At 39.7% G+C, this 61,594-nt stretch overlaps 1 protein-coding gene across 4 annotated transcripts; it reads right to left on the bottom strand.

The window, feature by feature from the left end:
* Nucleotides 1-2,184: 2,184 nt before the first annotated feature.
* On the bottom strand, nucleotides 2,185-26,211 carry LOC126418949 (transducin beta-like protein 2). Of its 4 annotated transcripts, XM_050086012.1 has the most exons (7): nucleotides 25,639-26,118; nucleotides 25,178-25,387; nucleotides 16,749-16,972; nucleotides 14,770-14,956; nucleotides 13,357-13,542; nucleotides 5,451-5,636; nucleotides 2,185-2,575 (listed from the first exon to the last, which is right to left on the bottom strand). In XM_050086012.1, exons 1-7 carry the CDS (start codon nucleotides 25,772-25,774, stop codon nucleotides 2,355-2,357), a joined length of 1,350 nt encoding a protein of 449 aa, XP_049941969.1. In that variant the 5' UTR covers nucleotides 25,775-26,118; the 3' UTR covers nucleotides 2,185-2,354. The 4 variants fall into 4 exon arrangements, with proteins under 4 accessions (XP_049941969.1, XP_049941961.1, XP_049941945.1 ...); XM_050086004.1 differs by lacking the exons at nucleotides 2,185-2,575; nucleotides 5,451-5,636; nucleotides 13,357-13,542; ... (1 more) ...; nucleotides 16,749-16,972; nucleotides 25,639-26,118 and adding exons at nucleotides 20,850-24,163; nucleotides 26,125-26,211; XM_050085988.1 differs by lacking the exons at nucleotides 2,185-2,575; nucleotides 5,451-5,636; nucleotides 13,357-13,542; nucleotides 14,770-14,956; nucleotides 16,749-16,972 and adding an exon at nucleotides 20,850-24,163.
* Nucleotides 26,212-61,594: the final 35,383 nt, after the last annotated feature.

Here is a 61,594-nt window from a genome sequence, read left to right as displayed (position 1 = left end):
TGATGAATCTCCTTGGGGGTGACATCTTCTGCTGTCAAGAATTCAAAGACTGCATGTTGCTTAAGTCACATTGACCGACTGTCTGCACAGGGTTCCGTACTTCACATTGAAACAACACAACCATTCAATGATAACACTTCCCGCCAGTTGGAACTCTAGAGAAGAGGCTATGGAACAAGCCAGTACCTGCCACATACCAATTCTGCCAACTGTTGAAGAGTTACGAAAGTGGAGGCATTACTTTTCAGTTAACCCTTGTATATTATAACATTCTAACTGTTTAAATGTAGCATTTACCTCAGCTACGTCTTTAAATATTTCCTCCATTTTTAAAGTTTTTACAAGCACACAGTCATAGTGAGAATAAGTTCATAATTAATATCAGTCTTCTCTCAATTATTACAGTACTTTGACAACTTTGTCAAACAAAACCAATAAACTCTGATTGTCAAACATACCACTAGATTTATAACAATGCTATCTCTCTCTCTCTCTCTCTCTCTCTCTCTCTCTCTCTCTCTCTCTCTCCCGCAAACGCAACTTGCACACATGTCTACAGTCTCAGAGAGCTGAAACTACACTCACTAGATTTCTGTGTCACGATGCCTACAGGAAGCTGGCTCGATGTGATGGGTGAACTGCATTGCTGTAAGTGGGTGCGCAGATGTAGCTGCTGTTGCTGTAGGTTGATAAGCAGTGGAAATGATTATTGTCAGCTGCTGTGGCATTGTTGTGGGTTTGATGACCAATTGTAGCCCTTAGAAGCTGCAGTTGACAGTATTCTGACAAGTGGACTTTTTAAAATTCTTCTTCATTGCATTTGTTGGCAATGGATTTAATAACTGCTCATTAACAACTCAATTATTTTTAACTCCTTTTTTAAATGCATTACTGGTAACAGCTAGTGCACTGTGAGTTATCTCAACTGTTCACTCTGTTGCTAAAGACAATAGCTCTATTTATTGATGAAATCTTTTTATCAAAAAGTGTTAATTTTTTCTTGCTTTGTATATAATGTGTTGTTCTTATTCAAATTTTGTTAACTTTCCAGCTCAGAAGTTTTCTGGGTCCTGTCACTGAGAACACCAGAATGAAGTGTTCTCTGAAATATACGTAGGTTTGAACAAAATTTATTATTTCCATTACTTGTACATAATGCACTGTATCTTCTTGGTTAGCTTTGCTTCTGAACCATGTCTTTTCTTCATACATTGACTTCAACTCTTCTGCAGCTTCTTCTGTGCAGGCAGCTGTTAAGCTTTCTCAAATGAAGTTTTCTAAATGATCGGAAGTGTTTTTCCAGAAATACACATATAGTGACCCTTTGTTTACAGCCAGGAAACACTTAAATGCTTCAAACTTCCACATGCATTAGAGTATTACCTGTGTCCTGTTTGAAATGAATCACACTTGAGTTCAATAATGATAGCTAATAACTTATTGTCTCCTAAGGATCCATGGTGATGGATAAAAAATGCATAAAAATACGTCTCAATCACACGATTGCAGTCTCAGGCAACTGAAACCACGTAGAAGGAAACACAGTGGTTGTAGCTTAGCTTGTAGATCACGACTGATTTCACAAGCAGCCTGGCCTTTGATGGCATAGGTGACACTTGTGACTAGATTGGAGTAGGTGGTTGTAGGTGGATGTAGGGGACAGGTCTTGCATCTAGGTCTATTAGAGGGATATGAGCCATGAGGCAAAGGATTTGGAGCAGGGGTTGCATAGGAATGGATGAGGATATTGCGTAGGTTAACTTTCCGGAATTTCTTAAACTCAAACCTTGCCTTACCATCATTCCCCAAAGTGAGTGCAGTATGTTGGAGCTGAGAGAATTCAAATGTGAGCAAATTGTTTGTGTTCATACGGTGGGTGCTTCTGTAACCAAGGGAGCTGAAGTGTTTGGTGTTTTCAAAAGGTACCATGTCAAAGATTTATTATGCATACGGGAAAGCTGAAAAACATCATCCGCTAAGTCACAACTCGGGCAAAAGTGCCACTGTATTAAGTTTGGCAGTGTGTTGTGTTTTCGATGTTTCCTTATTTTCATCCAGTCCTTGCAGTTTTTCTGTGTTGTTATTACATAAAAATGAAAAAAGGAAGTATTTTGTATTATGTAACAAAAAGATACTGAAAGAAGAAATAATGTAACTTACAGGTGATTCAAAATTCAAAACGAATTATTGCTCCAGAATTTTTTAATGTCATGTTGTTCAGTACAAAATTACTGCCATTTTAATGACAGTCTGTATTAGAAAATATTGTAAAAAATTATAATGCAAAAAATATTGCTTTCATCTGGATTTTTTTATCAGATTATAACATCTTCTGTTAACAACTGTAGGCAAATTCAGGCTTTCTCGCCTATACTCTTCAAGAAGACTTCTGCTTCCTCAATCTGTTTAGTCATTCTTTCCTTCTGGGCTGATGAAACTGACTGACGGAACTTTTCTTTAGTGGCTGCAATAAATGTTCGATAGCCTGTCACGTTATGGAACACTCTAACATGTCTCTCCCCAGCTGTGAGTACATACTTTCCAAGTGAGTCAAATAGTACTGCAGTTATTGGGCCTGAAAACATTAAGTAAAGTTAAAATCAAACACTGGAAAATCCAGGTTGGACTGTCAACAACTATGGAATGAGTACTTTGCTACTCACCGTAAATGTGACACATTGAGTTGCAGATAGGCACAACAAACAGACTTCAAATTAAGCTTTTGGTCAAAGCCCTCACCATAAAAGAAAAACACGCATGCAGTCAAACAAGCAAGCTCACCTCACACACACTTAATGTTTAACAGTCCTTTCGTTGATCCTGTCTGCAACTTAATGTGTCATCTTTACAGTGAGTAACAATCTATACTTTCCATAACTGTTGTTTAAGTAAAGTTATAAATTCAAAATATCGAAGTAAAAATTATTATAAACAGTATAACAAACAGAAGATGGTAATCTATTTCTTAGCTCTGCAAACAGGAACAACTAGAATTGGGCTGACAATTGCACAAATTAACACACCAAAATTGGATTTATATGTTTTGGAATTCTTTTTAGTAAGTGGTGCTTGGAAACAGAAAACTGGGAGAAGAACAGTAAAGATGTTTCAGTTATCAATGAAATGAAAATGCACTCTAAATCCCAAGTAATAGGAAAACACATGGTGCAAAGACAGGAACTTGAGGTAACAATGAGCTTTAATGGGCAAGATGTAAATTCCAGAACACTAACAATGAGCTACAGGTAACCAATGAGTAAAAAAAAATATGCAAAAGTCTCAAGGTGCTGATGCTGACAAAATATAAAAGAAGAAGGGGAAAACAAAGAAGGTAGGGGAGCGAAAGTGAATAAAAATAATAAACAACTACATACAGATCTCAAAATATAAAAGCTTGTCTGGTTTTAATAGTGTATACAATAGAGTACAAAAGAGTTATTCCCATATAATAAGCCCTGTCTTATCTGAAATATATAATGCATCACCAACTCAATGTTAGCACTGAATAGGGGATCATGGAGGAATTTTATAAGGAGGACTATGCTCCAGACTGAACGGTGAAAGGCATAATCAGTCTTAAATGTTGATGATGAAGATCACCAACTCAAGACATTTTTCCAAAGATACTGAAATACGTTATCGTCAAACCTCTCCAAAAGAAACATACACATATAGATGTCAATAACTACCAACCTGTTTCACTGCTGACTTTATTTTCCAACATTTTTGAAAAGTGATTTATTCTAGAGCAGCATCTAACCTAAACAACAATAATATCCTCAGCAAATCACAGTTTGGAATTCAGAGGAGTTGTGCTACCAAGAATGCCATTTACATGTTCACTCACCAAATTTTACAAGCATTAAATAATAAAACATCAACAGTTGGTGTTTTCTATGACCTATCTAAAGCATTTGTTTTTGTGAATCACAATATTCATCATGAAGAATTGCATTTTTATGGGACTGATGATATAGTCAAAAAGTGGATAATGTCATATCTAGCCAAAAAATTACAGAAATTTGTACTTAGTAATTCAACCAATGCACTCCACGGAAATTTTTATGACTGGGGAGAAATCACATATGGGTTTCCCCAAGACTGACTCTTAGGTCCACTATTATTCAGCATATACGTAAATGATATTCTGTCTTAGATGGCACTAGTATTTTAATAATATAAGCATCATAGAGTAACAGAAGAAATAGTACAATGTTCGTAAAAGTATCATCGAGTAGTTTTCCATGAATGGTCTCGCCCTCAATTATCTATAGGTACTAAACCAATGATGAGAATAACACGCTGTGAGAGAATAAAAATAGGGTGGAAACTTCAAAATTCTTAGATGTTCATACTGATGAGAATGTAAAATCGAAAATGCACATTTTGGGACTCCTAAAACATCTCAATTCAGCCACATTTGAACTAAGAATCACTGAAAATCTTGTGGAAAGACAAATCAGTAAGGTGACATATTTTGCATATTTTCATTCAATAATGTCATATGGTATTATGATCAGTGGTAACACAACTTTAAGAAAGAAAGTTTTCATTGTTGAAAAACATGCTGTATGAGTAATATGTGGTGCACACCACAATCATCTTGTAGACATCCGTTTAAGGGGTTGGGCATTCTGACTACTGCTTCACAATATATTTATTCCTTCATGAAGTTTGTTGTAAATAACTCACTGCAGTTCAGAAGGAACAATGATGTACATAATTACGATACCAGAAGGAAAAATAACGTCCATTCCTACACATTTAGGTTCTCTTTAGTGCAAAAAGGGGTGCATAACACTGCAACAAAAATTTTTGATAACTTACTCAGTGACATAAAATGTCTGACAGATAGCAAAGTAAAATTTGAAAACAAACTAAAAAGGTTTCTCCTTGACAATTCATTCTATTCCGTAGAAAAATTTCTATTACTATAACTTGTAAGAGGTGGTGGATACAAATTACTAACTCACATCTGTAGAATAAAAAAAATTATAAATGTTCAACATGCAGCCATATTTAAAAATTAAGTTGTGATGTGTATGTAAAATGACTAATTCCACATAATTATGATTTATCATATAAATGATCCATGGACATGAAGCTAATTAACTGATGATAAATTTGCACAATTTTCTTTTTCTGGTAATCTTCAGGCTCTCTCTTACTAGCCCTTGCCACTTTATCACCAGAAAGTACAGTAATTTATGATGCTTTACTACTACTTATTCCCTCTCTAACATACTGCTTCCCCTGGAACTCTTTATTAGCATTCTGGAATTTATGCCTGCTGTTGCAATTCTCCTGTAGCATTTTATTAGTCCAACAGCTTGCTTGAAATTAATTATGATTATAATGAAGTAGGCCTACACAGAAACTAAGAGTTACCAAAAAGTACTATATAAAAAATAAATTAATGGTATTCCCAGTTAAATCATAAACTTCTGTACCTGTATAAATGTTCTCTATTATTTTGTCACATTTTCCTGATAGAGCAGAATAGAACATTAGCTTGTTGTTGCTGGCAATAGCAATTACATCGCCATTTGGTGACAAGGCCAAACGAGCAGGGACATTTTCATGTTTATAATTGCCTGTCATTAACAAGTGAGGGTCTTCTCCTTTCTTGTACTCAACTGAAAAATAAAATAAAAAAATTATTGAAAAACAAAACCAAAGTAATACAATTGCAGACAAAATCCTAAAATGTTGAGATGTATCCCCTTTCATCATTTACTAATCTTATTTTCTTCCAATAGACAATTTTTATGTAGCCTCAAACAGATACATGCACCCCTGAAATTACATCTATATGCCTAATTTACGGTTTGGAATATGTTGCCCTATGAGGTGGATCTCCAATGCAAAGTTATGCATGAATAACATTCAGAAATAGTGTAAGGTAAGAGAAGTGCAAAATATTAACACTCACACTTATATGTATCTATACATATTTAATAAAAAGTATAAACACTATAGTTTACTTACCAAACCACAGTGGCCTTCAAAGTTTCATCCTACAAGGTCTGACTCAATGAATATCTTACAGTTTACATGGCATTTTAATGTAACATAGCTCAACCTTACTTAGCCAGACTTCCTTATATTATGTTAAGTTGCAGATTTTATTGGACCATTACAATCATTCGCATGCATTTTATGGATTTTTCTGAAATTATTCAACATATTTTAAGTCTGGGTTAAAGGCCAGAAACATTATGATCGACACATTAACTGTCCACGAGTGAGTCTCCATTAACTTCCTTACCATCCTTGCCTATTCTTCAAGTTTTATGTTCTGAGTGAATGTAAGATTATTCCATATAGGCCTACCTCTATTTTGCCACCTCATTGTGCGTCACAGAAGGAACTTCTCGTATCACTCCTATTTCCCCCTTTCCTACTTGACTAGTGAATACTGTGCAGAAAGAATGACTGTTTGCAAGCCTCCATATCGGGCCATATGAAATTGAGATTGTGTTAGGCTACTTATCCGTTGTGTGTTACAGAATGAATGTGCTTACAAACAACAACAGAGTTTTGTGCAAATCTTTTATGAGCCACAAATAGGAGTTATACAACCAACACACAAAATAATGTAAAATATCAATACTTATTGTGGTTTTGTAAAGTATGACTCCTCACAGTCTAGCTGTTTTTTTTTTTTTTTTTTTTTTTTTTGACAGATCATCACTTGCTGCAGAAGATTTGTAGTACTGTTCTGCTTTCACTATAATTTTCACATTTCTCATTTCACTGTCAGAACTATCTCAGTCTTCTAATTTTCACACTATTCTTGTATGAAAACTGCCTCATAGTTAAAAGAGAACTTGGGTTGCAACTAGCACTGCTTCAAGTATCAATTTATTTCTTCTTGCCCGATTAAAATACTACATAAAAATGATTAAGAAAAAGCTTCAATGAAAAAAATCTTGCCCAGTACAGTAATTCCTGAGTTGCACCCAATGCTCACAACTTGAATATAGCCCAAACGAACACTTATTACTTATCATGCCTCCCTTCTATTCTTGCTACCTTAGTGTGTTGTTCTCTCTATTGCTATATTTTTCTCCATTTGTTTTAAACAATTATCAAGCTTTAACATTTTCTACTCTTTTCTTCACCTATCACAAGCTGCTATTTTTCATGTTTTCTACTCTTTCTTGTCAATTTTAAAATTTTTTTTAATTTACTTAAAATTTATTCACTGTATTTCTTTACGACTTCCATGTCTTTACAATTACAAATTTATTTCCATTCACCCCTCTCATCAAAAGATTTAATTTACCTTCCCCTTGTACCTGTACATCTATTCATTCTCTATATACTTTTGTCACATTTTCCTTTTTTTCTCCTTCTTTCCTCATAATTCATAGCCTTTTACAAAGAAAGATGAGATCCTGAAAATGGATGTTAGGGTGTTATATTTTATGTTTGGACTAGACAGATTACAATGACCCACCTTCTGATATTCGAGATACTCACCACACTTTTAACTCACACAATCAATATATAAAATCTGCACATTGCTTGGTAGAGGTTACTTTGTGCCAGCTTTAGCCATTTCCTGCAGTTTTCTGTTTGTGCATGGAGCAAAGCAAAGTGGCTGTCTTTGTGCGTCTATGTTGTTGTTGTTGTTGTGCTGGTGGTGGTGGTCTTCAGACCATAGACTGGTTTGATGCAGCTCTCCATGCTACTCTATCCTGTGCAAGTTCCTTTATCTCCCAGTACCTACTGCAACCTACATCCTTCTGAATCTGTTTAGTGTATTCAACTCTTGGTCTCCCTCTACGAGTTTTACCCTCATCGTTGCCCTCCAATACTAAATTGGTGATCCCTTGATGCCTCAGAACATGTCCTACCATCCGATCCCTTCTTCTAATCAAAGTGTGCTACAAATTTCTCTTATCTCTACTTCTATTCAATACCTCCTCATTAGTTATAAGATCTACCCATCTAATCTTCAGCATTCTTCCGTAGCACAACATTTCAAAAGCTTCTATTCTCTTCTTGTCTAAACAATTTATCGTCCACGTTACACTTTCGTACATGTCCACACTCCATAAAAATACTTTCAGGAATGACTTCCTGACACTTAAATTTATACTCAATGTTAACAAATTTCTCTTCTTCTTTCCTTGCCATTGCCAGTCTACATTCTATATCCTCTCTACTTCGACCATCATCAGTTATTTTGCTCCCCAAATAGCAAAACTCCGTTACTACTTTAAGTGTCTCTTTTCCTAATCTAATTCTCTCAGCATCACCCAACTTAATTTGACTACATGCCATTATCCTTGTTTTGCTTTTGTTGATGTTCATCTTATATGCTCCTTTCAAGACACTGTCCATTCCATTCCATTCCATTGCTCTTCCAGGTCCTTTGCTGTCTCTGACAGAATTATAATGTCATCAGTGAACCTCAAAGTTTTTATTTCTTCTCCACGGATTTTAATTCCTGCTCCGAATTTTTCTTTTGTTTCCTTTACTGGTTGCCCAATATACAGATTGAATAACATCGGGGATAGGCTACAACCCTGTCTCATTCCCTTCCCAACCACTGCTTCCCTTTCATGCCCCTCAACTCTTATAACTACCATCTGGCTACTGTACAAATTGTAAATAGCCTTTTGCTCCCTGTATTTTACCCCTGTCACCTTCAGAATTTGCAAGATAGTATTTGAGTCAACATCGTCAAAAGCTTTCTCTAAGTCTACAAATGCTAGAAATGTAGGTTTGCCTTTCCTTAATCTGTTTTCTAAGATAAGTTGTAGGGTGCAGTGTTGCCAGACGTGTTCCAACATTCTACGGAATCCACACTCATCTTCCCCGGGGGCGGATCCTACCAATATTTCCATTTGTCTGTAAAGAATTCATGTTAGTATTTTGCAGCTGTGGCTTATTAAACTGATAGTTCAGTAATTTTCACATCTGTCAACACCTGCTTTCTTTGGGATTGGAATTAATATATTCTTTTTGAAGTCTGAGGGTATTTTGCCTGTCTCATACATCTTGCTCACCAGACGGTAGAGTTTTGTCAGGACTGGCTCTCCCAAGCCTGTCAGTAGTTCTAATGGAATGTGTTCTACTCCGGAGGCCTTGTTTCCACTCAGGTCTTTCAGTGCTCTGTCAAACAATACACGCAGTATCATATCTCCCATTTCATCTTCGTCTACATCCTCTTCCCTTTCCATAATATTGTCCTCAAGTACATCGCCCTTGTATAGACCCTCTACATACTCCTTCCACCTTTCTGCTTTCCCTTCTTTGCTTAGAACTGGGTTTCCATCAAAGCTCTTGATATTCATGCAAGTGGTTCTCCTTTCTCCAACGGTCTCTTTAATTTTCCTGTAGGCAGTATCTATCTTACCCCTAGTGAGATAAGCCTCTACATCCTTACATTTGTCCTCTAGCTATCCCTGCTTAGCCATTTTGCACTTCCTGTCGATCTCATTTTTGAGACGTTTGTATTCCTTTTTGCCGGCTTCATTTACTCCATTTTTATATTTTCTCCTTTCATCAATTAAATTCAATATTTCTTCTGTTACCCAAGGATTTCTACTAGCCCTCGTCTTTTTACCTACTTGATCCTCTGCTGCCTTCACTATTTCATTCCTCAAAGCTACCCATTCTTCTTCTACAGTATTTCTTTCCCCCATTCCTGTCAATCGTTCCCTAATGCTCTCCCTGAAACTCTCTGCAACCTTTGGTTCTGTCAGTCTTCAGATCCCATCACCTTGCAGTTTATTCAGTTTTAATCTACAGTTCATAACTAATAGATTGTGGTCAGAGTCCACATCTGCCCCAGGAAATGTCTTACAATTTAAAACCTGGTTCCTAAATCTCTGTCTTACCATTCTACAATCTATCTGAAACCTTCCAGTATCTCCAGGACTCTTCCCTATATACAACCTTCTTCCATGATTCTTGAACCAAGTGTTAACTATGATTAAGTAATGCTCACTGCAAAATTCTACCAGGGGGCTTCCCCTTTCATTTCTTAGCCCCATTCCATATTCACCTACTACATTTCTTCTCTTCCTTTTCCTATGCCGGCCCAAGTGGCCGTGCGGCTCTAGGCGCTACAGTCTGGAACCGCGTGACCGCTACGGTTGCAGGTTTGAATCCTGCCTCGGGCATGGATGTGTGTGATGTCCTTAGGTTAGTTAGGTTTAAGTAGTTCTTAGTTCTAGGGGACTGATGACCTCAGTAGTTAAGTCCCATAGTGCTCAGAGCCATTTGAACCGTTTCCTACTATTGAATTCCAGTCACCCATGACTATTAAATTTTCGTCTCCCTTCACTATCTGAATGATTTCTTTTATCTCATCATACATTTCATCAATCTCTTCATCATCTGCAGAGCTAGTTGGCATATAAACTTGTACTACTGTGGTAGGCGTGGGCTTTGTATCTATCTTGGCCAAAATAATGTGTTCACTATGCTGTTTGTAGTAACTTACCCACACACCTATTTTTTTATCCATTATTATACCTACTCCTGCATTACCCCTATTTGATTTTGTATTTACAACCTTGTATTCACCTGACCAGAAGTCTTGTTCCTCCTGCCACCGAACTTCACTAATTATCACTACATCTAAATTTAACCTATCCATTTCCCTTTTTAATTTTTCTAACCTACCTGCCCGAGTAAGGGATCTGTCATTCCACGCTCCGATCTGTAGAACGGCAGTTTTCTTTCTCCTGACAACAATGTCGTCCTGAGTAGTCCCCGCCCGGAGATCCGAATGGGGGACTATTTTACCTCTGGAATATTTTACCCATGAGGATGCTATCATCATTTAACCATACAGTAAACCTTCATGCCCCCGGGAAAAATTATGGCTGTAGTTAACCCCTTGCTTGCAGCCGTGCGTCTATATCCACTCTAAACTCTTTCACCAATGTACCAGCTCTGACTCACTCTCTTTGACACCTCCCCTTTCATTTTTATCTTCCTTCATCTTTACTACAGGTGGATCCCTCTTATCCTGCGATCTGAGTTACATGTTTCCTGTTTAACCTTCAGCATACTCTTTTCTTCTCCCCAAGGAAGAAGCTATTAATCCTGAAAACTAGGATATGTGCCATCTTTACTTTCTTATTTGTCTGTTGGTAGTGCTACATATTTTCCCTCCTGAAGGTAAAAATTGGATAGAAATTCTGTCTCAAAATGCACCGGATGGTTACAATTAAAGTGAAACTACTCACGGAGGTCTAGCATGGGCTGTAGTCATTGTGTAGCACTGAAACTTGGTAGGTATGCTAATGCATTAATGTGGAACTGATTTACAGTGGATAAAATTAGCTCCAATTTTTTCCAGCAAGTGTCAATCCGGTGCTGTGAATGTAAGAATGACACGCAAACACATTTTGATATGTAATGGACTTGGTGTGGGATGTGAGCAGAAAAGATCAAACAAGTAAGAAAGGCATAATGTTGACACCGGAGACATCAAAGACATGCAGCATCCATGAAACAGTTGCTCACAGCTGTTCCGCAGGAATCTAAGCAACATGCTCCTGTATACTGGCCTTTAGATCAGGTAGAGACTGAGTATGCCCCTGGTAAAAGAGTTCATTTGGGTATCATCAGAGCCAAATGTCACATGGATTAAGTCCAGCTGATCTCGCAGGCCATGCATCTGAAAAACCTCTGAGGATAACATGTTCTTGTAAAGATGCATTAAGCAGATCTTTTACTGTGTGAGTAATATGAGGTGTTGCCACATCTTGCATGAAAACAGTGGTTTCCAAAAAGTTCTGCTCTTTCAAAGCAGGAATAACATGCTGTACAAGGTGGTCTCGGTAATGTGCAGATGTCACCTGACAGGTCTTCTGGGTTTATTCCCTTCTAGGAATGTACCAAGTATTAAGGCCCTTGTGAATCCACACCGAAGAGTCACATACGGTGAGTGTAATGGCTCTTTGTGCATAACATGTCATTTAACAGTACCCAAAATTTGGCAATGTATTCACTGCACCCTGTAGTGTAAAACGTGCCTTGTCACTCCACAGAATATTGCACAGCCACATGTCATCAACTTCTTCCCATGCCAACCAATGTAAAAATGGACAGCAAAACTTTCCTGTTGACCATGGGATGGACGATTCTTGAACACAGCATGAGCACTAGCGCCACCCAGGGCATATTATCCATGGTCAGTTACAGCAACAGAAGCATCAACAATAACTTCCACTGGGAAGGAAGCCTTCCGCTTCCAGGTACAACACCAAGCTCACCCGTGTGGACCAATTTCATTCTCATCTTCTTTACACCATTTAAAGACATTAGGCCTCTACTCTGACCCATCAGTCAGCAATATACTCTCCATGCAGCACTGTTACTGCTGCCATTCACATAAAACAGTTTTACTAACAGTGCATGCTCTCTCTTCTCCATACGCATACTGTTCACTCACGTTATTGCTTGTCAGTCCTGTCATATAAGCAGTGTACAGTGCCACATTTGCACCTGATGACTGAAACTGGAACATTGTTCTCCAGCATACACTGGTTCCACATTAACATATCTACAAGTTTTGTTGCCATACGATAACTATAGGCCTCACTGGACCTTCTTGAGTAGCTGCACTTTAATTATAACCAGCCAATATTGTTTTTCTCGATTTAACCTTCCTTTGATACAATTAATTACTAATCTCTCTTATTTTAGTCTCGCAATCAGGGTATTTATGCACTACTGAATTTACGCTGTCTCTGAATGACTAAAAAGTTAATGTGTGTGGACCTGTAAACCGGCAAAAGCTTCCAGTTTAGTCTGTGCCCTCCTACACCTTTCAGACTAGCACCCTACAATTCTCCCGTCTGACAACTGTTACGGAATTAAAATATTATTTGCTATTGCAGTTTTTTGAGACCTTTCTCTTCTTCCTCCACTTCTACAGTTCTTTGTTCATAGCTTTATGAGTACTCCTCAAAATTCCTAACATAAATATAACTAAATCAGTATTCAGTTGTCATGCTGTTCACATAGAAGTTCGTGCCTCAAAAAAATTCCATTACTAGAACATCTGTAAAATGCATTTATCAGACAGAACTTAGCACTTCCATTTATATATTGTGTATACATAAAGTTACATAAAATATGTAAACTAATTTTTTTATTTATGTCAACTCCATCTGTCCTTTCATTTATGATGTGCAAACTTAACTTAGTCTATATGTCATTTATAGTATGAAATGTAAATTGTTCAGGATAGTAGTGAAGAAGTATCAGTTATGGAGCAAATCTGAAAGATTTAAGTTCCACCTGAAAATAAAAGTTTTTCTGTAAGGAACATTATTTAGCAAGTGACAAACCTTTTTGCAAATACCAGCTCTTAATACTCACTGTTAGTGTCGTAGAGCTTCCAAGTGCCATCTTTTGAAACAGTTGCCATACGAGATGAATCTGCACTAAATCCAAAGTCATACACTCCAGAAGAGTGTCCTTGAAGTTCAAATGCTCGACTGACCTGGCTGAATTCTCCTGTCTTGCTAAAGCAAACTTCCCATACTTTCACATCTGGTGCAAATCCTACAAATGGAGGACACAGAAGAAAACAATGTGTTATTATAAGCTAATAATTTTGCAACAAGAATTTACTGTGTCCAGATAAACAAACATGCATTTTAACTGGGGTAAGGTGTAACCAAAGAAAGACATACAAATATTTTGACAGAATAAATTACTTTTGTAGCTCAAGTGGTACACAAAAACAGACAAATGCATATTACAAAGACTAAATTTTCCGTGGAAATACAAGAAATTATTGTACAAATAAAAATATCTACACAGTGTTCTGAGCTTTATATTCACCGTTCACTTCTATATCATGCTATAAAATGGAATATATTAGGGAGTGGCAGTAGGTCTGCACAGTCAACTAACAGAAATCAACTGTGTAGTATGGGATTAGTATTTCCCTTATGCAGGTTACTTATCCAGTAACGCAGTTCCCCCATCAAATTTCCTCTCTTCTACTGCGTAGTGTACTTTGAACTTCAAACCACAGTTTTGTATTTGGAAAAATCTGTAAGATTTTAAGTGGCAGAATTTTAATATACATCTTCAGGAAAAGTAAGTTATTTAGTGTCAGCTGGTGACAAGAAAAGATTATGGTATTACTGAATTTACTGGTGTGCTACATACTTCCTGAATCGCAACACAGTGCCATACGGGCTGTCATTGGTTGGATTAAAATGTCAATTTATTTTGTATCCACCACAACATTGCAGTAAAGTACAGCATTGTTGTCATTTTCAAATGTCTGTCTTTTGAATTGGGATGAAGCTGCTGTTGGATTCACTTTTTAGTTTGGAGTATAGTCCTCTTTTTTCTTAATTTTGTGCTGCATATTCACTTGGAGATGATGAGGCAAGAGACAATGTAGTACTGGCAAATGATAACAGGAATTTATTTATAACGCAAATGAATTACAGTATACAAGATTATGGTACAGGAGATATTGGGAGGTGAAGACCTCGCATTCATAAGCCTTCAACATTGACAAGCTACTGGAAAAATAATCTAAATAAACATAACAACATAGCAACAAAACCTCCATTAAGGTTTGCCTAGAATATATTTGATTTAAATTTAACTGCCACTCTACTTATATTTCACAAAATCACAACTTATGAATGAACCATAGTTCTTTGCATACACTCTACAGGGACAGCTACTTCTTAAATTGTTATTGCCACGCATTGTGTCGTGAATCTTGCAAGACACTTGCAGAGATTTCTACAATATTGTACATACCTGAAGCAACCACAAATCTTCCGCAAGGTGAAATTCTTGCACAATGGGTATTCATAAGGTATGTATCAACCTTGGCTAGTTGTTGTCCCTTAAGGTCCCAAATCAACAGATCAGTTTTGTTAGAACATGACATAATGTACTTTCCACTGCAAGCAATTCCCAGGCCAATAACAGCTTCTTCATGTAGCTGGAACAATAAATATTTTTCAGAAAATATTCCAACATGTATAGAAGTTATTTTTCCACATAGCAGGAATTGCCTTCTGTCAATGAATAACATAGTTCAAAACGAAAGCAACACCCTTATTGGATTTCATCGAGTGACTTGAGGACTTGGTTTGTTATTTATAGGAACCATATAAAACAAATCAGGATAATACACAATATGCAATGTGTCTGTATATGAGCCAAGAAGTGAAGACGATTTCATGAACCAACAGCACTTCTTGCATGTCCAAGAAATCACTTCATACTACAAATTAGCATGCACCCACACATATGCGCTATAACGGCTATTGATCACTGTTGATGATAAGTTACAAATGGTAGAAAAATATTTGTGATTAAAAAGGGCAACAAAATAATGATTAGAAACTACTTGAGCAGTCAGAAGAAAGCATTCAGTCCTGGGATGCGAAACGTAGTATTTCTCTGGCATAAACTTAGTTTCTTTATTGACCATGTGATAAGTTTGAGCTGTGGTATAAAGTGAGGAATGGGACGATCCCACCAGGATTCAACAATATTAATAAGTTATCAAAGTTACTACAAAATCAGAAAGTACTCTCTAATAAAAGTGAATTCTCGTTGACAAACAAAAGGTGAACAGGGCTGATATGAGCATAAGGAAAACAATGTGAAAACCATTCCACGAATTCAAAAGTAAATTCTTATCCGCCAGTTTTTATAATGACAGTGGAGTTGCAGAAAATAATACAACAGCCGAAATATAAAATTCTGCCCTCTGCAACTGTTTGGCAATTCAGTTCCTACTTTCACATGTCACACACATACTGAAGTAACAGATACATAAATGAGTGAGTGAGTGTGAAATTGGAAGTCTCATCAAATCACTTTACAGAAATGTCCCCTCTTCCAGTTACAGTTTACTGCACGAGATATGCAACACTTACGTTGTACTGTCTGCAATATGAATTAGATGATGATCTGTGTGATGTTCTCATAGGTACTAAACAAAACCTTGGGGAATATGAAACTCTTCCATGGTTTGTCTTTATGACTCTTAAGGTTACTAGACTGATTAGAATGAGGGTAAATTAGATGCCCGGCATCTGTCTTCCTACTTCATCACCACCTATTTCAGTTTATTTTCTGTTTTAGGATTAATTATCAAATTTTGGCATTTGTTTGGTGACTGAAAGGATTAACCTTCCACAGTGAGACAATTTCATAAAACAGTGTTGCTTACACCCACCTTGCATCATCTGTCATGCAAGCTACTTCCTTCACACCATCATCACAAATTTTCATGTCAATTTTATGCCAATATCATTTGATGCTCAATGATGCTATGACAACTTCATGTTACTGATTCCCTAGTCTGTGTTCAAAGAATCTAAAAGTTTGCCTCTGCTCATCGTCATGAGATTTTATCCTTGTAACTGGTCAACATAACTTTCAGATGAGACCTTAGTTCGGTATCATATGAATCACAGTCCTTAATGCATATTCTAACCAAATGAGTCTTCCAGTCAACAGCTGATACGTTGGACCACATCTTAGTAAGCAGTCCTAATTCATATTGTAATTAAACAAACTCATCAACGAATAAAGTTAAATGGTCTGCTCTTACACTATCTAAACTTACTTTCATATTTATGTACCATTACTGCAGTGATGTAGTTATTCTGGAGTGCACTACTATACATTTATTTTTTGCTTGGTTTTCAATTAACATATAAAAGAACTCGTTTAATGATAATGGATTTATATACAACAGCCAAAAGCATCCATCTTACCTTCGGAAATTCTATTGCTTTGGAAGCACCACTTATCCAGCCATCAGCCTTCTTTGAAATTTTGTAAACTTCAATTACATTTTCCATATCTTTTTGGATGATAAAAGCTTTTGAATCTGGACTCCATTTTATGAAGGTAGCATGGTCATATTCAACATTTATTCGGACAAACTTATGTTCTCTTTGATTCCAATCTTTAGTACTCCACAAAAATATTGATCTATCTGTAACACAGAAAAAAAGCAGCTAAACATTAAGAACACCATCTAAAACCACCTAAACATCAAAACAATATGGATACCTGAATTGTCTTTAATACAATTCAGATCAGCCAGGTCACATGTGGGGAAAACTAGTATCTGAATAACAAGAATAATGGATATTGATAGATATAAAAATACATAAAATAAGGGAAAGGTAACTACAACTCTATAGCAGACTGATGCACAGCATACAGAAAAAAGTAGAGGAGAAGGAAATCTAGACATATTACGGTACACAGAATGGACAAATGAGTCGCAGATAAGTAAAAAAAGGTGTTGTGCATTGATACACTATATGTGAATGGTTCTTTTTCCCTTGTTTTACTTATCTGAACAGGAAAATACATAAGCGCCAATGGTTAACATAAGTACGTATAAAGAATTATACACAAGAAGAAGATTATAGAAATCATTCAGGCGCAGGCTTATTCCTTTTTTACGATTTGAAACATGTAGAGAAAAAGTCATGAGACAAATACATAATCTTTCAGCAAATATGGTGGGGTTCTCACTGTCTACTTTGCATCTTGAAAATATATGAACTGTAACATATGATGAAGGTAACAGTCCAAGTTACAACCGATTCTACTTGTTGGCAAATTGCAACTAGTTTCTACTTCACGGAAGACCATTATCAAATGGATGTATGTTCCTATACGACGAGGGAAAGACTGGCTACAATAAATAATAGAAATTTCAAGTATGTAACAAAGGTGTCATTTGAGAAACTGAGAAAAATTGTTGTTGAGTTCTTAGATTAATGGCTTACAACTGGGGTCAATCACTGAATACACTATGGTTTACACTAAGTTGTACAATCATGAGAGCTGGCTATACAAGCAACTATGAGATGCTCCTCATTACAAGAATATCACTATACTTGCTATAATTGTTAAAAGTGATTCCAGGGGATATTTGAGATATGGTTCCTAATATATGTTCTTTCACCATTCTAGTGTCGTGTCAATAGCTTCCACACAACAAAAATCAATAGCCTTTAGGTATTGCTTTGTTCCATCCAATTCTTATTTCTCCAAGGTTGTGTTACTTCCATCCACATCTAAAACTATTCTGCAGCATTCCTCAGCACACAATATAATGTTCTGCTTGGTCTTAAGTTACCTGCTTATCTTACTTGTCCTAAAGCACATAACAGTTTTGTTGTAAGATCTTAACTCCCTTAACAGTTATTAACAGCAAACCTGAATTTGAAACGTAATTGCAATAATCAATGTATTATCAAGCTCTTCCTATTATAAGTTTTGTAATAATTCACAACGAGAGTAAATGGTTTAAGGAGGCCAGTTCACCAGCATTCTCTGGCACATGCACAACTCATGTTAAAATCAATGTTGCTATTACATCTGATTGTCACAGTAAATTGTATCACTTGTAACCAGTCTTTTCTTTTAAATGTATCCATGTTATATGGCTGTGGGTGAGATCTGTGACACTCTTCACAATCTTATAAACAATACAATCTGCTGCCTCAATCACATTTTACAGTTATGTTTACTTTAGCACGGAACATTTTGAAAGCATCCTGCCATCTTCAGTTACAAGTTACTTCTTAGTGTAGTCATGCAAAATTAATAATAGACATACATCTGAGGATGGCAAATTGGTGCCAGAAAGCACAACATTTAAGCAAATATTGCTATGGAACGAGAGTACCAATGGGTACTGTGTTTCTCACAAAAATCTTCATTTTGTCAGTTATTATTTTATAGTTTCATCTCACATTTGTGATAATTTGCATTAATCCTGTGTAATCAATGTGTGTTCAGCCACATAGTATCACATATTTTATGTACAACATTATCTTTTCCACCACTAAAATTTGATTTTTAGCAACCTCCTATCAATATGTATATTTCTACCTACAGCACCTCCTATCAGCCTAAGATTCTCAGCTCACAAATTACTGCTGACAACAGTGAATTTAATACGATTCAGTTGCGCTTTTCTTTTTCCAAACCTGTGCATTCTATGTTCCTCTGTTTTTTCCAGCTCAGGCAGCTATCATCACTGAACGCAGCACTAAATTAATTGATCATGTAATACAACAAGAATGAGGGAAGGGCAGCACTTACTAGGGCAATGATAAGTGTCAGCAACATTAATCCTGAAATAGATATGGTTTACTTTGCCACTGGAGAAGTACTATCTGCCTAGATTTATTATTAAAGGGTCATTGCTTGCTGACAGTGAAGATTTAAAAAAAAAAACTTCTGCATAAGAGATATAAATTTTCATAGTGAGTAGTGGGATATTGAGTACTGAGACACTAACACCATCAACAAGCTTTAGAAGTACCTCTACCAATCTGATGATACACTGTATTAGTGTACTTTTATATGGAAATTTATTAAGCACACAACATATGCTGTATGAAAAAGCAAGATATGAGCACGTGCCCAACAGAAAAGATGTGGCAGTAAGTTAGGAATTCGATCCAATTCATTCCTGTAGAGAATGTGGCACTATCAAGTGCGACTTAATTCATGAGAAAGTGAGTTCTCCGATGTTGATAATTTCAAACAATGGAAAATGCCAGGTGGATCAATAAACAAAATAAAAACCAGACAAATTAACAGATACATCTCTTACTAGCTTTGAACTGACTCTTGAGATTCAGCTACAGATGTCAGTTTATTTTTAACTGCTGTTTAAACAGTTCCGACAGCTTGGCGTCAGCTGCTGGAAGGGGAGGAGGTATGAAGCAAATTACTTTGCTTAAGATTGGTTTACGCTGCATTATTCCACCACTATGGGAAACCAATTTTCCATAAGAGGGATAATTAATGGTAGTTGGTTGCTGTCACCATTTTCAATAGAAACCTACCCGAAATTTGATGCAGCCAGTCTGTTTTTATTAAAAAATTGGTTTCTTCAAAGTTACTGCAACATTTTTACTGTTAGTGGTGCATTAGAACTTCTCTGCATTTACCACATAATGACCAAATGACAATATAAACCACACTTGCCTTCTCTGGCATTACAGGCCTTCAGTACAACAACCACCACTCAAAGATTCTGTTGTGCTGCAAAACCAATCTCATTACGAAACACTACTTTGCAAGAGTGCCCTCTACATTTCTGTTCTTTTTATACCTATATGTTCGTAAGGTGTAGCCTTTTCTATGCAGTTTCACATCAAAGTTACTTCTTGTAGTACCTACCTCTGAAGAGCCGAATATTGCTGTAGCCTGTAACTGCAACCGACCAGTGCCTAAAAAAAGTGTGAAACTCCCAACATAGATGATTACTGGGGTATAACTGGACACCAATGTGTTTTGAATGGGCAGTGATTAAAGAACAAAACTTGTCTCGTTATTCCTCCAAATAAACAATCATCGGCAAATTGGAATGGTCCAATAAATATAACTTTCTTCCCTCTATAACCTACACATGAATAGTTCTCATTTTGATAAAATCCTCTCAAAAAAAAAATTTGACATTATACAGCACATTTTAACAGTGTGTCCAACGAGAATCCTCTGCCAATAATGCCTGCACTGATCCCTATAAGAAATACCCAATAACTCTCAAAATGAGGTGTCTAGCTAAACATGTGCAATGTTTTTTATGCAACCAATGAAAATAATTTTAGACCAAAGACAAACATTGTATTTTCAGTGTAGCAGATCATATGTTTTATTGTGACATGACCACTGTCGTCACGTGCAAATAATGAATGTGCAACATTGGTGGCTGTTTGTGAGATCAACAGGATAAGTTCATTCCACAGCTTTGATGTGTCAGCAAATTCCATACACTGAAATCTTTAACAAGCTATAGGAATAACTGGAATCAAAAGTCAGTAAGAATCTGGCACTAATTTTAAATGCAAATTTTTATTAATCGTACAAAAATTGGTGAAAAGACTTTACATACAAGTTTTTTTCCAACCAGAACAGAATAATAAATGGAAAAAATACACATCTGCCAATAAAACTACAAAAGTTTTATATGACAATTTACAATATCTAAGAATTAACAACCTTTCTCCCATTACATAACTGGAAACCCTAGCAACTGTCGAGTATCAAAGATACTCTCGTCCTATACAAAGTAACTCAAATGGCAGGCCCTTCCAAACAAAAGACCAGCAAAGTATCATGTGCAGTCATCAAGACCTCAAGAATACTGTTTTGGTTCAACATAAGGTGAAAACATAAAAAATGCAGATCTTCAAAACAACTTACAAATAAATAATTTAACACATCACTGACAAAATTACACAAATTATTTCACACATACAATCTATTACAAGCTAAACAGTCATTTCTGCCAGCTGTGTGATACCTAAATTTGATTGATACAGAATAAACACAGCTTCAAAGAATGATCTTCCAACATACTATAAAACAACTTTATAATAAAAAGATGACTGCTTTTTTCCCATTCAAATTTCTGCATAACAGTTTTTGTACTAACAAGCTACAGTTGCTGCCTCTTACTTGCTTCAGACAGACGAACACATCTGTCAATAAATGATTGATTAACGAGGTGGCAATTCAGAGCTAGCAACTTCTTGTAACAACTTATTCTCAAATGCTGCCACGAAAAACACAAACATTCTACAAAACAGAATCACACAAAGTTCCATTCACTACAAAATCCAACAAATCACACAATATAAATAATGGTCACTTCGTAACAATGGAACTGAAAAACATTACACACTCAAGTGTGCTTCTCACTCACAACAGTCTTTTTAAGTGCATACACAACACAGCTCAAAAATCTATATCAATCACAGACAAGGAATGAACACTGCCTCGACAAAAAATGTGGGGGGTGACATCTTCCAACAGTCTGTTCTCAAGAAAATCTGATATAAAAGAAAACGTTATACAAATTTTGCAAATACTTTTCTGAAAAATTGAAACTACTGTTTCCCACCCACAGCCTATTTAAAAAGTATTTCAGAACAAGTGTGACAAAGACTTTTCACAGTACATAAAATATTTGCCAATTAGCTATGCAATTTATATTACACTTCACAGCTGCTACAAAAATGAATGGCAGTATAATAAAAGAATGAATTTATCTATATTCATAGAAATCAGTTGACCAAAGTAAAATGGCACAACTGCATTAAAAGGAACAAAAATCTGACTAGAATCAAGGAATGCATGCATATCTCACAGCAACAAATTCAAATGCAAGCATTCACGAACAGTCAACTAGATAATGCACTTTCAGATCTATTTCAGTGTACATTATATTCTCACTAATTGCTCAAAGAAAGCCTCCAAAATATTGGTGTAACGAAGTTAAGTACAGTTCTTAGAAGGTTTCCATTAACATGAAAATTGAGCAGTTGCAAAGTGTTCTATGCACTCTGGGCATTTGTCACCTTGTGAGAAACCATTACAAAAGAGGCACTGATTAACTCTCACTATTTTTCTAAAACAGCTCTAAAATCTTTTCTGACCTTCCACAGCATCAATTCAATGGAAGCCCTTGCATCTTCAAAACTATCATGTCCTGACGAGTCTTGCTGTATATCCCTCTTAAGTAAACAACCTACTAAAGATTTTAATGATCGTCTGTAAGGCAATCCATAATAATGTGGAAAAACCACTGAAGTGTCTATCACAGTGCTGTGTATAATGCGTAAGGCACGAAGATCATTTTCAAGCCCATGACCTACGAGTATGGTATCGGCATTTATGAAGCCCATCAGATCATTCTGCACATCTTTCAGGGACTTGGTTGCTCCACGCCTATTGAGATCACGAGCTGTGATACCAGAGAACCGAGTATTGTAGTCTATTATGTAATTCTCTGGTCTCACCAAACAATCGTACACAAGACGTCCATCAGGTGCAACAACAGTAACTTTTGTTAATTCAAGGCCACGTGTTGTGTAACACATCTCACAGTCCAAAGCATACACACCATAATTTCCATCCGGAGGATGTGTTCTCCGTGGGCGGGTCCGAACATAACTATCAAACGGTCCATTAATGCCTACCCCCACACCATTCCACACATGTAGTTTTGCTGTTGTGCATCCCTTGCTGCTAGGCTTTCCGTGGCAACAGCTGTATTCCATACGCAAAGACATTGATGACGCCTTTGATGGTGCACTTACAACTCTTTGCAGCTTACCCCAGTGGTAGAGACAATGCTCTTGTGTTAAGTATTCACCATCTTCTGTTACAAAAAAACCACGACCACAACGAACACATTTCTTCTCCTCACTCACACACAGTTTTTCTGCTTTTGCTACTTTTGATAAGTGTTTTCTTTCACTGCTGTTCACAGTGGACTGCTTTATTTCAGGAACAATTCCCTGATCCTCTTCAATGACACCGTCAACATCTGAAGCTTCCTGTGAGGCACTACTGCTCCCTTCTTCACCACCACTTCTATTGATACCACTGTCAGCACTGTCACCATCACTGCCTGTACTAAGGGAATTTTTTTCACTTTTTGTACTGTGGCTGGCATCCCATTCAGCACCTATTTCACTGTAGTCCATCCCAGGCTGATCTTTTTTCACAAAATCCGTAATTAAAACGGTATTTTTTAGATTCTCATTCTTCACATGCACATTGTCCTCTTTTAGACAACAAGGCTCTTTTCCTAATCTTGCACTCATAGGCACAAACTCACGTGCATTCACATCAAACAAATGAGATGAACTCCTGAGGGGGTCTGGACTTTGCATACAGGAAGACACATTGCTGCTATTGGGATTAGAACTGGATGGCGGATTTTTGTAAATTATTGCTCTCCCTGGGTACAAGGCACTCTCAACAGGATAACCCAACCCAAGTAGTTGGTCAGGGCTGAGGAGGTAATGTCTAAGAAGCACTGAAAGGTCACTGTCCGACAAATTCAGCTTCGCATGTTGGCGAAGTGTTGGAGCTCCATTCCGCTTCCCACTGCTATCGACACCACCAGAGCGCCGGGCTTTTGCTTTGCTCTTCTTAGCTGCAATGTTGTTTCGAGGCAGAGGAGACCCATCATTTCGACGTGTGCGATTCTTCTTCTGCCGACGGGTTAGCAAAGCACCTTTCTGGTTGCCATCTGTTTGGCCCTGAGGGCTGTTCTCTTTGTTGGCTTCACTTCCACTGCTGTTGCCACTGCCTTGCTCACTGCCCTCTCCACCAGGATCAAGCTCTTCAGAGTCTTCTTTAGTGCAATAGAAAGAGGGTATCAATCACCAATCAGTTCAACTGACTGTGACCTTTATATCTACAATCTACATCGCTCATGCAAATATACCTTCAAAACTACACTATGAATTATATTGGCTTGTAGCAAATTCATAACAGTAAACAAAGTTATAAAATTATGTGAACATCTATCTCTGTATGATTTGCAACACCAACGAAATGTTCATGTTCGCCCCCAAAAACGAAGTAGGCCTAAGTTGTTTTATGCGCACCCCCGCCCCCCCCCCCCCCCCCCCCCCGCCTAATACAAAACTGCAAACTATTTCCAACTAACAGCTGTAGTGCATCACATATTTGCTTTCAATCTGAAATCTATGAAGACCACAAGCTTAATTTTGTGCATTACAATTATATGCACTCTACAGATTTCAATTAAAAGGTTCGTATGTTCTATTCTACAGCTTACAGTTGTCATTTCCAACAATTTTCCTGAAGAAGCATTTCACCCCACCTACAACTGTATCACTAGACTAGAAAATATGAAACTTTGCCATCACAGTTTAGTTAAATACATAAGTGCTGCATTCCCTGAACTTTAAATAGCCTATTTATAATTGGTGACAGCTTGGAATAGATTACAACCAATGCGCATATCGTTTAATAAGTCTTATTACAACCTTTATTAATTACTACAAATCACAGTTTTCCATATAAGAATTTTGTGGGTAGCAGCATGGGCTTCAACCGGCAGAAGCATAACATACACGGCATGAAAGTTAGAAGATAATAAATTTATCATCATGTCCATTTCGTTCGTGTAACGTACCGTGATATATCGAAAAGTAGTAAAGCCTTTAATATCATGAAACCCTTTTTGAGTCACCTATACCTCCTCCCGAAGACAGACTTATGCATTTGAATGCAGCACCAGCATATCCCACATAACTACGCCTATTCCATATAGTATAATTCAACAATATGTCCCTAGTTTCTTAAGAATAACTTATTGCTTTCAGAAAGTTTAGCTTACCTTCAGCACAAGTTGCAAGATATTTCCCGTTGCTACTGAAATCCATATCTAAGACAGTTCCACTATGTCCTTTTAGTGATGTTAACAGCCACGGATGAGAAAAAGTTTGCTTGGAATCTCTGGTCCACTTTTCCTGGTGTTTCTTCTTGCTGGGCTTTTGTGTTACATTTGCTGCTGGTTTTTCTTTCTTCGTTACCTCGGTTTCTTTACCTGTAAAGAGAAAATAAATTACAATAAAATTTCACAACAATACCTATCTTACAAAAATTCGAAGCAAAACAAAGTACTGAGCGATTACAAACATGAACACGTGCTCGGCGACATGTGCTTAAAATCGTTACCCCATTAATTTAACAAAATAATGATTAAACGCGACTTTTAACGTGGGTTCTACAGCACTAAACGTAACACAGATCCCAATCCGAAATTATTTTACAGACATGTGACTATGCAATTCTTACGTTTTGTTGAATCTTCAGCTGCAGGTGCTTTAAGCAACTTCGATATATAAACTACAGCAAATACTGTAAGCCCAACGAAGAAAGTTAACACTACGATTGGAAAATCTGGAATTCCACTACCGGTGCCCGACATCATGTAAAAATTAGAACACGAGATCTTCACTCAACCAAACACTGCGGCAGACTGCACCTGACTACGTAGTATGCGCTACTGCTGCTACGGCGAATGGCGGGAACGGGACACTGCTGTGATGCTGCCTAGCGGGAGTTGCTCCGATGACTGTTCTGTTTCGCCCTTGTACCGCTATGAGCCGCTGCACTCTGCCAGTTCCTCTGGCACTGCATTTTCAACTCAAGGCTTCTCAGAAACAACTTTCTCGGTAAATTTTAACTCCCACAGAGTAATTTCAAATTACAACACTCGAAAACTTGATGTGCAACAAAAACAAATACGGACGAACTATGTGCACCCAAATCGGAAACCACCTTACTACTCCGTCGCTGGTCTGCAACTGACTGCTGAGGTGACTTCGTTTTCGCGGCTTAATTTCAGCCTTCTCCTACCACCTCCTGACGCCGGCGGAACAGAAGCGTCACGAGTGACGTCACACGTTTACTCCCCACTCCTTTGCAGTAGTGGGAGAAGCCACGCGAGTTTCCTTTTAAACAGAAACGAGTCCACTCCAACAGCGTGACTAATACTCGCAGGCGTGAATTTCTTCAGAAATGAAAATCTAATTGGCAAAAGAATAAAGCGGAAATGCAATTCACTCACAGAATACTACATATTTCTGCTGTCTTGTGATGCGTGTGCTGATGATCCGAAGTAGAGCAGCCGCTTTTACTGCGTGACTGGTCGATTCTTTGAAGTTTATATATCTAGCCAAGCCGGGACGGCTGCTCCCCTCTTGCCCCTCTTGTAGCGCTGCGTCAGAAAATCAGCTTAAAGAGTGACGCATTCGCCTTGCCAGCGTCTCTGGCCCTGTTATTGTAGGGGAAGGTTACGAGTGTGGAACAAAGAGATGCGGTAGGACAGTTTTAATATTTATGTGGTAACTTCATTAAAAACATTAATCGTGTTGCTTTACAGCGATCTCAGCGGTGACTAAATGAAATACAGTAACAGATTTCACGTCGCATCGCAACAGCTTCAATCGAAGGCAAAGAGATCGTAAATATTGATTTACTACCCGGTCTTTGTCAATTATTTTGTTCAGAAAAAATACTGTATATTGAACCACCAACGTCTGACAGACTAATTGATTTCAAGTGTTAGACAAGTAGTGACCAACGTGGAATTATTAAAATGTATGCTGTGCCATGATGTAATATAAAGAACGACTTTTCTGAGAGATATACAAGGTTTGTTGCAGAGCAGCTTCTTTGGATTCTGACGCTGGTCGCAGAGCCCCATTTTGATAGGCAGGCTACGTTATGAGGAAAGTTTGAAAAGGTAGAAAATCTCTCTAATATTCATGAAATAAAGCCTAAGTAGAGTATTTCCGCCCATCATGCATTCATAATCTCCATTACGAGAACTGTACGTAGTGTAAACGTGGATCGATCACTCTAGATCCTTAAATATGATCCCATGAGTAAACAACATTGGCCACAGATATAAATTCGGGATTCCTGCATTCGGTCTAATTACACCAACTCAGGCAAACTGATCCGGTCGAAGAAAATAACAGAAACTGTGAAAAACAATGATTATCTTTATGACAGTGCAGTGCACTCACTGATTTGCTAAATGACGTACTACGTAATTGCGAAGCATTCATACTACAAGGCTTTCTATTAAGTTTTTCTACAAACAATTAATTTTTTTATAAAAACCGTTTTATTGCTTCTCATAAAAATCGTCTTCCATATTTAAATACTTTCGCATGCGTTGGAAGCAATTCTTGGGACATTTTTTCATTTCTCTATTAGTACAACCCCTCCCCTCCCCCCCCCCCCCCCCCCCCCCCAAAGAAAAGGTTTTGGAGGGATTCATCAGCTTCAGAGATGATGAAAATTGTTGTCCATGCAATTTTTGTTTTGCATAAGGGAACAAGAGAAGCCATTAGGCAGTAACTATAAGGAATGATGCCTTATTTCGAGGTTTTTGGGTCCTGAAATTTACTTCCGGAAGGAATTTTAAAATTAGTTACAATGTCCGGAATTTTGATACGTCTCAGATCAGAGATAAATTAAGCGACAAATTCAGCACGGCGTCCGACGTTGACAAAAGTCGAAACTCAGTATGTCATCGATTTAGTATCGGTTATCAAAAACAGGCAAAACTCGTCGAGATTCTCGATTCCCGGGACGGATGAACCGTCCACATAGGGTGCATTTTTTTTCTTACCAGTTGGCTATTCTGTTCCAGTAAAGAATATTAAAAGTACACTTACAGGCCATATATCAAATTTTGTTTGTTATCTCGTGGAGAACTCATTTGCACAATTTGTTAACTTTTAGAAGTCCGAGTTCCTGTCGGTAAATAAATTATCTTGAAGTGAAAAATCACGTTCTGTGTCCGTGTTCGTTTCAGCAAATACGTATGTTTTGATGTCATGAAAGAAATGCGCGAACTGTGTTTTTGTGCTCAATCGTCCACTTACGCCACTACAGAGAATTCCTTAGTAACGCGAGCATGTTCGTGCGATTATCGTCAGTTCACTTGAATCCAACATGAAGAGTAACAGCTTTTCGAGAGCATACGCAGAATTATTTCTTTGTCTTCGTAGACTCTCCATCATCTTAACGTGCTGTTTTCCCGCAGTATTTCAGTGAAACGGATAGGACGTAGGTAAAATACAATATAGTGGTAAGTAGATGTGCGCAGTCAGAATCTAATTCATCACCAACAATGAAGAAAAATAAAAAGAACAAACGGATTTTTGATAAGCTTGCTCTTTTATGGAGCCAGCTGTCAGTACTGTTGCTATTCCTACAGCCTTGCCGAATTACCAAACGGCCATTAGCATACGACCGCCTCTGATTAGTCACCTTGGTCATAAGTTAGACCGACACCGAGATAACTCGCCTGACAGACGGAAGTCCTTGGAACGGGACGTTCATGAGAGCTGGAAACAAAAGAAGGGTAATCGTTTGTGACGCCATTAGGAAGTGCCTGCGTGTACTTCAGTGAATGTACGTCCGCTATTTTCAAAAATAACGTGGATTCACTTTAGTTTCTGTCCAGTCTAAAAAAGAAAATTTAATGCGATGAAACAGATTTCTTCTATTGTTAAACACAACAGTTATTAGTACGCAACAGCGTCAGTGGAATGACATATATCATTGATGACTAATTTGGATTATATATAATTTATCTTCAAAACTTAGTGTTTACCAAAATATTTTGACCGATCATCACTAGTGCTCACTCAGATCTGATGATGATCATTACAAAGGATGTATTCATAATTAATGCTTTTGTTCCTGTCATCGTACACTTTCTTCTACAACTGATGTTGTTGTGGTCTTCAGTCCTGAGCCTGGTTTGATGCAGCTCTCCATGACACTCTATCCTGTGCAAGCTTCTTCATCTCCTAGTACCTACTGCAACCTATATCCTTCTGAATCTGCTTACGGTATTCACCTCTTGGTCTCCCTCTACAATTTTTACCCTCCACTCTGCCCTCTAATACTAAATTGGTGATCCCTTGATGCCTCAGAACATGTCCTACCAACCGATCCCTTCTTTTGGTCAAGTTGTGCCACAAACTCCTCTTCTCCCCAATTCTATTCAATACCTCCTCATTAGTTATGTGATCTACCCATCTAATCTTCAGCATTTTTCTGTAGCACCACATTTCGAAAGCTTCTATTCTCTTCTTGTCTAAATTGTTTATCGTCCATGTTTCACTTCCATACATGGCTACACTCCATACAAATACTTTCAGAAACGACTTCCTGACAAATCTATACTCGATGTTAACAAATTTCTCTTCATCAGAAACGCTTTCCTTGCCATTGCCAGTCTACATTTTATATCCTCTCTACTTCGACCATCATCAGTTATTTTGCTCCCCAAATAGCAAAACTCCTTTACTACTTTAAGTGTCTCATTTCCTAACCTAATTGCCTCAGCATCACCCGACTTAATTCGATTACATTCCATTATCCTTGTTTTGCTTTTGTTGATGTTCTTCTTACACCCTTCTTTCAAGACACTGTCCATTCCGTTCAACTGCTCTTCCAAGTCCTTTGCTGTCTCTGCCAGAATTACAATGTCATCGGCGAACCTCAAAGTTTTTATTTCTTCTCCATGGATTTTAATACCTACTCCGAATTTTTCTTTTGTTTCCTTTATTGCTTGCTCAATATACAGATTGAATAACATCGGGAGAGGCTACAGCCCTGTCTCTCTCCCTTCCCAACCACTGCTTCCTTTTCATGTCCCTCGACTCTTATGAGTGCCATCTGGTTTCTGTACAAATTGTAATTGGCCTTTCGCTCCCTGTATTTTACTCTTGCCACCTTCAGAATTTGAAAGAGAGTATTCCAGTCAACATTGTCAAAAGCTTTCTCTAAGTCTACAAATGCTAGAAATGTAGGTTTGCCTTTCCTTAATCTATTTTCTAAGATAAGTCGTAGGGTAAGTATTGCCTCACGTGTTCCAATATTTCTACGGAATCCAAACTGATCTTCCCCGAGGTTGGCTTCTATCAGTTTTTCCATTCGTCTGTAAAGAATTCGCGTTAGTATTTTGCAGTTGTGACTTATTGAGCTGATAGTTCGGTAATTTTCACATCTGTCAACACTTGCTTTCTTTGGGATTGGAATAATAACATTCTTCTTGAAGTCTGAGGGTATTTCGCCTGTCTCATACACCTTGCTCAACAGATGGTAGAGTTTTGTCAGGACTAGCTCTCCCAAGGCCGTCAGTAGTTCTATTGAATGTTGTCTACTCCCGGGGCCTTGTTTCGACTCAAGTGTTTCAGTGCTCTGTCAGACTATACTCTGCAAATCACCGTGAGGTGCATGGCAGAGGTTACGTCCCATTGTACAGTTGGGATATACTCCCGTTCCATTCACGATGGTTAAAACGTTTAATTTTTCTGATTTTTGTCCTTAGCGTAAGTTAGTTTACGTTAGATTGAGTAGTGCGTAAGCTTAGAGACCGATGACCTCCGCGCAGTTTACCACAAAATAAATAAATAAATATGGATGGACATGGAGAAAAGAACAACAGTAGTTAGTGAAATCCGTCGTTTTCTTACAGCAGATAAGATTTCAACTATTACATAGTCATCTTCAGTGGTAAAAATTACAAAACAGGGAAATCACGAAAGAAATATAAGGAACACCGAGCCATTAGTGCAAACATAAGCACCGCACACAGTTACATGCTGTGTAACAACATATGGCATTTGTCCCACGTGTCACGTAGTAAACAATATTGGCTGATGTAGACGTTCAGGAGTGTTAACAAGAACTGAAGCCGTTGCTTACGTGGTTGAACAGAAAGAAATGTGACATCAGAGATGAGGCACCGGTGAATAATTAAATATTAGTGAAGTAATATGATTTAAAATTTTTTTAAAAATGTGCTGAACAATAAAACACAAGTAATTCTTCAACCACAGAAATCAAAAAACAGGTGTGGAGCCATAAATATAGCATGTTCAATAACAGTAAGTACAGGACAGTACATAATGTATTTTTGAGTAACAAATTAATGGATGAAGATCCATTTACAGTTGCATACAACAGCGAAAATGTACAATATTGAAAATAATGCAACAAAATAATGAAAATATAAAAGAATGAAAATAGTACAATAAAATATGATGTGCCCTCTCTAGGCGTAAACTAAAATCATAGAGATCGTGAAAATACATTATGCCCAATTCTGCATCATTGATGTACTCTGTGATCTGTAAAATGGGAGGGAAGAATTTGCCGAAACATTTTGTAAATACTGGTTTCAACTTTGAACTTATTGTATATACTCGTTCTAGCTTTAACTTGCCAATGCATCTTACAACTGACCAGCTACTTAAGATATGGAGCTCATTTATATCTCAAATGGACCACGTTTGTGGGTATCTGTACTGAGATCAGATGATAGTAATTTTGTTTACGAAACCGGTCATCGTAAAGAAATGTTTCACAAATGCGATCTTGGCTGAGCACTTGTCTTTCTTCAAGTTGAAAATTAAAATTATAAATATGTTTCATTAGAGACCACTGACGATATTTTGTAGCAATAAACCGAAAGTCGTTTGGTGGCAAAATAGCCACTTTCTTGTAGTTGCACAGACGGATCTAAAATACCTTCAATGATTGGGTTGTTCAATTTGGTATGAAGAGATTGGCGCAGGAGAGAGAATCGCAGGGGGCCGCTCCAATCCAGTCAGAAGCGAAGGAAAAATCAAGAGCTGAATCAGAATCGAAGATAAGTTAGAAAATAACAGTATTGTGGAAGTAATGACAAATGAGGCATACAAAACCATTCGAGCTTTGAGGATACGAAAGACACCTGAAGATGATGGTGTTTCAGTAGAAATTATTAACAATGCAGGAACGATATTACAGAAGGAGCCTACAAAATTATTTACTAAAGCTCTGCAAGAAACAGTCGACATACCAGTCTCCTGTCTGTTATGTGCAAGATAATCACCAAACCAGTTGTGTAGGTAGAGGCACTGTGTGTTTATCAGGTAGGTGAAGAAGCCAGCCCTGATAATAAATACAGCAAAAGCGACCACTTGCAAGCTGTGACGAAATTATAGAAGGTAACTGTGAGTACGAAATAGCTATCTATCTAGGTTTAATACATTCTCATAGTGCTTTGACTCAGTTTCAAAAAAATCAGCTCCGCGATCTGAACCAATCGGAACCGACCGACCGCCGAGTCGTCCTCTGACGACGGCGGCATTGGGTGCGGCGTGGAGGGGCATGGGATCAGCACATCGCTTTCCTAGCCGTTGTTGGCTTTCTTGACCTGGAGCCGCCACTTCTCGTTCAATTAGCTCCTCAATTGGCGCCTCAAGAGGCTGACTGCACTACCTGCGACTCGTCTCACAGAGAAAAAAATCCATTGCAGTAACAGGAGTCGAACACGGATCCACTGCATAACAAGCAGACACGGAGCCACCTTTTTTTATTACTAGTCGAAGGCGCTACCCTTTTTACGTAACTTTAGAGACAAAAACCTTTGACATTACAATCTGTGAAGATCTGCAGTTCTTGGTTCACAAACATTATAATTATACACAACATCGCGCGTTACATTCATCACATGACAAACTCTGGAGCAAAATCTGATCTCAAAATAGCTTTGAGCACTATGGGACTTAACGTCTAAGGCCATCAGTCCCCTAGAACTTAGAACTACTTAAATCTAACTAACCTAAGGAGACCACACACATCAATGCCCGAGGCAGGATTCTAACCTGCGACCGTAGCGGTCACGCGGTTCCAGACTGTAGCGCCTAGAACCGCACGGCCATCCCGGCCGGCCTATCTGATCTCATTAAGAATAGTCTAATACAACTACAAACTTCTGCTCCGGTGATTCCTATTCTGGTAATGTATGACAAAATCAAACTGCAGACCGGAATAGCTTTCCCTCAATCAAATTCGAGAACATAAGTTAACGGGCTTCAGGTGTACTTCAGGCAGTGAATTTTGCCTCACCAATTAACTGGTAATTTGTAAAGATAATAGTTATCATTCATCTTATAAATATTAATTTAGCTTTTATTGGTTTCTGGCTTCCTATTTCCAATCTTACAATACCTTCTGATGAACGTCTAAAAACCAAAACCCTGCCTTTGAAAACAAAAAGAATATGTGTTCTCTTTTATAACATATTACCATCTGATTCCATGTTTTTCAGTCATAATCGTCAGCATGTTTCCGAAATTCTGTTTTTAGTTCGGGAACCGTTTTATTTAGTAATAGGTTTCTTCTATTTAAACTTGAAATGTGATGATGTTATCGTCACCATTTTTGTTTATAATATAGTTTATATAATTTCTGATAATCCACATCACAATGTTGGAAGAGAAAAAAAAAAAACAACTAGCACCCTGAAGTGGGTACATAATAAGGTCCAATGATCACAATACAGTATATTGCATTGGTGCATATTGTCACAGACTTTTTCCGTAAGTTTAATAATATATGTCAGATACATGTAACAGAGACTTTAGTCGTCAATAATACATTCTCCTTCACTACGTACAACAGTCTGCCAACGCTGGGTAATATTTTCTATTCCGCGACTGTAGAAATCACACGGTTTTGAGGCGAAGAAGTCGTCGACCCAAGTTCGGAGCGCATTTTCATCCGGAAAGGAAGTCCCTTGAAGGTTGTTCGACAGAGAACGGAAGAACTGAAATCAGAGGGTGCAAAACCATGTGAATCAGGTGGGTGAGGAGTGACAGCCCAGCCCAACTCCTGTATAGTTTTCTTTTTTTTTTTTTTTTTCAGTCTAGCAGAATGCCGGCGGGCGTGATCGTGGACTAGCATCACTTTACGCAGTCTTCCTGGCCGTTGTTCTTGGACTGTGCTTGCAAAACGTCTCAGTTGTTGTCAACATAGGCGCATTCAAATAGACTAAAGACATTTTTTCCAAAACTTTACATTTATTACACATTTACATCCACATACAGATTATATTTGTATATTCAATAGTTTGTATGCAAGCATTTTTATTCTGTTTGGCATAGTCTTTATTTACTTTTCATACGACATGGCACCAGATATCCTCTAGTTTCTCCACGAGATCTTGTTTGGTGGTTATTGTAAGTTCCCTTATCCTCTGTTTCACAGTAGCCAATAAATTTTCAAATGGGTTCATTTCACACTTTCAGTTGCTTTTCTTCCAAGTACTTGGAAACGCTTTTGATTTTGTGGCAAGGTGCCCCATCATGCATAAAAATGACATCTTTATTAGGAAACCACTCATTTATTTGGGGGAAAAAATCATTTTCAAGGATTTCTTTATGTTGTTGTTGCTTTGTTGTCTCTTCAAAAATGTGCAATCTGGCAGGCCCTCTCAATTACATCCCACTGCAGAGCGTAATGGAAGTTGGATGCTTTACACATTGCTGCACACAATCAGCTTTGAACTATTATCGAGGTCTGCAAAGAACACACTGGCTGATTTCTTCCATCACAGTGAATATAGATTCATCACTGAAGCATACCTGAAGCATGTGTACAAAATTGTTTGGGAATAGTAGCATAGGAGGCCCCAACAGTCCCAAAATTCAAATGTGAATTTCTTCAGTATCAATTACAATCATTACAATTTCAAGCCAAAAGTCCTAACGTCAGAGACCAGATCCACTTAATTTACCATATCATTGCACATACCTTAGCCCAGTTCTCACTTGTCCACTCCTGAAGTTGTTTAGCCCACTCCAGTCTTTTGGTTTTCAAGGCAGGCATGATTTTCTGTTTTTTCATTGATCGGCATGCCTTTAAACCACATTTAAACAGCCTCCTCCTCACTGTCACAGGTGAAACTTCAACACCCAAACCTTCCAACTATTGGCTCATGTCTGTAGAAGTAAGTTTATAGTTCATTGTTGACATGTTTGTAAGTCTTCTCATTGTTCTAGGAGTGATATTTCTTTTACATCCACATTTTCCTTTCCTGTGTGGCTTGTATTCACCACATCTCTGCACTGATAGTTTGATTCTGCTGACATTTTTCTGCGGTTTTCTAATTCTGTTAGCAATTTCTTGCTGTGTATACCGATTTTCAGCAAGAAGTGCTACCACAGCCGAAACTTTCCGAGGTGAAACATCTTTTGTCTTCCCCATAACCTCCCTTTCTTTGGAAACTCCACGATTTATTCCTATAGCTAGAAACATGAAAGTTCACAAGGTACATAATGTCTTGTTAATGTCGAAGGAAGTTGATAGAATAAATAACAAGCTGAAGTTCAACACAGAAACATAAAACATTACTGTAAACACAGTTTCAAAGCACGTACACAGACAACTAACACCAACACGATTTTGAGGGAAAATGACCAATGTTACCAACTGTGAAAAATTCAGTGACCTGTGAGTTGTTTCGAAGGGAAATTTCGTGGTATGAATCAAACCATTAAACAAATCAATTACTGCACCTTTCTCTCCTCTTTTTATGCCAGAAAACTTAAGAGTATAAAAAGTAATTATTTAGTCTAATAATTTGAACACATCTGTAAATGTCAGCAGTGATGGCTACACTTCGGGTAAGCAATTTGTGGTACACCACACTGTCGCTATTCCACCAGATGGATAATAATATCTATTGTGGATGTGCGCAGGTCATTTTACGGGGAGTTTCTGCTTTGTTTGGTATCAACATTCCTTTCTTTTCCTTACGTTAGCATAATCAAATCGCTAGTAACGATACAGAATAGGAATGGTCGGTACTGTTCACGAGCCAATTGACGAGCAAGCAGAGATGTACAGATGGCCACCCGCAAATTTTTGTGATTTTGGCTTAGAGGACGCGTTAACTACACATCTGATTTGTGAACCTTCGCCGCGCGGGATTAGCCAAGCGGTCTTGGGCGCTGCAGTCAAGGACTGTGCGGCTGATCCTGGCGGAAGTTCGAGTCCTCCCTTGGGCATAGGTGTGTGTGTTTGTCCTTAGGACACTTTAGGTTAAGTAGTGTGTAAGCTTAGGGACTGACGACCTTAGCAGTTAAGTCCCATAAGATTCCACACACATTTGTGAACCTTCCCCATTGCATACGAATGTCGCACGATGATGGAATGATCACAGTTCAAAACATTTGCCAGTTCTTGAGTACATCGACATGGATCATTGTGGATTAAAGCGTTTAAACAATCTTCATCAAACATTGAAGCTCTTCCTCAATGTGGAGAGTAACTAATGTCAAAACGACCCTCCTTAAAACGAGAAAAACAATATTTTTGCCATGCACTATCCAATGTCAGTATCCCCATCACGGCGTAAATTTGTCTGGCAGCCTCCACATACATTCGCTAGTCTTTTACCTGCAGCTTCACCCATGTACAGGTTCAACACATCATTGTAGATAGCTCTTCCTCTCCGCTCTCTCCCTGTCCACCTTTTCCTCCACCATCACTCTTCCTATCTCCTCCTCCCCCCCCCTCTATCTCTCTGTGACCTCCCTCCTCTATGTATCTACATTGCCTCCCCCCCCCCTCTCTCTCTCTCTCTCTCTCTGTCCATCCCCTCCTTTCCCCTTTTCTCTGCCTACCTCCCTGTCTCTCTCTCTCTCTTTCTGTCCATCTCCACTCCCTCTCTGTTCATCTCCCCCCTTCTCTATCTTTCAATCTCCGCCCACCTCCCTCCTTTTTGCCATTTCCTGCTGCCTCTCTCTTCCTATCCATCTCTTCCGGCTCCCATCTCTCTTTCCATCTCCTCTACCTATCCACATCCTCCTACTCCTTTCTCCTTGTTCATCTGCCCCATTCAATTCTCCTTATTCTTCTCCTCCCTTCTCAGTGTCCATCTCCTCCTCCCCCTGTCCATCCATCTTTGCCTTTCACCTCTCACTATGTCTCTCCTGCCTCTGCCACTACCCTCCTTCCCTCTGCTCCATATCCATCCCCTCCTGTACCCTCTCTATCCATCCATCCCCCCCTTCTTCCTCTCTGTCCATCATCTCCTGCCCCTCTCTCCCTATCCATCACCTCCTGCCATTTTCTCCATATCTACCTCCCTCCTACCATACTTTCTGTCTCCTTCCCCTCTATTCCTCTAAGACATCACTCAGATGTGACCATCTGCATGTCCAGTCCATGCAAAACAGGTCTATAAAGCAAGCCAGCTGTCCGGAGTGGCCAAGCAGTTCTAGGCGCTACAGTCTGGAACTGCACTACCGCTACGGTCGCAGGTTCGAATCCTGCCTTGGTCATGGATGTGTGTAATGTCCTTAGGTTAGTTAGGTTTAAGTAGTTCTAAGTTCTAGGGGACTGGTGACCTCAGAAGTTAAGTCCCATAGTGCTCAGAGCCATTTGAATCAAAGGAAGCCAAGACTACTCCCACAACACATCTTTAATGCACGACAGACAACATGTCAGGGGCTTGAAACCTGTTTTCTGGCCCAGACATATAGGCTGCCATGCAAAGCAGGTCAGTAAAGCAGTCTAATGTATTGCAACTAGCATACCAGTCTGCAGTGGCCGAAAATATACCTTTTGGCCAGTATCTCTACTCCTATAGGAGCTAGGAAGTTATAAATCCCACAGTGCTGATACTCATGAACTTTGTTTCTTTTTGTGTACCAAATTTGGCTGAAATTGACCCAGAGATTTTGGAGGAGATTTGGACATATCTACATGCTTCTTAATTTTTTATGTATGATTTGAGGAACTAGATGTATAAAGAGACAGGAAGAAAATACCATAGGATTGAAACTATTCTAAGTAGCTATAAAAAAAGAGAAGAATACAAGGTAATGGAATATCGCTGAACGACCTTCGTTTTATTTGTGTAGCTGTGTTATTTAACCTACTCTAGATAAATTTCAACATGGAAGAACTTAATGGGGCTAATTTGTAAGTAGATCTGTAAATCAGTTACGATTAGGCTTGTAAGTATGCATCTAAATCAACAAACTGAAAAGAAAATGGGACAAATTAACAATGGCATCATAAAACTGGACAATGAATTTATGCAGTTAGGCTAGTTGAAGACAACGAATGGTTGGAAAACAAAAGAAACACCCAGTGGATACAATATTGCCTGAAGTGCTTTTGATACGGTAAACAGAATTTTAATAACTATGTTCCCCATGTGTCTGACTCAGAAAGCGTACAGTGCAGAGATACATTATCAGAACTACCAAGAGAGGCAGAGAAGCATGTGAATGGAGCAGGGAACAAGCTGGAATGGAAGGCAAAGGTATGACTACAATGCACATGAAATGATAGATGGTAAGACATGTAGGCAGGGAATGGATTGTAGTTGCATCGAGGGAGTTCCTTGTTGGATTCCAAGAAATACGAGAAGATTGGGTGAACGCCTGGTAGACGACAAGTAAGTGACTACAAAACATGTAGGAACATCATCAATATTTACCATTCGAGCAATGTGTAGAGCAGGCCTTCACTCAGCTGTTGATGTCAGGCTGATGATGCTGATAACACAAGGAGTTGGGTGACAATGTAGTGACTTTCTAATCTTATTTAGCATTCATTTTATCGAATTAGCGACAGCTTTGAAAAAAGGAAACCAGAGGAAGATAGGACTTCACACAAAGCTCATGAAACTTTCAAGATAGCAAGCATAAAATGTCGGTCGCAGCTTCTAAAATTCATCAACTGAACACTACCTACAATGTTAAATTTCAACCGATAGTATTAAGAGAACTTTTATGATGAATCATCTTTACCGACAAAACATTGAAGCAAAATTCTCGGGTGTTCTGTGTAATGATGCAAAGAAAAATGTTGTCAATAATGAAATATTTATCGTGGGAGGTGTAGCGCGACTACAAGTGCCCTCAAAGTGGAAGTGGTGGAGGACGCCCAAACTCAGTCTTATAAAATAATGCTGGTCCTTCATTGTTTTGTGGCTAAAGCATCTGTCCCAAAACACAAAGAAAATAAGTTAATCCAGGTACGAGCGCAAGGTGAAAAGTGAAACTGGAGCTCCTCTCAGCGTATCGAATGTTCAAGTAACTTTCGGGACTGCAGCCTCGTAACGTTCTCCTCAACAACCGTTATTTTTGCAGGCGAATTCGCCGTGAAAAGTTTACGGCCTGTCGCAAAGCTCACTAATATCAATTAAAATCTTGTTTTTATTGTGTTGGTACGTGTTCCGCAATAACACAAGTTTCAAGTTTCCATCTGCTCAACAGTTTTCTTGAAGCAACTTTTTAAAAATATTTTTCTTGCATGTGTTTTATGGGACGATAAACTGGAGTGCCGAACCTCGTGGAGAATTTATGTATTGCCAACATAAATTCATCCGAAGTTGCTGAAGGTTTATAAGTCTGCTTCCCTTGTTTTCAACAATTTAGAAAGCACTCACTGAGTTCGGAAGTGACCGCACTTATTTTGACGATGATACCAGCGAAGAACAAGTGCAATCGCAATTGAAAACGTTGATGAAGAGATGGTTCAAATGGCTCTGAGCACTATGGGACTTAACTTCTGAGGTCATCAGTCCCATAGAACTTAGAACTACTTAAACCTAACTAACCTAAGGACATCACACATATCCATGTCCGAGACAGGATTCGAACCTGCGATGGTAGCGGTCGCGCGGTTCCAGACTGTAGCGCCTAGAACCGCTCGGCCACCCCGGCCGGCGATGAAGAGATCAATATCCTGTAGGAACATCGGTGATCAAAGGTTTTTGAAACAGCTGAGACAAAGGGATAGCGAAAGGAAGAACAGGGTACGCTTACATCAGGAATTCACTTTCATAAGGTTTTATACACGACGCCTATCACAGTTGTTGAATACAGTCCAAAAGTAATACCAGTTTTTTTAAATAACGTATAACCTTTTTAAAACGAATCGAATGATTTTTTACAGCGCTTTTGATTCTAAGAATGAAACACGGAATCACCACTTCATACTGGAAACGAAGCAGCTATCAAATCAGTGACGATTTTCAACAAAAAATTGTAGCGATCAGCCTCGTAACGAGCAAGCAATTCCGCACAGATGGTCCTTCGTTGTTCTTTATGGGCTTCTGTTAGGGGGCAACGAACCAAGTATGCACACACGTTTGAGTACCCCAACTGGTGGACGAGTCTATGAGCACTATCAACAGAGAAGTTCAGTTGGGTGGTGGAGTGTTTGACTATCCCATCGATCACCTCGAATGAGAGTGTCCGCACGTTCCAACATTGAAGGAGTCACAGCTGTGTGCGACCGGCCGGCACATTTGAGAATGGACAGGTTTGTGCGACGTTGTTGCGACGATGACACACGCTTCGCTCAACGACTCACCGTGCTTTAGTTCATTGGCAGGTGTCTGTAAACATTCTGCAAGTGCCTACGAATATCGGTGATGCTCTGGTTTTCCGCCCAAAGAAATTCAATGACAGGTCTCTTCTTGCAACGCATCTCCGTTAGAGACACCATTTTGTAGGCTACGTACAGCGCCGCCAGTATCCTCGTATCGGAACTTCGTGAAAATACAGGGACTGAAGCGGAAATATTCCACGATGTACCACGATAAATTCCGCATTTTATTTCAACCGAAATTGTCTGAGAGAAAAAAAAAAAAAACCGGTTGCATTGCCTCGTATAAGCTCGATGCTTCCAGATTTGAAGCTATGGTCCTGCAGGAACGAGGAATGAAGATCAAGGTTTAGAAACAAGTCAACAAAGAGGTCGTCGGTGTCCAAATTCGAGTGGGGAACGATAATGAAGAAAATCGACCGTGTCCTTTCCATCCAGTAATTGCCGAAAGTGATACACTGAGAAACCCAGGAAAAGCTCCGGCCTCCCAAGGTTTCAAATCCCCGGCCGGACATCCAGATTTAGCTTGATCTTCATTCCTCGTCTCTGCAGGACCATAGCTTCAAATCTGGAAGCATCGAGATTATACGAAGGGCGTCTAGTAAGTAATGCAACACGTGTCTCAGCAATACACCACGCAACCCGACTTGGTTTGAACCAGGGTACTGAAACGTAGTGCACTATCTACCGGCGCCGACCAGCTGACGGGCGCACTTCTAGGAACATGTTACAGCGACAAACGAGACAATGACAATCAACTAGGACGATCTCTCGGCTGTGAGGACACTTGTCTCGTCAAAATTCCCATTGCGTGACGAGGACGAGACCGCTTTATGCGGTAGACAAAGGCCTTTGAGGAGCCGTACGGCAATGATATAAGTTTTTGTGTCCTTGAGCCCAGTTATGCCACGAGTTGTCTGTCCCGCCTACAGATGTGACCGGATCCATGCCACCTTTTGTTGAGCCTTAGACTGGTTCTTTAGAATGTGAATCCAGTACACGATCCATTACTTACCGTAACCGATTGTTTATTCACACAGGACACGAGTACGGTCAGGTATCGAATGTCGAGGACTGAACGCCGAGTGTGCTGTCAGTGTTGTTAGTTTTGACTTCAGTAGTTGTTGCTAAATTGCAGCGATTGAGCGTGTCGCTTTTGCCTAGGGCAGACGCTCAACAATAGCCTAAATTGCAATGATTAGCGAGAAAGTATATTTTTATGGTGGGAGGTTATGTAACGAGAATTTTGTAGCTATAATATGTGTGAATATCATGGCACTGTTCAAGTCAACCTGGATTTCAATGTTAGATATATAGGGTGATTCCGTAATGATGTTACAAACTTTCAGAGACGATGGAGAAGGGAAAGTGTTGTTTATTCACACAGGACACGAGTACAGTCAGGTATCGATTGTCGAGTACTGAACGCCGAGAGTACTGTAAGTGTTGTTAGTTTTGACTTCAGTAGTTGTTACTAAATGGCAGCGATTAAGCGTTTCGCTTTTGCCTAGGACAGAAGCTCAACAATAGCCCAAAATCGCAATGATTAGCGAGAAAGTATATTTTTATGGGAGGTGGTTATGAAAAGAGAATTTTGTAGCTGTAATATGAGTGACTATTATGTCACAGTTCAAGTCAGCCTGGATTTCAGTGTTAGACATATACGGTGATTCCGCGATGATGTTACAAACTTCCAGAGATGATGGAGAAGGGTAAGTGCAGCAATTTGAGGTAAGGTACGCTGGTCTGGAAACGACCGAATCGGAAGTTATAAGCGAAAATCGTTCGATGCCTCTGGCGGTGCAGCTTTTCTACTGCAATCTCCTTGCTTTCCATATTTTGGGAGGAGCTAGTATGGGATAAAACAAGAAAAAAATTATTAATAATAAATTAAAAACGCGTCCGCTTTTTTGCAGGTACACATCTACTACTTTTCTTTAATACCGAAACATTTTTCACCTCAGCTGTGGCCTCCACAATATGCCTTTTCTTTTATTCTTCTGAGATACATATATACAAAATGGTTCAAATGGCTCTGAGCACTATGGGACTTAACATCTGAGGTCATCAGTCTCCTAGAACTTAGAACTACTTAAACCTAACTAACCTAAGGACATCACACACATCCATGCCCGAGGCAGGATTCGAACTTGCGACCGTAGCGGTCACGCGGTTCCGGATTGAAGCGTCAAGAAACCGCTCGGCCACACTGGCCAGCATACATATATACAGATTATATTTAGGTTAGGAAGCATGTTACATTAATTTTGTGTTGTTATTTAAATTACAAACAAAAGGAAAGTCCGAAGCACGTATTAAAATCCATGGAGAAGAAATAAAAACTTTGAGGTTCACCGATGACATTGTAATTCTGTCAGAGACCGCAAAGGACTTGGAAGAGCAGTTGAACGGAATGGACAGTGTCTTGAAAGAAGGGTATAAGAAGAACATCAACAAAAGCAAAACAAGGATAATGGAATGTAGTCGAATTAAGTCGGGTGATGCTGAGGCAATTAGGTTAGGAAATGAGACGCTTAAAGTAGTAAAGGAGTTTTGCTATTTGGGGAGCAAAATAACTGATGATGGTCGAAGTAGAGAGGATATAAAATGTAGACTGGCAATGGCAAGGAAAGCGATTCTGAAGAAGAAAAATTTGTTAACATCGAGTATAGATTTAAATGTCAGGAAGTAGTTTCTGAAAGTATTTGTATGGAGTGTAGCCATATATGGAAGTGAAACATGGACGATAAACAGTTTAGACAAGAAGAGAATAGAAGCTTTCGAAATGTGATGCTACAGAAGAATGCTGAAGATTAGATGGGTAGATCACATAACTAATGAGGAGGTATTGAATAGAATTGGGGAGAAGAGGAGTTTGTGGTACAACTTGACCAGAAGAAGGGATCGGTTGGTAGGACATGTTCTGAGGCATCAAGGGATCACCAATTTAGTACTGGAGGGCAGCATGGAGGGCAAAAATCGGAGACCAAGAGATGAATACACTAAGCAGATTCAGAAGGATGTAGGCTGCAGTAGGTACTGGGAGATGAAGAAGCTTGGAGCATGGAGAGCTGCATCAAACCAGTCTGGGGACTGAAGACCACAACACCAACATTTAAATTACATGTGTAGTTTATCTTTTATTTTACATTTTGTGTGTGTCCTACGGCTGCCAACTGAAATAAGTCACAGTACACCACTTCATCTGCAAACATAAGGTGTGTTAAGGATATCGTCTGCATAGGATTTTTGTTTATAAACCAACCTTTAGGATGCGTATTCTGCTAAAAATCGTGGCATTGCGCTTTTTTTGCCTGTAGTGTATTTGTGTGCCTTTCGTGTTTCTGTTGTTTTTATGTTGTTGGATTGACCTATGGATAAAGTAAAGATTTTGTGAAGCTATTTCGGTGGTTTATTCATGGGTTCTCATTCGTATTGCTTAGTAAACACGGGTTCTAATATGCAAAAACATGGTTCAAATGTCTCTGAGCACTATGGGACTTAACATCTGAGGTCATCAGTCCCCTTGAACTTAGAACTACTTAAATCTAATTATCCTAAGGACATTACACACACACCCATGCCCGAGGCAGGATTCGAACCTGCGATCGTAGCGGTCGCGCGGTTCCAGACTGTAGCGCCTAGTACCGCTCGGCCACTAAAATGCATACCTTAATAGCTATGAGCACTTGTTCAGTAGAAGAGACGTGTTTCGCGGTAGCAAAGATGAAAAAGTGCTCATAGCTCTTAAGGTATGCGCCATGTTTACTGGCCTTTTTTTTTTTCTTGTTTGGTCCACCTCTCAAAATATGGAAAGCAAAGAGCTTTCAGTAGAAGAAGTCAACTGTCAGAGGTATTATGATTTCCGACTCTGCCGTTTCCGGGCCAGGTCTCCTCAACTCGAATTTCTACATTTACCCCTTACCATCATCCTTGAATATTTGTAACATCATCACGGCATCACCCCACATACGTATGTCAACAGAGTGGCGTGTAAGAGTATTTTATTTTGCGCTGTCGTGTTTAAACATCATTAGCTAGACAAACGAAAGGGTAGTGATTCTTTTTTTTTTTTTTAAGAGAATTAACTACTGGCCATTAAAATTGGTACACCAAGAAGAAATGCAGATGATAGACAGGTATTCTTTGGACAAATATGTTATACTAGAACTGACATGTGATTACATTTTCACGCAATTTGGGTGCATAGATCCCAAGAAATCAGTACCCAGAACAACCACCTATGGCCGTAATAACGGCCTTGATACGCCTGGGCATTGAGTCAAACAGAGCTTGGATGGCATGTACAGGTACAGCTACCCATGTAGCTTCAACACGATACCACAGTTCATCAAGAGTAGTGACTGGCGTATTGTGACGAGCCAGTTGCTCGGCTACCTCTGGCCAGACGTTTTCAATTGGTGAGAGATCTGAAGAATATGCTGTCCAGGGCAGCAGTCGAACATTTTCTGTATCCAGAAAGTCCCGTACAGGACCTGCAACATGCGGTCGTGCGTTATCCTGCTGAAATGTAGGGTTTCGCAGGGATCGAATGAAGGGTAGAGCCGCGGGTCGTAACACATCTGAAATGTAACGTCCGCTGTTCAAAGTGCCATCAATGCGAACAAGAGGTGACCGAGACGTGTGTAACCAATGGCCACCCATACCATCACGCCGGGTGATAAGCCAGGGCGATGACGAATACACGCTTCCAAAGTACGTTCACCGCGATGTCGCCAAACACGGATGCGACCATCATAATGCTGTAAACAGAACCTGGATTCATCCGAAAAAATGACGTTTCACCATTCGTGCACCCATGTTCATCGTTGAGTACACCATCGCAGGCGCTCCTGCCTGCGATGCAGCGTCAAGGGTAACCGCAGCCATGGTCTCCGAGCTTATAGTCCGTGCTGCTGCAAACGTCGTCGATCTATTCGTGCAGATGGTTGTTGTCTTGCAAACGTCCCCATCTGTTGACACAGGGATCGAGATGTGGCTGCACGATCCGTTACAGCCACGCGGATAAGATGCCTGTCATCTCGACTGCTAGTGATACGAAGGAGTTAGGATCCAGCACGGTGTTCCGTATTACCCTCCTGAACCCACCGATTCCACATTCTGCCAACAGTCATTGGATCTCGTCCAACGCGAGCAGCAACGTCGCGATACGATAAACCGCAATCGCGATAGGCTACAATCCGATCTTTATCAAAGTCGGAAACGTGATGGTACGCATTTCTCCTCCTTGCACGAGGCATCACAACAACATTTCACCAGGCAACGCCGGTCAACTGCTGTTTGTGTATGAGAAATCGGTTGGAAACTTTCCTCATGTTAGGACGTTGTAGGTGTCGCCACCGGCGCCAACCTTGTGTGAACGCTTGGAAAAGCTAATCATTTGCATATCACAGCATCTTCTTCCTGTCGGTTAAATTTCGCGTCTGCAGAACGTCATCTTCGTGGTGTAGCAATTTTAATGGCCAGTAGTGTACATGTCATTGTTAAAACTGAATAGTCACTTTTAATACAATGGAACCTCAGTCCAGTTCATTATTACCAGGGTGTGCTGAAGTAATGCCTTCGAATTGTTCATGTGACAACTGTTAAAGCTTTTTAAATAAAGCAAACTGTATTAACATTCTACATCGTAATTCTTCATGTCTACATATTTATTTCTCAACGTAGTCACCCTGGCGACGAACACATTTCTCCCAACGAGAGATCAGGTTGTTGATATCATCACTGTAGAATGTTTGACTTTTTTAATGTAGCACAACATCGCTTCTGCTTGCACCGCTTCATCACTGCCAAAGTGAAATCCTCTTTACGGGTAAGCTTTGGAAACAGATGAAAATCGGACAGGGCCAAGTCGGGACTGACGGTGAACCGAAGGTGACGGATTGCTACAGATGTCGCAACGCTCGTGTGTGGTTGGGCGTTGTCATTGTGAAGGAGGGGGTACTCCATGTGTAGACGAACTCTTCGAATTGGTGTTCACAGTTTTCTACGGAATGACAGCACGCTTTTTCTCACGCACCGACATAGTTATATGACACAGAGTTATATTTCTGTGCCCTCGAGCGGCAGGGGGATAAACGCGTGGCAAAATGCATTCTTGTACTTAAACATATATATTTCCAAAAATGTTACAGGTAAAATAATAAAACTTGAGACTATTATGTGCATCATAATGCGTGATATTCTCTGCCACATTTGTGTGAAAATGCGCATCGACATACATTTCATAAGGATTTGAATTTTTAATTACCTTTATGTCTATAATATCCCTTTCTTCGTAAACTAATAAAGCAATAACACTGCACTTTCACAGTATACATCTGCATAAGAGGCTAACATATTTTTGTATAAGGTCATCGTTGCTTTGAAATTAATTTTTAAATTTCGTATTACCTGGAACTGTTCTATTTTTCCCAAATTTTATAGGAGAACTTTTCTTCGAAAAAAAATAGCAAAAAGTGCTGCACAAGATTATTCAGTAAGTAATTATTAAGAACTATGCCAAATTTCAGGATGTTAGCTTTTATAGTTCCTGAGAAAGGATACATTATAGCTCAAAAAAGTCAGTTTATGACAATTCGCATTTCAAGTTTTTGTTTCAATTTTTGACGATATTATTATACCTATAGTGACTAATGCTGTCCATATCCATAATATGTATTCTCTTCCTCGACTTCCTGGAGTAATCCCTTCCCCTGACCTCTTTTCCTAGCCAACGTTTGCATTTTTTGCTGCCCGAGATTTGTCCCGTCGCTCTTCATCGATGGTTCTGAGTATGTACAGTGTGAATGCACCTGGATGGAAGCCTAGTGTCTGCAGACACTTAATCCTTCCTACATTTCCACTATTGAACTCTAAACGGGCATCATATGCAGCTATCTTCACGAAAATTGAGGACACAAAACACTGTTTTTGGACAGTGCATCCATATAAGGTGATTTTAGCTCTCACTCGTATTCTGTATTATATGACGTACACATTTTTTCAGCAGTTCTGCATTGGCTCGGTACCTAAATCCAGTGGAAAACTCTGGCACTGTAAAGAGCATCAAAAGTTCCTTCACTAATTTTCTTCTCTGATGAACTCAGTGACTTTCTCGAAAATTATTCTGTATACTGACGAGCAGCATCTTTAAGACTTTCATTTAAATTTCCTGTACCTCTTTTTACACATGAAATCCGACATTTTCTCATTCTTTTGAATAGGCGTCCACTGTTACGACCTATTTCGAGAAAAACAGGTTGATATAGGCAAAACTAAAAACTGACGAAGTTTGTAGCATGTACTATTAAAAAACACCGCATTGAAAACAAAGGAACAACCAAAGATACTCTTTCTAACAGCTTTCTGTATTCATCTGTAGTACTTTTAGATTGTGTGAACGAAAAATTAAAGTACCAAAAAATTCTAGAATAAAGTTGTATTGTATGAGTGGGGTACCTATTTGAAATGAGACTCAACTGTTGCCATGAAAAGTGCTAAAACTGTATCTATAAAAACAAGTGGACGTTTAAAAATGCACTATACTGTTGTCTTTTCATGTTGTGCTGACGGCACTAAACTTAATCTAATCAAGCGCGAAACAATGCCAAAACCTTCTGAAGTACCGCCAGGCGTTGTTGTTCACGTACATGACAAGCAAGGGCTGGATGGATGAGGCTGGTATGAAATTATGAATTAACAGAATGTGGGAGAGAAGTAAAGGTGCTATATTTAGGAAGCGTTCTCTTCTTGTACTAGATCAGTTTAGTAGTCATTTGATAAATTCTATGAAAGAGAAACTGAGATAGGGAAACAGAGAACTTGCTGTTATTCAGGGAGGACTTACTTTAAAAAAATGGTTCTAATGGCTCTGAGCACTATGGGACTTAATTTCTGAGGTCATCAGTCCCCTAGAACTTAGAACTACTTAAACCTAACTAGCCTAAGGACATCACGCACATCCATGCCCGAGGCAGGATTCGAACCTGCGACAGTAGCGGTCGCGCGGTTCCAGACTGTAGCGCCTAGAACCACTCACCACTTTGGCCGGCCGACTTATTTCAAAATTGCAACCTCTTATGACTCGATACATAAACCATTTAATGTGCATATGAGAGAGGAATGGAAGAAATGGAAGAAGGATGAAACCCAATATGAATTCACTTTTTGAAACAACCTACTGTCAAACAAACATGACAGCGGATAAAACAGTCGTGGTCTAGAGTGAGAGAAGACAGTACTGTTAAATCTTTCAAGAAATGCGGTATAAGTAACGCTCTAGATGGCAGTGAAGACCATCTTTTATATGAAGAGGACAACAATGACGGCAAAGGGGAAGAAGAAGAAGAAAGTTAAGATGAAGATTTTCAGGGAATTTAAAGGGCAGTTCAGTGTCATAAACTTAGAAATTTTTAGTCTGACTGCAATCTAATCACAAAAATGGTGAAAATTCAATTTAAAAAAAAACTGCTTAAAAATTAAGGTGCTTCTCATAGTGCATAGCGTCTTATAGTCCGTAAAATATGGTATGTACTTGTTGAATGTGAAACGTCCCCTTTGAACAATTATACACGACTGTCCTTAAACTGATACACAGTATTTTTTTTAGCGCAACGCAATCTGACTTTCAATAATCCGTACAAAAGAATGGCCCTGACTAACATTAAACTATACCTTTCACAAATCACTTACCTCACAAAAATCTTCGCTGCTCAAGCTACTGCAATACAGCGAGCGCCACTACTGCCAGCTAAATAAAAGATTCAAACTATGGAAGGCACTAACTACTGATAGGGATAGTTAGCAAATGAAAGATATTAATAGAGAACAAACAATGTATTTACCTTGATATCATCATGTATAAATATAGCAGTTCATGACAAATTACAAATCTCCGCCATCTCTCTCCCCACATCCACCACTGCTGGCGGCTCACCTCCAACTGCGCAATGCTACGCGCTGTTCACAGCCAGCTGCCTAACACTACAATGGCGAGTATTACAACAATGCAAAGCAGCCACAGACTGAACACAGCACAGCCAGTGATTTTCATACAGAGTTGGCGTTACCAATAAAAAACCTAAACAGCCTACTTACATAGAGAAAACATAAACAGCCTACTTACAAATGCTAGCAAAGCAAATCGCTGCTGCACTGCGTCCCAAACGTGGATACAGCATGCTATTAAGTAGGGTGCTCATATTAAGTAGGTGCTCACAACGTTTTGGTTCATTGGTGTATTTCATATTATCCTTTAAGCACAGTAAACATAAAGATCGCTTACAAAACATTTGCAATATGATCGCGCCCTAAGGGCCCTTTACACCCTCAGATATTTGCTCCGACTTGTCTGTACCGACCATGTTTCCTCAGACAAATTGTTGCACGTGAATGAATCGCCGTCTGAAAAATGACTGTTTATTGTGTTCAGCATGTGAGGAGTCAGACGGCGCTTGAATTGACGCAGACCAGATGTGCAGATCAGATGAAGTGCTTTAGTACTTCATATATGGCACATCGTTGCTTCCGGAATGATGTGTCTCAATGATGAAGGTGGTATCACGTCAGAAAATTTCAGATCAGCATAGTTTCTGCCAGCTCACAAGTACCTCAGGTCCGCAGCTCGTGGTCGTGCGGTAGCGTTCTCGCTTCCCGCGCCCGGGTTCGATTCCCGGCGGGGTCAGGGATTTTCGCTGCCTCGTGATGACTGGGTGTTGTGTGATGTCCTTACGTTAGTTAGGTTTAAGTAGTTCTAAGTTCTAGGGGACTGATGACCATAGATATTAAGTCCCAAAGTGATCAGAGCCATTTGAACCATTTGAAGTACCTCAGTGTTACCATAAGTCCTTCATAAGGGCTTATCGATTTGCTCATTGTAATGTCATTTCTCATTACATACGGTGTAACGAACTGCAAAAACGCAAAGAATATCTGTTAGTGCTAGATAGTTAAACCAGCCCTCTTTTTCAGTAATTAGCTCCTCCAAAAGATTCACACGCGAAAGCGTTTCACGTTTTCTTTTGTCCATCTTCTCTGTACTGATCTTTTCTTTTTATAACTTCCGTAATAATAGGACTAGACAAAATTATTATATTACCAGAAGTAAAGGAAATGTTCCTATCAGAGCACAAAAAATAGGAATATTTCCTGAGCAGAGCTTGGATGTAAAAGATGAGGACTAGCTTTCCGACTTATCTGGCAGCTTCAAAGACATTTAAATCAGAACAGTTGACATTTTCGTGCTATTTTACTTGATAGTATTAGTAACCATGTCATGTGACAGTGCATCGTGTTAAGTAATTATATGATGTCATGTCGTAGAACAAGGCACATGACATCATGTCATCCAACATAGTATTTGTAATGTCGTGCAAAATGTCGCAACATATGAATAAAGTATAGGATGACGCAGTTCTCCCCCGGTAGCTGAGTGGTGCCGGCATGGTAGCTCAGCGTGTTCGGTCAGAGGGTTAGCTGCCCTCTGTAATAAAAAAAAAAAACTGAGTTAATCAACGACGAACTTAAACGGATATCTTACGACGTCCGCCCCGAGCAGATGCAGTGAACGAAAGCGAAAAAAAAAGTGGTCAGCGCGACGGACTGTCAATCCTAAGGGCCCGGGTTCGATTCCCGGCTGGCTCGGAGATTTTATCCGCTCAGGGAGTGGGTGTTGTGTTGTCCTAATCATCATCATTTCATCCCCATCTATGTGCAGGTCGCCGAAGTGGCGTCAGATAGAAAGACTTGCACCCGGCGAACGGTCTATCCGACGGGAGGCCCTAGTCACACGACATTTACATTTTTATTTAGGATGTCCCATCAAGGAAAAAAATCAACCCCCCCCCCGCCCCCCCCCAAGGAACAAATCAACCTACAGAAATTTTGTCCCCCAGAAAAAAACTTTTTTAGCTATTACATTTACGCTCTCCAACCATATGATATTATTATATATTGTTTGCTGTGGCAGGCGAATCTTCTGGATTTTGGTCACACGATCAGGGACTTTAGTGTATAAATTGTAAGATGCAGGTGTGCCAACACCAAGCAGCTACGAGAGCTCACTGCACTGGGGAAGTAGAGTTAACTCGTAAAACAGCGCGAATGTGACGAGATGTTATGATTTAAATGTCTTTGAAACTGCCAGGTAAATTATGAAGCTAGTTCTCTTCTTTTGCACCCTTAGCTCTGCCCGGGACATAATTGGCGTTTTTTTGTCCAATTATAGGAGAATTTTTCATGCTGGTTCCCAACTTTTACTCTACCATTGTTTTGATATTAGTTTGTAATAGCTTGGCAACCGGTGTAGATTTTTGATGTCCCAGTCGACGACTGATCCGGCATAGGTTTTTCTATTGTCTTACTAACCATGTTGTTTATATTGTTCTATGGGCAAAGCTTTCACAAAACAACAAGACGACCATTAAGTAAATGTATTTTTCTACCTTCTTACAAAATTTGAACCGATTCGCACAGTTATGTGTGATTCATGTGCTGATACCACACCACGGGCGTCACAGAATTGCTACTTCCGTGTGACGCGTTATGCGGTCGCGCGGGATCCAGTGGACCCAATGGTGCACGCCCTCTGAGTCACGCGTTCAGCCGATCTGGACTATGGAAGGCCGGCGGCAGTCACTCAACCCACTTGCACTTAGAGCCTTTTCACTACGACACCACTGTTTGTCCTTAATTCAGCGAGCCTCATCGTTGTTGACGCTGTGATAGCTGGTCTCCGTTTATTGCTGCATTATTTGTAATGCATCTTCGTATGCTAAGAAAAATACAAGTTAGATAAATCTGAAAGTGTTCTGTTTTGTCCTAAGAATGCATTGTTTATTTATTTGACTCACTTTAAACCGTTTCCGCGCAATCAGTTCACGTAAGAACAAATTTTACGTGCTACATTTACCTCGTCTTTGAACAATCGTATCTCGAAAGCGGATAAAAACAACTGGATGGAAAAAATTCGTTTAGACTTGGTCCATTTATATACCTTTGTGCAAAGTTTGGACCGATTCTCACGCGTTTTAAGTACACAAGTGGTGCGCTTCAAAAATCGCCAAGAAACATGCTTTTTTTTTTGTATGTAAAATCCAGACGAAGCAAGATTTTTTGCAGACAGTGAAAACTTATCTGAGACCAAGGTCGAGATACACCCGTGGACCAAATTTGAACCAATTGTCTCGCTCTAGTACGGAGGTATTTAAGGATGACTGTTCTTGCACGTAAAATCGGAACGAGGTTGACTGCTTTTTCGCGTAAAATCTAAAAGATGCACATACAAATGGTGCTATCAGCTGAGCATTAATTTCAGCCCAATTAAAACCTTTTCCAAAAGGTGCGATTTTCCAGCGCTCCAGCTCCGGTTCGTCGTTGAAATCTTGCTTTATATACTGTAACATAGCTATAGTAAAACAAATGTTCGAATGGCTATGCCAGTGGCTGCTGGTCCAGGCTAAACCAAAAACCTTTTACACACTGTTCGTAACTCAAATAGGAACCGACCACTAACCCCCCCCCCCCCCTCTCCCACCAAAAAACCGCGATTATGGGCACGCCTTTTCATACATATCTGTTAAACGCTTCCGCAATTTTAATTTATCCGACCATGACCAGAAAATACTCTGCACTCTCGGGCTGTTGATTCAGGCTTGTGCGAAAGCTGCATTGTTCTTGGAGGTGTGAATGCGAATTAAATACTGTGCAGACGGTCGTTGCGAACATGGTCAGCTCAGACAAGCCTGAGCTTGTAAAGCGTCCTAAGACACCTCGTAGACTGAACAGTATAAGAAGAGAGGGCACTTGGGCCTTTGATAAATTCGCAATACTTGATAGAATGAATGTTGGAAGCTGGAGTACCGTTTATGCTTTGGAACGATGACACCAAACCTTTGGGAAGGTCAAGCGCGCACGTGGCTGCGTGGAGATGTCCCACTTAGACGGCAGAGAAACGCATTGTGCTTGGGAGATATGCCACGAGTGCTTTTGCATTCGACTTGGCGGGCGCACGTTACGTAAGGTGGGGACATGAACGTCTACTGGAACGACTTTGTTTGTCCAGACGGCGCGGCAGGGAAAGCATGTTAAATATTAATTGCAGGCGCGGTAACGTAATTATAATGAGGACTAGGGCTAATCGCCTTAAGCGCCACATTACGGCGGCCTAAATGAGCGCATTGTTTGGCTAATGCCCGAGTGGCCCCGGTCCTGTGCGGTGACGCTTGCTGCCTCTCGTCTCGATGAATTATTAATGACGAACGCCCGTCGGGAGGCGTCGCTAGAGACGGGTGGACGTGTGCCAGACCGTCCCTCGGCAGAGCTTCGAGGAGTCGCTAATGGCGGGTAATGACACGTCTCAATGCTTACTTACTGGCGAAAGACGTGTTATTTGCTCTGGCGCTGTCTGCAATATGATTTTCAGCTATTAAAAATGGAATGACTGGATAAATCAAAAGCAGAATCCGATCGCCTTGCCTACGTTGAAACGTGACGGGATTTCCGAGCACACTGCTGCCTGTGCCACCTGTGCGAAGTAAGTACGTTTATTTCTTTTAAAATGTAATTACGGATTTTTTTTCACATTATTATTTTATGAAATGGTTACAAAGCGTGTATTTTTCTTTCTTTTGTTTTACTTTGAACGAGCGGGGGTTTGGGGAAACATGGCTGCGTTTAGTTCCCAGTCGCCACTCCGGTCAGAATGATACCTTTAGCCGACGGCCAGCGACCGCGAGAAGAGAGAGCCGTTTTTTTCTGATTATCTGTGACAATTACTATTTTAATTATAAACATGAAATCCACGTATGAACGTAACTTTTGAATTGTACAGTCTTTACTATAGGTTGTCTGTTTTGTTTGGAGGACTACGTAATTGTCATTAGGACATACTTCTATTAATTGTGATATTTCATAACTACGAAGAGTTAAAATAAATATTTTGTTGGTGGCGTGTTAAAATTAAACTACGTTGTTTGAAAAAATTTATTTGAAAAACAGTAACCCTGTCTTATTGGAAACTTTAAGGATAATGAACGTAATGAAACGTTTCTTATAATTGCGAAAATGAAACAGTCAAAGATAATATATTGCTCCACCAATAATATGGAAAGATGTAAAGTATACAAGAACTACTAATTTTCAAAATATTATGAGTTTAGTTAATGGAAAGAAAGACAAGCTATACGTTTTATGAAAATAAAAGTTACAGTGTAAATTTAATAAATGTCTACCGAAAGAAAATTTCATCCTTAGTTAACACTATCGCAACGAACAAGTAAAGATTAAAATGATCTCTGATGGACGTCATGGCAACGAAAAGTGCTAAACAGTATTCTGTGGCCGTTAATTTGCGTCATCAGAATTGCGAAAACTATCTCGATGCTAACAATAAATATTTGCGGCACGAATCTGCATGAAAACAACGATAATTTATACAGCTGCCCAGTTAAAAAAATATGTAGAAGAAATATAGTGTGCCAGACTATTGTCATACGAGGCTATCACGACAACATAGAAGCCAAAAAATGGAAGAGTGCCTCTAAAGCAACAGACAGCAATAGTATTTACAACAGGCTTGAAACAATAGAAGCAGATAATGAAATTTTCAAAATTGATAAATTTAGAAATATACCAAAGATATAAAACGTAGTTAGTATGTTAACATCAGTTAACTTCCACATGGCTATTAATGAAAGATGAGACGAATATCATAAAAATTATTAAATGAAGAGTGTCCTCCCCCCCCCCCCTCCCTCCCCAAGAAGCACTATGTGATGTATCAGCAGATGAAGGCCTATTAGAAGTTATATCACCAGTAGAAGTTAAATTCCACCTTAAAAATACAAAAACAGGTAAGCAACTGGGCCCGACAAAATACTGACTGAGCTTTTAATGACATGCAGTGACTCCAGTATATTGTGGCTCATCAAATTGTTATATTCATCCTAATAGAAAGCAGAATGCCTGATGCCTGGAGACAAAGTAGCCTAATTCTGTACTAATGGTGTAATCTATCGTGCAATAAAACTAACATCACAAGCACTAAAAGCGTGGGAAAGAGTGCTTGCAAACACATTAAACAAGGTAACAAGGACTACGTGCAACCATTGTAATTTTACCTTCGGGGTAGGCACTATAGACGTTATTCGTACCGTTAAACTTCCTAACTTAAACATACAAGAGCTGAAAAGAGACTTCCAACTTGTCTTTATTGACCTCGAAAAAGCTTTCGACTGAGTGTTAAGAGAGCTTTTATGACAGGCTCTTCGCATGCGGTCTGTGTAATCTCAAGGACACGTATGAGAACATCAAGACAAAAGTTGTAAGCCCCGCAGCTGCCAGCGAAGTATTAGGGGTAAAAGCTCCGTGCACCGAAGACCTGCTTCAAGTCCGTTGCTGTTCAGTCAGGCCATCAACTGTGGCGCACAATATCTACAGAAACCAACGCCATGGCCATTTTTATGCGCTGACGACATAGTTCCAATGGCAAAATCTGTACCAGAAATTCGAGACAACCTTAATGTTTGATGCACGGCGCTATAATGTAGAGGACCTAAGAGTTAGCTGAACCAAAACGTAGCGTACGTATTGCGATGTCTCAAGAACGGCCACCAGTTCATAACCGCAATTACAGCTAGACAACGCCCCTATAAAAGCAATCGGTCGGTACAAGTAGCTCATGTCGGTAATAACACCTACAGATTCGTCGGTAAAGACAAAAAAAACTGTATAAAGACTGGGCGATTCAAATGAATGTCACTAACAGAAATCATCGGTGCTGCCCAAAATACCTATCAAAGTAAAAGTAAAGACCAGCTCTAAAGTACAGTTCGGAACGTTGAGACATGCGGATATCAGACGAACAAAAGCTCCTGATTGCAGATACAAGGATGCTACGCTGGATCGAGGAATGGACCTAAAAGACAGAGTGCGAAACGACCTCATGCGAGGGTCGGTTAAGGTAGTAAACACAGCGGAAAAGCTTCAAGAAAATCCATTACGCCAATAAGGGCATGTTATGCGCCGTGGACCTAATCACAGACTACATGGCGAGAAGGATCAGGACACTTATTAGTAGACATTAATATGGTGTGTGTCCACCCTTCGTCTTTACGATAGCTTGAACTCTGCTAAGGACTCTCTCAATGAGGTCTCTAGAGGCTTGCGGAAGAATGACAGGCCGCACCTCCTCAAGAGCGGAATCCAGAGAAGATAGTGATGTTGGATGCGGGGGTCTGGAGCGAACTCGACGTACTATAGGCCTGACAAACACCCGATAACACTAACATTACCAAACTCAGGCTAACATGCCGACTCCGTGAGGAAAAAGAAGAAGATTGGAATATTCATGTCATTCAACAGGCTCTGTAATTGTTCTTTCATTGAGTACAGCAATCGTCAGCGAATCTTATCACTGATAACCTTTCATCCCGAATTTTAATCTCACTCTTGAACTTTTCTTTTATTTCCGACATCGCTTCTTCGATGAAGAGATTGAACAGCAGGGGCGAAAGACTGCACGCCTGTCTTACACTTTTTGTAATCCGAACACTTTGCTCTTGGTCTCCCGTTGGTACAAGCGAAGAAAGCTATCCTGAGTAAAAAAGATCTGTTGATACCAGACACTGATATTGAAATGAGAAAAGTTTACATCTGGTGCACACTGAAGTACGGAAGTGAAGCGTTGACCATCGGCTATCCGGAGAAGAGGCAACCAGAAGTGTTTGCACTGTGGTACTACTGAAAAATGTTGAAAATGAAGACGTACTAAAATCAATATATGACAGAAAGAGTCTAAGGAAAACCCTTAGCAGATTGGGGACCAAATCAATGGGGCATCGGCAAGGACATGTGATAAAATTTATCTGGGCGCTGGATTACATATGATGCTCATGTCGCACCAATAGATCCACAGGGAGCAGATCCTCCAGGATGTAGAACATGTTAGGTAAACAAAAACATACAATAAATATTTACAAAGAAAAAAAGATATGCTAATGTATCTTCCACAGTTCCCACGTGAAACGGTCGTCAAGGATGTGCAACAAGTCAAAAAATCGTGAACGTATTTTCATGTGAAGGTAATAACAGAAACTTCCTGGCAGATTAAAACTGTGTGAGCGCACACTCTGCTGCAGAGAGAAAATCTCATTCTGGAAGCATCCCCAAGGCTGTGGCTAAGCCATGTCTCTGCAATATCCATTCTTCCAGGAGTGCAACTTCTGCAAGGTATGCTGGAGAGCTTCTGCGAAGTTTGGAAGGTAGGAGACGAAGTACTGGCGGAATTAAAGCTGTGAGGACGGAGCATGAGTCGTGCTTGGGTAGCTCAATTGGTAGAGCACTTGCTCGCGAAATGTAAAGGTCCCGAGTTCGAGTCTCGGTCCAGCACACAGTTTTAATCTGCCAGGAAGTTTCATATCACCACACACTCCGCTGCAGAGTGAAAATCTCATTCTGGTAATAACAGACTTACCTCAAAACATGTATATGCTCAATGAAAAACATGTATATGTTCAAATGAAAATTCTTAGGCTTTTGTAGCTACGTATCAAAAATGGTTCAAATGGCTCTGAGCACTATGGGGCTTAACATCCGTGGTCATCAGTCCCCTAGAACTTAGAACTACTTAAACCTAACTAACCTAAGGACATCACACACATCCATGCCCGAGGCAGGATTCGAACCTGCGACCGTAGCAGTCGCGCGGTTCCGGACTGAGCGCCTGAACCGCTAGACCACCGCGGCCGCCAGCTACGTATCATCAAGTAAAAAAAAATCATTTCACAACACTTACTTATATTGATCGCATTACTGCACTGAATGTGGACGGAGGTGAGACTGTACGTAATACATTATTTGATATTATTAATAAAATATACACATCAGTCGGATCTAATAAGAAATTCGTTCATGGAGCAGAAGGAGTAGGCCACCAATAAATCCTTTAGCATCCTCTTAAACAAAACTTTGTTAGTAGTTGAAATTTTTATGGCTGTTAGCAATTCATTTAAAATGAATGTTCCTGAATAACAGACACCTTTCTGGACCAAAGTAACTCGGTTATTGTGATTCTGTTATATGCTACTCATGGAGGCTTCCGTCGGCTGATCGGAGGACAGTTCACACTACAAACAATCCCACAAATAAATAAATAAATAAATCCCGCAGGACAGTACGCAAAGTATGCTAGCTTTTTTACTTTTGTATCACCTGCATCTGGAAACATCCGCACTGAAAATAAAGATTTGTTTAGGTGTTTCAGCAGTTGTGTGGTGTGCTCTTCCCAGTTGAATTTATTATCACGATGTAACCCTAAGAATTTAACGCTGTCAACTTCTAGGCATAAAAAGGAGGGGGGAACCTTCTACAAGTTCTGAACTGCATATAGAGTGATTTTTCAAAGTTAAGTGACGAGGAATTCGCTAGGTAGCATGTTATTAATGTCCGAAAAAATTTCGTTGAAAGATCTTCCTAAAACTATAGATGATTTGCTATTTATTGCAATGTTCTGTAAACAAAACGAACTTGTCGTCTGAGTGGAAGTACCAGCAGAGGGGAAAAAGTTACTCACTCTAATATTGGATACCCCGTGTCCTCCAAATCGAGGCCCCTTTCTTTTACCACAAGGTTATCACAGTATGAAAGGAATTTTAGTATAGGGATTAGCGCAAGGAAAGGGCTGTAGTGATCTTTACGCAACATTGGATGTGAACTGATTAGCTGAAACTTCTTGGCAGATTAAAACTGTATCCCGGACTGGAATCTGCCAGGAAGTTTCCCGTCAGCGTACAAAATACACTGCAGAGCGAAAGATTCATTCAACCACTTGTTCTTGCTTGTTGTATCACGGTGCTGATAATGCTCTGGGTAACAGTCCCACATGCACTCGTTGTTAGCAGTCGGAAGTGCTGCGTCGACATTCATCACCTGAGTCATAATTACTAGTTACGTTGTTCGTACTGGACATTCAGAGCGACACATTCGCGTATCAGCAAGTTCTCAGAATCTGAATGTCGCGTCCATGGAGTTAGATTGTCCTCAAATCAGCCGAGGGAAGCCTCGATGAGTAGCACACTACAGAAGCGCGATAAGCAAGTTACTACGCAGTGACTCAGACTAGCTGCGTGCTTACTCCATTCCGTTAGCATCAGAAGCGTGACATCACCGGATGGAAGGGGGGCTACCCTAAAGACAGGTAGTCGAACGTCACTCAAAGCTGTAGAAACTCCATATCGCGTATGGCGTTACGGAAAACTATCTGCTTCCATACAGCACCTGCTCTATATCTTATCTTCCTGGTCCCTAGATGTACGACGTAGGCAGTAAAATTATGCTGGTTTTCTAAATTTTGTCAAGCGGTTATTTCGAGAATGATGTCATATTTCGTTCAGTGATTCCCGTTTATGTTCCCTGAACGCCTTATACTTTTCAAGGACAGTACCGATTTGTAAAGATTCTAGCAACGTAACTTTGAAGTCCTTCGATATCTTTTTCAGGCTCTGTTGATAAGGACTCCAAATATTGGAAAAGTGCTCTGAAATCGGGCGTACTAACAGTCTGGCATGAACCCAACCCTTTCCAGAACCACGTCCGCAAAAATCAAAGTCTTACTTCACCTTCCACAATATTGATTTCATACGTTCCTGTGATTCTGCTGCAAGTTACTTGAATGATTTAAGAATCTCCTTAACTACTAGTGACCTTGAAGTATGTCGGTTTCATTTCCTTTTTGGTGGTCCTTCTCTTACTTGCATCGTTCAAAAATGATTGATACAATTTTTTTGTGTTCACAGGAACCATTAGTGAACAGACAAATACAGATTATATTATAGGTATTTCCCGCCAGTGTTTATGTACTTTCGCCATTGTTCTGGCAGCTTCCGTATTTGCGTAGCAAAACATTCTTTGGGGGTATCCCAGCGCCACTGGTGGACAACTGCATGAAGTTCGTCATTGGCGGTGAACTTCTTACCCCACATGACCTCTTTCATTACGTCGAATACGCCGTAGTCGCTAGGTGCCAGATCTGCCGAATATGGTGTGGCAGCGCAGTAGACCCTAGTTCACGCACAGTAGCTATGGTCTGGCTACCGGCTTGTGGCCGCACATTGTCGTGTTGGATCAGAACATCAGTGCCCCAAGTAGTTCGATGTTTCGGCTGAGTTGGTGCAATCAACTGCGGTGCCGACCACTGTTGAGGGTCGTATTGGGGGGGAGTCAATCCATCAGCAGTATCCATTCCTCATCCCAGAACATAGTCACCATTTGTTTCTGCATGGGCTTCTTGGTAAGAGGTCTCCCAGTGCGCATTCACACCATAGACTGGCGTTTCTTGAGTGAAGGAACCACGACTCGTCGACGGTGACCAGACGCTCAAAGAATTGCGCTGGATCTGCATTGTGCTGTTGCACCAACTGTTGGCATATCTCCACACACTTCTGTTTCTACGGGATAGTGAGGCACCTATTTTACACACACCATCTTCATATCGTCGTGATGATGGTGTGGATGGTTCCCCGTGAAAAATCTGTTGCCTTCTCTAGTCCATAAAACGTGATTCACCTGTGATCCACTATCAACTCATTGGCACACTGGGTATTGTGTGGTTTGTGTGCAGATACTGGATGCAGAGCTTTTTTTGCATTTCTCAGCACAGTTCCTCATGTTTGCGAACCCTGATACCTAACGAAGCACGGATCTGCAACTCGGTGCTATTTCCCCACATATAGCTTGTGGGTGTATGGAAGTAGTCACTTCCTTACTCCAGAGAGAGCACACAATCTCCACTGTTGCCTGTGCTCGTCTGCTTCCATGTTCTCTTATCGATATCCACCAACGTCCTCGTAAGCCGGACCAAGGGCTGCTGCGCAATGCGCCTCTTATGGGAAGCAGCAACATTATCTGGTGGCGGTAGACAGTCTATCATCATGCATACATCGACACACATTTCAAACGGTTATATTGCAGGAGTTATAGGCGGAGTGCCAATCAGTACTGAGCGGACTAAATACGGTCATGTACGTTGAGAAGTACGCCC

The sequence above is a fragment of the Schistocerca serialis genome, chromosome 1 (genome assembly GCF_023864345.2).
Source record: "Schistocerca serialis cubense isolate TAMUIC-IGC-003099 chromosome 1, iqSchSeri2.2, whole genome shotgun sequence".
Classification (NCBI taxonomy): Eukaryota; Metazoa; Arthropoda; class Insecta; order Orthoptera; family Acrididae; genus Schistocerca; species Schistocerca serialis.
Note: the sequence above shows the minus strand (reverse complement) of the source record. Positions and strands in the feature narration are given on the sequence as shown.

Bases quoted from the DNA above. Each gene is read 5' to 3' on its own strand.
- LOC126418949 (XM_050085988.1), bottom strand. From the start codon at position 25,774: ATGATGTCGGGCACCGGTAGTGGAATTCCAGATTTTCCAATCGTAGTG. The intron at 25,388-25,638 runs GTAAGAATTGCA...TTCTCTTTACAG, and splicing joins AGCTGAAGATTCAACAAAAC to GTAAAGAAACCGAGGTAACG. The intron at 24,164-25,177 runs GTAAGCTAAACT...ATTGCACTAAAG, and splicing joins TCTTGCAACTTGTGCTGAAG to AAGACTCTGAAGAGCTTGAT.